Raw genomic sequence first — 72,089 nt, forward strand, 5'->3', positions numbered from 1 at the left:
TTTCTTTGAAAAGTAAATGACCCATGGATTGTGCAAGGTGCAATGTAAACAAGATATTTTTAGGTGTGCCTGCTGGCTCTGTCCATGTATCCTCACTACCTTTCTGTCTTCTTCATGGCAATCTACTCTTCTTCCTCTTTAGACCTCAGCACTAGCCTTATGTATCAGCCTAATAGAAACTCCACATTCCTGAAGGCCACAAAGCATAATGGGCTGTCTGAAGAGACCTTGGTTTACTGAAATTTTGCATCAAACCCACATTTTCAGCTGTATATTTTTGTATGTTAGTTATTTTTATAAAATGTATAGCAGGTGCTTGAAAATACACAACAGTCAACCAAAAACTCTGCATATGTGACTCAGCACATGAAAGTCAACACAAAGCTTGGGCCCAGGGCTAAGCCACTGGCAACTCAGTGGCTACCTTTCCTTACTGCTCCATTCTGACCCCCCCTTGCACTCTCTCTCCACATGCTTCATTACCGCATCACTTCTAAATCTGTTGGAACGGGATTGCTGATGCTGTGTTTCCTCAGACCTCAGACTCTCAAAGCATTTCTAGTGTTCTGTGAAGGTCTGTGTTAAAAGCTTTTTAAAAGTATGGCTAGATTAGATCTACCACTTTATTCCTGTTGGCTCTCTGGCTGTGCAATATAAGCATCCGAGCTTTGAGGTAGATGGAATTATGGCATTAAGAAAAACACAAGTAAAATTAATGACCAGACAATGGTCTACCTAAAGGAATATATTTATTCCTCACAACCTTCATGCTAAACTGTAATATAAGCATTTATTTTTTCATTATAAGATCAGTCGATAGTTCAAACATACCAAAACTAGACCTCACAGAGAGGGATACTCAAGCTCCTTACTTGGCATGACCTGTGAATATGTTCTTTTATGAGTCCTAAGGCTACTGTAGTCCTTCTAACACACTTTTTGTTAAGATTTTTGTTCAAGAACATTTGTGTGTGGAACAGAAAAAGAGGGAGCAAAAGGAAAAGTTAATGATACACAAAGAGAGCGGGAGAGATAATCATCCATATTAATGCAGCTTATGCAATTTCCAGATGCTTGTTAATGAAAAAAACATAGAAGGGATGAAATTAAGAGAAAACTTAGATAAAAATAATTGAAAACCAAGTTCACATTTGTGTATAGTTTGCCACAGCTTGGAAACCCTTTGTGTGAACCTGGACTGATTTATGATTTCACATCAAAACCAAGCCAGCCAGGGGATTTTGCACGGTTAGGTTGTGAGACCAGATGATTCTCACTACTTCCAGGGTTTATTCAATTCCCAGAACACAAAAGAAAAGCCAGAGGGTGCAAGCCTGCATGAACTGACATAAAAGAGAAAACAGCAAATCTCTGAAAGCACTAGGGCCAAGTTTTACATAGCTCCGGTTGTGAACTAGGAATTTCCACATATTCTTTCCACACTAGCGATTCCTTTGAAATTGCACCCTCTTCCTCTTCCAGCCCAGAGAGCCTAAAGTTACATGTGTCTTGACTCTTCTGTAACTGCATAGCTTGGCTCTCAATCCTCATCTGCAAAGCTACATTAAAGTTCCCAGGAATCCTTAGCCAGGCACAGATTTGGGACAGAGGAAGAAATTGAGGGCTTCAGTGCATGCTTCAGGTCATGTAAGGCACTAGTGCTCATACAGCTGCACAGCTCCCTCCACGCTAAGCATGGCTGTCTTGGCTTGTGCTGGGCTATTTTTAAATCACAGTATGCCATTTCCTCATGCTTTTCATTCTTTTATCTTGCTATTGCTTAGAAATGTTATTCTCATTTATTTAAATGGCTGGAATACCAAGCCGGCACGACTTCCTTTCTAATCTATGTGGACTGCAGACTGCTATTTCTTGGTTATGCTTACTCATTTCAACATGCAGAATTTACACTTCCAGTGTTTTACATATATATGTACATACACACACACACATACATATATATATATATATATAGATAGATAGATATATATAGTGCCCTTTGACATTGGTTCATCTGCTTCTTGGTTCATTTAAATAGTGTCCAGGCAATGGCAAAATGTCCTGAGAATCCCACAGATGCTGTTCACAACATTGTTTGGCATACATTTCCCTCATTGTAATTATTCATTACAGCTTCAAATCCACATGGAGAGTACAGCCATTGCCCAATTGTAGGTTTTACATCCGTGTATTTCTCTGGCATGGTTCATCAGTCTGTTTCTCTGCTCTGTGGAATTGATCTAGAGGTTTTACTCCAAACGATAGTCCATTTTGGTATCAAACTGACTGACAGTGAAAATAAGAAACCCATAAGCACCCCTCTGCAACTTAAAGTCACTAAATAACTCTGAAATATGGCCTCCTCTGTGCAGCTACTATTTTTTCTCCTTGGGATCTGTATTTAAATAGATCATCTTGCAGTTGTCTCTGGTGTACAATAGAACTAGCACTGTAACTAAAAGTTTGCAAACTGACAGACACAAGCTACCTCTAAGGGGCATGGCCAGGAAAAAGAAGGATGTGTCCTCTATACACAGCAAGGACCAGAGCCCTGAAACTCTTGCTACTGCTGTCATTGAAGCTGCTGGCTTCCAAACCACTGAGGGTTTGAGAATCTCTCCCCTAGGTGATTCCTCCTACTCAGAAATGGACTTTATTAGCAATTCTCTCCCAGAGAATGCAGCAGTTTCTGACTCAATCAGTTCATACGGGTCTCCATGTTTTCAGCGATAGATTTTTCACATCAGCTTCTGGAAATGTATCCAATTCTTTTCTTGCTTCTAGTAGCTGTTGGGCAGTCTGCATTTCCCAGTTCTCAGCTGCTGCAAGGCAGCATAACTCCTTCACAGTAAATGGGGTTGAATAACATCATGCCATGCAGGGTGCCACACCATGGGACAGCATTTACCCTGTAATGTATCCTGGACGTACACGGGCTTTCAGCTGCAGTTCTTTCAGCTTTTCTCACCATGGCACTCATCTGTCTAAGGCTTGTTTGCATTTTCGTGCATTTATTTACTGGCTGTGATGTAATGGCATGTACCATGCCTTAGTTTTTCTTGTGCTGCTAAATGAGGAATCATCCCCTTGTGATCTGGATTTGTGTCATCTACCAGTATTTTAGATTAACAAATGTGCTGTTATGGAGCATGTTGGTCCGTGTGTTGAAAGCACAAAGTTACCACAGCAGCTCTGACCACTGTCAGGAGATCCCAAGCCAAGTCTGAGATCAGCATTTTTTTCCCCCCTAAGAAAACCCAAACCTTAGAAAAGATCCCAAAGCTGATTGCAGTCTGTGGCTCTGGGTGACAAATTCACCCATTCCCACTCCTTTGAAGACATTCAATTTACACAAGGCCTGTGCCACGGGAAGAGCACATGCTGCAGGGAATCCTGGCATGGTAATCGCCAATCACTTCCCATTCCTAGGTTACTCAGAAATGGTTCTTATTAAGTAGTAGTCCAAGGTTACAAAGGTTTTAATGTATTTCAATAAATCAGAGATCTGTTGGAAAGGCTGAGAAAGTTAAAAAAGCTCTGCACTTCATTTTTGCAATCAAACTGGTGAGTGGTTCCTGGGTTGGAGCTATTAATAAGAATTTCCAAGCTAATTAGATTTAAGATGCCATCTTAATCTCCCATTGCTAGGGGGTTTCTTCTAGACTGCCAAAGGAAGCAAAAAAGTAGCACATGATGGGACAAAACTGCTAAATTCTCACCTCCTTGACAAACGCTATATGTGAAGCAAGTTGGCACTTATCTTAAGTCACACCAGTCTATGGGACTGTTGAAAGAATTTAACAATTTCAATACCTCAGACCACTTTCTGAGACATTCTCTGCTGGCCCCTGGGAAGCTGCCAAATCTGCAGGGTTCCTGGCTTGGATCTGACTAAAGACATCTTTTTCTAACTGGGAAATTACTTCAGATTGTGTAATGTTGTCAGGAGATTTAGAAATTTAAAGCTAAACCTTAAATTAAGCTTATTTTACTACATGCTTTTCCAGCTTTTGCTGTGTCTTCGACACAGGCTTGTTTAATTCAGGCTTACTTAACTTTTTGTGAGGTTTGGGTTGGAAGAAAATGGGAGATAGTTTATGGAAGCTGGCAGGGTAGCAGAACAGGAATCCTACCCATCGTTTCATCTGTTTCTGTGTGTGTGCATGAATTCAATTGCTTTCAGTACAAGTTCACCCTATTCCTCTAGCTGCCTTTTGAGAATGGTGGAGAAGAAAGGACATCTTAGTTAATTCATTTAATTTGATCTTTGAGTTAGAAAGATGTGCTGACTTCTCCCTCCTAGCGTTTCAAAGAGTCTACAGCCCTGAGAGAGGTGTCTAAACAGACACTGTGACATTGGGTTTGAGCCCTCAGTGCTGGGCTGGTCATCCCCTTATGCCATAACTGATGAAGTGCAACACCATGTCCTCTGTGGCAATGGCTTTTAGATCTAAAGAGTCTAAAATAATGTGGAGTTCTTCTTAATTTACCCCACAATTATAGATTAAAAAAACCCAAAATATGTAAAGCCCTATTCATTTAAGAGTGGTTGTTGTTTGCACAGCACTTACACTTATCACTAAAAAACCCCAGAGGAGTAGAAATTACATGGCATATCTTTGTTGAGAAGTTCCTTATTTCTTGCAAAAGGCTGAATGAAGAATAATCGCAGCAGGACACTGTTGTACACTAATGTCTTTTTCCAGGAGAGTAAGATCTGTCACCTCACCAGTTTCTCACCTGGAAGAGTTTCTAGAGTAACTTCTAAGTAATATTACTCCAGCTATTCCATGTAAAATTGCTGTTGATTCTTCCTGAGCTTGTGGAAAACACCACTTTTAAAAGACATCGTGTAAATAATAAAATGCATCTGGCATTTTGAGGTAACTTGATTCCTTTAACAGTAATATTTTCAAGTTAAAAATTGCATGTGAGTTTGCAAAGCCTGGTGCTTTTTTTTCAGTGCTGTTGTAGTTTATTAATGTCTTGCTCATTAAGGGTGATCAGCATCAGCAGTTAAGAAAAAAATAGTAGGAGAAGCACCCAGACAGCTGAATGAGACCTCGGAAATTAAACCATGACACCTCCCTTCACATTTTCTGAGTAAACAAATATGCCCTTGCCCTAGTAACTCCTTGGATGTGGTCACTACTATTACACAGGCTAAGCTCAACTGGTGACTTTAAGCAGTAAACTACCTTTTTTGTCTTCCTTCCTTATGAGAAAGAGCCATTTTTCAGAAGGATCTAATGGTTTTGGGTACTCCAAGTCAGAAACCTCATAGATATTGCCTAGATATGTTAGGAAGCATCAAGCTCCCCGGGAAACAGGCTTGTTGCAGGATTCCCAGCTCGGGCACAAAACCAAATAAAAAATTCAGCAGGGGACTAGCTCCTGGGCCAACATCCTGCTGGGCTGATTATACCTTGCAAAAAGAACACACATGACTTAGGATCACTTTCCTTCGGTATCTTCATTCAAACCTGTGTGTCTTTTGTGAGCTCTCACAATTCACTAGAGTTACTTAGGGGACTCTTTTTTACTCCCATTCATCTGTCTTTTTTGTCTTCTCTGACAAATGCTTCTGCTGTACTTTGCCAGCTTCCTTTGTGTGCAACATCGATTTAGGTGGAAATCCTGCCTCTGAAGATCAGGCTGGTTCACTGACCTATTCTTCATTCTCCTCCACTACCAGCTTGCTCAATCACTGAACTTTCACCTATGTTTTTGCCAAGTTAATGGTTTCCTTACAGACTCAATAGATGGGCATTTCTTCCTTGCCACGTTCTTTTTCCTTCTTGAGTTTCAGAAATGCACATAACTTCAAGCTACTCTCCAATTACAGCTAAATTATTCCCTAAGGCAATTAAGGTGAAACATTACTTTGAAAGACATTACTAGTGTTTCGAATTAACAGCAGCATTTGATACAGTTGTCAGTACTTTTCCATTAACAGTGCTAACCTCCCCATCCTCCCTGCAAACCCATAAAATTGATCTGATTCCCATGGAGCTGATGGGAAAAACCCAGGTGTAGTTTCTCCCAGTGAAGCTGAAATAAAACATTTGCAATTCTCAGAACTCCATGCTTCGTTTATTGATCTCTTTCATTCAGTGCATTACAACTTAAAAAGCTCTTCCTCCCCCTTTTTAAACCCCTTTAATCAGTGGAAGATCATGTTTCGGCAGGGCTTTAATGGATTCTTGAGGACAGTTATGGAGCGTTTTACCCTTATGACTTGGCGGCTGTGTAATCAGTCTACTGGCTTAAAATCCATCTGATTTCCTGGAATTCTTCTGAAGAGATCTGAAAGGACCCCGACAGTGACAGAATTACACCGCAGCAGGGAAATCTGCTCATACTCATGGTATGTGCTACTGGTTACTCATTCCTCTCTGTAAGTGTCTAGCAGTGACAGTCCAGCACACACAGTGAGAGAACAGCGGTGCTCATCCAGGGGATTTCAAAAAGGTTTGATTATCCATGTATGCACACAATGTATTTCCAAGGTTAAAAAGAAGTTACATTACACTTCCTTTGGCATTATTTATAAAGCCATGAGCTCTCATTCCCTATTGATGGAGGATAAGGAGAAAGGTTTGGGCAACCTAACTCTCTAAGATACCATCAATGCCTATACGATATTGTGTTGCTTGAGTAATGCTGGCATCAAGCTAAGCCTTAGCTGAGTGACAATGCCATCTTTGCTCAACTAATGAATATTTTTTGAGGTTACTTCATACCTGTTTCTTGCATGTTTATTGATTACCTATATATTTAAAACAAATTAACATTAACATTTGCTCAATTCTAAATGTTTTTAGATTAACTCTTTAGAGGTAAATGAAGGTATTATGATGTGTAAAACTGCTCTCCATTGATCTGTTCTGAACAAGGAAGTACAGAAGGATACCTTAAAATGTCCAAGCTGGCCGCTCAAGTATGGTGGCAGCTACAGTGCCTGGAATACTGGGCACAAGAAAACAGAAAGGTTGTTGTGGGTTTTTTTTTCTGTCAGAAACAGCTCAGTCTCATGGCATTACCCTGATAACATCCGAAAAAAAGCAACGTTTTCTGGGCTTTGCACTGATAGATAAAACCCTTAGGAGTATTGTAAGCATTCTATATGCAGTGAGGAGGTGTCCTAAATAAATGATTAGGCACAACAGGAGAGCTAGTGCAAGGATGGCTCTGGTCTGTATTCTGACAGGGACATGGTGCTAGCCTGAGCCTCTGGCCAGCACAGCGTAGATATGCTGGTAGTTGCTGCATCTGACACGTCTCACAGACCAGTTCCTGTTCCTGCCATGGTCCATCATTAACAGTAAGTGATGTGGCAGACAAGCAGGACTGTTTGAAACAGAGTTTCATAAAACACGTTGAGAAGTTAAAGTTTTGAGCTAAGGCTACAGTTCTAGGTAATTTTGTGGACAAGTTCGTATAACTGAGTCAACAGCCCTGACCAGCCAAAATCTTTCAGAAAGTCTGACCATTTTTAGGTCTTTTCTTTGTATTATAAGAGATCTCTCTGTGGCTGACAGAATTTTGGCACATACGTGCCAATCATAGTCATGGAGAATTGCTACCACGGCCACAAGGCAGAAAAGACACAGCATGCAGCTCTTCCATGTAAAGCACCTTTTGTTCTCCCCGAAGTTCATGATGTGACCTCATAGCCTCAGTTCGAAAGCTGTAAACAAAGGTCCATAGGAATTTACATGAACAGACCAAGACATAGAGCAAAGAACCTGTAATAAACTGGGAAAATAAAGAGAGCGTATTGTCTTTCTCAAGAAATACAGCAATTGTCATGTGCACTACAGCCAAGGCCACTCTGAGAGAAGCCATTCTCCACAGATGTGCTGGTGATTTATTCTGCAGGAATTAATCTCCGCATTGCAATATTTTTGCTACCAGTAAACATCAAGGAAAATGGAAAAGCTATGGACAGCAAAGTGACTGCTGGGCATGGCTGCAGCAACTGTTACTGCCTCTGCAACTTGCAGACCCTGCATTCCAGGACAAATTAGTCCTTCTGTCTTTCCATGGGCTTCCTAAGTGGAGGTAACAGGCACAAAAAAGGTAGGAGGACCAATGCCAGTTTGCTGTTTAATTTGAAGCCTGCTGTCTCTACTAACAGCTCTCAGCCATGAAACACTGGTGAACTGTACCTGATGCCCAATTTACACCTGGTAAAGAATTTACAATTCTATCGCAAATTGTTCTAAAAGCAACTGATAGAAACAGAAATACAGATAAACCTGTGAGATTGAGGACTAGACTTTCTTTTAAAGGCTATATGAGCTGTGAGAGAAGTCATGTTTAAAACTAAAATTTAGTAGATAATTCCAGTTATCATTGCTTTATTTTTTCCAAATATCAAGATAATAGCTGACCCTGCTTTGAGCAGGAGGTTCCTACACAGACACTTTCTGAAGTCCCCTCCAACTTGAAGCCTCCTGTGACTCTTAAATGTTCAGATCTTTCAGCCTCTTCTGCAGAAGGTCCGCATGCCTTCATGGTGCCAATATGAAATGCCTCTCCTCACCACTTACCCTTTTCATTCCTGTTCCTAGATCTTTGCCAAAGCTTTTACTGTCTCATTCAGAATCATTCTACTACCAACATAAAAAAAAAATACGGGGCTTTGAGCAACCTGATCTGGTTGAAAATGTCCCTGCTCTTTGCGGGGAAGTTGGACTAGATGACTTTTAAAGGTCCTTTCCAACCCAAACCATTCTATGAATACATTTCTCTCTAAGTCCTGAGCTCCAAGAAACTGCAAGAAAAGCGTACATCCTAAAGGATTACTTCCCTTCTGATTACAAAGCAGCAGATTTAATAGGACTCCCTGATGTAATTCAGAGCACCTGAAGGAGCCCATCAAGCTGACCTTCAGCTCTACATTGCTACACTCGTGATCTGGGGCTTGCCTTGCTCCTGCCCTTCTCCCTTGTTCCTGGGCCCCCTGTCAGACTCTCCCAGACAGGGTGCCCAAATCAATGGGGTTGCAGTTCACCAGCTGAGCGTCTGGCCCATGCTGGTTTAACTCTGTCAACTAGTTGGATCTGCTTAATATTAGAGATGGATAAAATTCATCTGTTTTGGAAATAAAGGTGAGCCAACAGCTAAATCTGCCATCAGTAAAATAATAAAAAAAGGTTAGGGGAAGCCTGAGAATGATCAGTGCTGGGCCCAAACTAACTAGAAAACAAATACTCCTCAAAGCTACCACCAAGAAGAAGAGGTTGAGGCCAACATTTTGATGCACGATGATGTAGAAATAACTCTGACTGAGAAACATAATGCTGGAATCAACTTTATCCACTGGCGCAAACAATAAAAACCACGAGCCAAAGCCTAGCCTGGATGTACACATGGGATTCCTGTTGATTTCAGTCCTAGCCACACACATGCATCTCAGAGTGGATTTTGGAACCCCAGGTCTTTAATCCACTACCTTTATTAAGCTGAGGATGATTAAGCATGCACTGAGGATGAGGGTTGAATAGCTGTAACTGAGAACAGAATTTGGCCCATTTATTGTAACTGCTGTATTTGAGGTGGGTTTTCTCCTACTAAAGAAACCTAACCTTTTAGCTTTATGGAAAATCGTAAGTGCCATATCATAAAAAACTTCTAGCCTACAATATAAAATACACCCTGGAAAACTACTTATATGAACAAAATCCATCTTCCAGAGTTAGGAAATGATTCACTGTAGAAAGGGAATGACGAAAGGCTTTCAGTTTCTTTGACTCTGGGCTGGGCTAGTTTTCTCTGCTAGTTTTCTGACTTTAAAGTCCTTTAGTATCCTTCTGTCCAGCTTGTACTGTCTCTGAAAACATCTGACCCTTTGCTCAAATGGATTACAGCATCTGTGTCTCTCCTCTTTGCTTTGGCTAGCAACACTAGGAAGACAGATAAATAACTTCAGAAACATATATCATCAATCACTGGGAAATTGAGGTAATTTGAATAGTCCTGCTGAGTTCTGATACACATTAACTACACACACAGCTTTACAAAAGGCTGCATGCAATTGCAAGTCATTAACCTGAGGTGCATCCCACACTGTGCTCCTCAGAGCCTGACCCAGTGCTGCTGACCTTAGGGGAGTGCTCTCCAGAGTTCATGGCTCATGTACTGAATGCTTAAATCCACCTGGAAAATCAAGCAGATTATGTTTTTCTTAAGAATCCCTGTTCAGAAAACATGAATTATCACAAAAATTGTTAGCAAAACAAACAGAGGATTTCCAGGGGACCACAGAAATGTGGGTGTTTGCACAAGTTCTGTGTTTGCTTAGGGTCGTTGGGAAATTACAGCCTTCATGGGCTGAACTTTCCGAAAGCACAAGGAGCAGCTAGGACATGAACTGCAATTGAAAGCCAATGGAAACGACGTGTCAAACCACCGGTTCTGCTCTCGAGAATTTTCCTGAGGGTTCAGTAATACAACTGCTATTAATTTCAAGGCCACCTAAATCTCTGGCTGTCAGGGCCCTGAGTGCACTCTCCTCAAGGTTCAGCTGCCAGGGTCAGGGTCAGTGGGAGGCTATTCCAACCTGTGATGGTCATGGAGGGCTCTCAGTAGTGATGGGTAAAGGCAACTTTCAGCCAAGCCAGGCACTTTGACTCTGCCAGAGCTACCACCATGCAACTCTGTAGGAGAGTCCCAGAGGGATAGATCACCATAACCTTTAAAAGGTCTAAAGACAAGCCACATGGAGGCTCCTTGAGGCAAAGCACCTCACCTCTGAGAATATCTAGCTAGAACACAGCTGAGCCCCATTTTTGCATCCTACATCTTGGCCATGAGCCTGCTTCTGGACTTCAAAAAAATCCCATCGGGGCTGTGGGAAGCTTGCATTTGTTTCAGCACAGTGACATTTTAAAAAGGGGTCATTTACTGTTCTGAGCAGGTTCTGATTTACATGCAGAAAAGAACAGCTCCAGCACAATAAGATACCATCCACCAAGAAACACAAGATCAGTTGTCACTGGCAGCTTGGGAGAAGGCTTTTCCCAACAAGTAAGTTATCTGTCATGGGCATTTGCTCCACCTTTGTTCTAGATTCAGACACAGAAATTGTACCACAAAAATCAAGAGTACATACATATTTTTATCTAAGATATATATCTGCTTCAAAACATTGTGTTTAACTGATATGTGGTCTGGCTGTTGAAGCTGTAGCCAGTAGCTTTGAGAAGAACTGATAGATATGTTGAAGGAAATTCATGACAAACCCATCAGCATACCCTGCAGTTGCCTGTTACAGTATTTCTCTTTCTACTTTAAAGAGTAAGGGAAAACTGATTTGCAAAGTAGACTGTAACGAGCATCTGTTTAGGAAAGAAGAACACTTACATTGATATGTGACAGTTCAGCTCTTGGGGTGGAAATTGTAAAAGTTGCAAATAGTATGACTTTTGATCAGATAATGAAAAATTGTAAAATTGATTGTAAAAATAAGGATCTGTACATATTGTTCTTTATATCTCAATGTCCTGAACTGGGCGGCAAGTGAAGCATCAGCTTAGCTGACTGCATTAACCTTTTGGAGTTTATATCCTAGGAAGTAAAAAAACCCAAGAAATGTAAAACAACGTTAAGCATGACTGGGTCTTTTACTCATTTCATTCACACGTCCAGGCAGAGGCACCAGATTGACAGTAGACTCACTTGGCACTGATGAAACTTGAAGCAAACTTGACTGAGGAAACAGTCTGGTTTTGAAAACCCAATCTTTCTGTCATTTGGTGCTCTCCCTGCTCCAACCCAAGCCTGCAGAAAACACAGAGAGTGCACCACTTCCTTTGCTGAATTGTGCAAACGTTTCTGACAAATTTATCTCCTGCTACCACGCGTAATGGATGGTTCAAGTGCCTTGGTGAGGCTTCTGAAAGGACTGACTGTCATCAGTTGATACTGAAGGCCAGTGTGCAGACACAGTTGCCACAAAAAGAGGCAAAAAGCTAAAATAAACACCACAATATCTGATGAGGAATGGCCGTCTCTTATCGGAACCATTAAAATTCCAGTCTTGCAGGGAGAGTGGGCTGGATTGTCCCCTGGAATTTGCCGTCGTCATTCAGAGGAGTGTGGTATTCAATAAAACAGTGAATAGTCCAGGAAGTGCCAAATACGTTTTTTATTACAATACTGTATGGCTGCCTGTTCTCTGATTGATGCTGTATGACAACATTTTGCCGATAAGAGTGCTTGTGAGTGCTGACTTAGCTTGGTCAGGTGGGTTTGCTTCTGCTTCCTGGGAGAATGGTTTTGGATGGAAAACCAGACTTGCCTTGTTTGAATTACCTTAGTAAACCCAGCCTTGTAAACAGACTTACTTTTGGGGAAGGTGAATATTGCTCTTGTAAATCATAAAAAGCTGCAGGATATATGTTCTTGGCTCTGATATAAACCAGCAAAACCAAGGAATTTCATAGCTGGAAATTTAAACCTCTGCTGCTGTCATTGTGCTCTGAACAAATTCATTGCACAAATTGGAAATCAGCCTCTCTAATTATATGAGTAGACTGCAACAAGGCAAACAAGAGGGGAAACTGGGCATCAAGCTTTTCATTTCTTTGACACTGGGAAACCTTTCCCCAGAAATACTCAAGATAAACTTGACTGACCAATAAGACTCAGCCATATCACTTAAAGGAAAAACATGGTCCTTACTTTGATTTTTGCTTTGCAGACACTGTCTAACATAATTTTGTTCAGTAAGGACCTTCAACATTATTATTACACATGTGGAAAGGCTTTATTCTTTGGATACTTTAAGAGAGATACCCTATTTTCAGTTTACTCCTGGGAAGATATTAAAAACCTTTCAAATGCAGTCTTAAAATAATCAGGCTTTTAGAAAAGATATTCAAGTGGCTTTGAGTGCTGGCGCGTGTTAAAAAACACACTCCTAAAGCCTTTAAAGATAACTTTTATCCATCCAAATCCATCATCTGTACTATTGTATTAGTATCCACTCTCTCCCTCTTTTCTCCTGCCTACCCTGCTGATGACTGGACTTAGTTTACTCTGAGCTTCTCACCCATTGCCATACATAGATTGTTAAAATCATCTTTCTAGCATGACCAGCCTTCTTATCTTTGCAATGTTGGCACTGAAAACGGTTAACACTATGCCTACAGTTGTTACAGGGAGCACTGAGACAGAAGGAAGGTTTAAGGCTGAACCAATCCAGCCTTAACTCCACAAGAGGTGGTAAACTCACCTGCTGACAGTATCCTGGTGATAGGACTTCTTTGCCTACTTCACATATGAAGATTTAGTAATTGTGGTTCATGTTATCTCAGTACAAAAACTTGGCCCTAACCCTACCCGTTATGTCAAATGCTATTGATACTGAGATTGGTACAAATGAAAATGCAGTCCAAGCTTTCCTTACTGTGCAGGTCTTCCAGAAGACAATTTTTCATTATGGGTAGCATTTCTGAAAAGTTTGATACAATCTACAAATAGATTCTTTCTCTGGAGTGGAAACAGGTATCATCAACTCAGCAACATTGATGAGGCTTTGCCGCATAATAAGAGAACATGTATTTTGGAAAAGATCTTTTCCTGGTGTTGCTGAGTTATTTGGTGCTCAGATTATCAGAACATAGCCAACAAACTAAAAAACAGAATAATAATAATAAAACTCTCCCACCTATATGCTAAGAAAGTCAAACTCGTGTCCAGGTTTGCCAACCTTTCTTGGATATTTCTATTTTTCTACCAATACACAGCATCTTATCAAAACATCAGCTATGCCTGTCACTATTTAAATGAGGGAATCTTTGAAATCTTCTATATACGAGGTACATCCACAGTTTACTTCATTCCACTCCGTCTCAGTAGTCTTCCAATCTTAACATGAGGGCCAGCATAGGTAAATTCAAGAGAGCACCAACACTGAACCTTCATATGGTTTCTGTTTACTGGAGAGCCAGAAGAAACATTAAATAATATGTCACAGATGTTAGAACGAGATGTCCACAGACATTACAGGTACAACAAACACTGTAAATGCGCTGGGTTATACAGAACCTGTGGGTTAAACATGCATCTGTGCATGTGCACAGTTTTTAGAAAGATAATTAAGGTCTCAGACGACACTAACTACAATATGGGTTACCTGCAGTGGAAGAGGAGGGGAAGGCTTTCCTGCATATACATGTTCTACATTTTGTAAGACAACATAGGAAACCAAAAATCAGGTTTGGCCTTTGTTGAGGACAGCGTGCCTCTGCTGTACAGACACTACTTGTACATAGGTGTTGTCATGAATTCTAAATCTGATTTGAACTGTTCTAGATGAATGATGACCATAATCACTACGAGCTAGCAGCTAATTCAAACCAGCGGACTATGCATTTAGAGAGAGGCAAGGCAATTACATAGTACAAAGATTCTCGCAGGGCATAACAGAGTTTATGAGCAGCTGGTAGATAATAGCTTTTAAAAATAAACACTGCCTAAATGCACAATCCAGATTGCACACAGCTCTTTGACTCTCAGTGGCTGCTGTTTTATTTTCCCTGCCGGTTGCAGCCAGAGACTTAGAAAGATGGCAGTGAGCTGACTGCTGGTTGCAATTAGAGAAGCCCAGTAAGGTGGCATCTCCATTAGTAGGTGACCTCTCTAGCTCCTCTGTTTGCTTTAAACAGCTCAGCAGAAAGTGTGACACCTCCCAGAACATCATCAGAACTCAGGGAGGGGGAAGGGAGGGGTCCAGAGGGACCTTTCTATCTGAATTACTTTTCAAGTGTAAGCATGCTTCATCTAAGGGGCTGTGATCCTTGCTCTCAGAATTTTCCATATTACTCCTTTGTCTTCCCTACTTTTTTTTATGTTTGTCTGTCATATTTGAGAAATCATGGCAGTCAGGTGAAGTTCCTGGTGACTGGATAAAGGGAAATATAACCCCCATTTTCAAGAAGGGGAAAATGGATGACCCGGGCAATTACAGACCAGTCAGTCTCACCTCTGTGCCTGGAAAAATCTTGGAGCAGATTCTCCTAGAAGGCATGCTGAGGCACATGAAAATCAACAAGGTGCTTGGTGACATCCAGCATGGCTTCACTAAGGGGAAATCCTGCCTGACCAGTTTGGAGGCCTTCTGTGATGGGGCTACAGAACTGATGGACAGGGACAGAGCAGTTGATATCATCTACCTGTATTTGTGCAAAGCGTTCGACACTGTCCCACACGACATCCTTGCCTCTAAATTGGAGAGACATCAATTTGATGGATGGACCACTCGGTGGATAAAGAACTGGCTGGATGGCCGCACACAAAGAGTTGTGGTCAATGGCTGAATGTCCAGCCAGAGACCAGTAACAAGTGGTGTTCCTCAAGGATCGGTGTTGGGACCAGTCTTGTCCAACATTTTTGTCGCTGACATGGACAGTGGGATTGAGTGCGCCCTCAGCAAATTTGCTGATGACACCAAGCTGTGTGGTTCGGTTGATACGCTGGAGGGAAGGAATGCCATCCAGAGGGACCTTGACACGCTTGTGAGCTGGGCTGATGCCAACCTCATGAAGTTCAACCATGCCAAGTGCAAGGTCCTACACCTGGGTCAGAGCAATCCCAGGCACAGCTACAGGCTGGGCAGAGAAGAGATTCAGAGCAGCCCTGTGGAGAAGGACTTGGGGGTGTTGGTCAATGAGAAAATGAACATGAGCTGGCTTCAGTGTGCTCTTGTAGCCCAGAAAGCCAACTGTATCCTGGGCTGCATCAAAAGGAGTGTGGCCAGCAGATCGAAGGAGGTGATCCTGCCCCTCTACTCTGCTCTTGTGAGACCTCACGTGGAGTATTGTATGCATTTCTGGTGTCCTCAACATAAAAATGACATGGAACTGTTGGAACAAGTCCAGAGGAGGGCCACGAGGATGATCAGGGGACTGGAGCACCTCCCATATGAAGATAGGCTGAGAAAGTTGGGGCTGTTCAGCCTGGAGAAGAGAAGGCTGCGTGGAGACCTCATAGCAGGCTTCCAGTATCTGAAGGGGGCCTATAGGGATGCTGGGGATGGACTCATCATTAGGGACTGTAGTGATAGGACAAGGAGAACAGGTTCAAACTTAAACAGGGGAAGTTTAGATTGGCTATAAGGAGCAAGCTCTTTCCTGTTAGGGTGGTGAGGCACTGGAATGGGCTGCCCACGGAAGCTGTGAACGCTCCATCCCTGCCAGTGTTCAACGCCAGGTTGGACAGAGCCTTGGGTGACATGATTTAGTGTGAGGTGTCCCTGTCCATGGCAGGGGGACTGGAACTAGATGATCTCAAGGTCCTTCCCAACCCTAACTATTCTATGATTCTACTGTAGGCTAGTTCAAAATCACAAGAGACTTCTGGATAACTTTTTGCAGATTTATTTGAGCTGAATTTCTAAATCATTGCAATTTTCTTGATCAAGTGCCATTTCACTGTTGAGGTAGTTGTTCATTTTAAGATAGCATCTGTAGAACTCTCCTTTTCTGGACTGTGTCACCCTTGTACTGGAGATGCCTCTGGACCCCTGGCTGCCCACTGAATGTGGACAGACACTCTTATTTCGGGGTTCAGGACAGTGAGTTCTGTACAGAAAAGCTCCCTAGACACATTATGATGTTATCAACAATTATGGAAGCCTGCTCAGATATGAGGAGAAATAAGGGGAGTTCAACAAATGCAGTCATTCACTAGGAGAACTTTGTCTAGATCAGTACCTGCCAGGAACATACAAATAGTACCTCATGTTCTCACTTACTAAGAATGCTCTGATCAAACCAGTAGGACTTTGGGGATTTTTTCCAACTGGGAAGTATCACTGTTTTCTCATAGTCCCTGTGCATAACCTTCGCTTTGATATCTCCCCACTGGACATTCATCTAAGTTGAAGGAATCCATCAGAAGCACAGATAAATGGCCAGATGGACAAGTAGACTTCTTAAACTTACTTGGATGCATAAATGTTAAGTAGCTGAAACTCAGCCTCTCCTAGAGGTGTCAACATTAGCTCTTGACACAGAAGAGCTGAGCTGCATGGCAGGACCAAGTTCTACCCTCAGACCGGACCTTGGGTTTTCTGCTGCAGAGAAAAGGCTTCCCCAAGGTGATGGGGTATCCACTCTGAGATCTGTTGCCTCTCCTGAGAAGTGGAGACAACAGGAACAACAAGCAAAAACTGTGAGGGAAAAGGAGAAACCAAAAGATTTATTAGGAAACATGCCACATTAAAATAAAGGCAATCCCACACCATTCCATCTGTACAAAATTTGGGCCTTTAAGTTTTTTTCCAAGTGAAGATATTAATAGCAGAGACCAGCATTTTTGATGCAATTCTTTTTATGTAGAACAATATAGAGAGTCTGCTCTCATAAACACAGTAGGAGACAAACAACCAGAGGCAGCTTCTCACAGCAGCAGATCTTTCCCAGCCAGCTCTCTGACCTCTCAAGCTTCTCCCAGGACAGGCATCCACACAGCTCTGTTGAGCTGCAGCAACCCTTTGCTGCCTGTTTCCCACATGCTGTCTCCTTCCTTCCCCACCTGAACAGTCTCTCATCCACCCACAAGTATTCCTTTCCCAAAATAATACCCAGACAAAGCCCAGCTTCCCACAGTATTCAAATTCCTGAGCTGCCTTTGTTTTGGGTGGAAACATGTGCTTAGCGGTCTATTGCAGTGTCTTAAATGAAGGAGAGTTTACTGTAAGACATAATCCAGTTTACAGTACACCAGTGTGCTGAGACACTACATTCAGGCCTTTGCCCTGAGCTCTCTTCTTAAACATCAGCTGTCATATGTTTATGCAATACTAGAACTGCGTGTCCTTATCGCAGTATTAATACCAATGAAGTCTACCAAAGTCTGTTGTCTTGTTTCTATGAATTTGACATCCAACACAGGCAACAGTTGTACTTGCAGAAATACTGTTATGGTCCTGCACCTGTGATAAATAGAGAAAAAAAGCAGAAGCAATGCGTGAGAAAGAGCAAATGGAAAATGCTTGTGAATCAGTGCTGCACGCATCTGCCTCATGGCAAATGACTTCCTCTTCACCACCTCCTCCCAGCTAACAAAAGTATAAAAGTATAAAGCTCCACTGTCCTCTTTTGTAGGGTTTTGTGTCTATTGGCACTAGACCTTGAGGCGGTGGTCCTGTGCACCTCTGAAAGCTGAATGTGAATCACATGAAGTAGCTCCTGCCTACACCTGAACACTGGTAAAAGAGTTAGGTTTTATAGCTTAAGTGCTTGCTGCTTTGTCTCCACAGCTGATGAGATCCATGGTGGCAGTGGAATTGAACCCTCTTGTTGAACACATTTTCCCCCGCCTGTATAGGCCACCCACTTCCCACAGATGTCCTGTAAAGGCAAGCCACATACCTTTAAAAAAAGCAGGAGATGAAAGAGGTAATATTAAAGCAGGCTGCAAAGTGCATGGTAAAGTTCCTTATCATGCAAGTAGGAGTGTGGTGGGTCATTTACTTGGCGCCTGCAAATGCAATGCCCCTGGGGAATCTCGCTTAAATGTTATCATCCTGCAGCAGGGTTTCTCCTCAGAGCCCCATAAAAGAGGCCAGGAAGTTACTTGCATTCCAGGGCCAGCAACTGTGAGAGTACAACAGAGCACTAATGCCCTGGCTAAAGGATATCGGGAACGAGACATTAGCAGAGGTCCAGATCCTACCCTTATGGATCTTGACAGATGGTGACTTTTATCCATCAGAGGATAACAAAAGCAGTATAGGGATACAAGCTAAGCTGAAACACTGAAGCCAAATATATTCTTGTCACTTGTTCAGTGTCAGTGCCAAAACCACCCCCTGTAGATGCATGGATATGAGGCATTCTGGTACCAGACACTTCTTCATGCTGGGTCAGCCAGCGTGGTCCTACTGCGTAGCTCCTTTCCAGAAGTGGTAGCATCCACATGCAACCTGAGAGAGCAGCCTCAGGAGTTTGGGAGGTGTCATGTTTTTTTTCTGTGAGATATTTGAAATACTATATTCCTCTGAAAAGCAGCTGGAAAATACAGCCAAGAAGCAAAAAGAAAGGATGAGGATACTGTTTTTGCCAAGACATCTGTATCTGTCAAATTTGGCTGAATGTGAAGACTTTGAAGAGATAGGACTTACGAAATAACAATGAGAGCCATTATAGACTTTTAACACCAATATTTTAAATGCCTCAGCTCGGGTATAATGCATAAGAGAAATGACAGAACAGCTAGAAGAGTCTGGCTTGGTCTCAGCACACTTCAAAGAGAACATTAAAACAGCTTGGACCTACATATACAACTCTAATTCACTTGAGTACTGGAGTACAGCCCCACTCTGCTAAATATTACCCCAGTGCTCAGGAGCAGGATCTGTATTGCATTTTGGAGTTATAAAATTAGATAGGACTCAGGTTTTGAGAATGTGCCTCCACTTAAGCACATGCAAAGGGGCAGAAGTGGTTTTATCAAGCTAAAGACTGGGGATGTAAATCTGTGGTGAAAGGGAAAATGGAGAAAATAGAAGTTTTGTCTGAAAATGGGTCTCATTCCAGCATAACCAATTCCACCCTGACCCAGTATCAGAAAGTGATTTAATGAACCACAGCTGAAGTGGGAAGCAAAACTGTTCAGGTTTAAGAACATGCTGTATCCGCTCTATGAGGCACAGGGAATTCATGTTGGGGTTCAAAGGGAAGCCCCTTTTCTTGGATCACTGTTCTAGCCTTGTATAATTCATGCTGACGAGATTTAACAGCACTGAGTAGGTAACAAACTTTTGGTTGATGTTGCACATGAAAGGAGTTACAGGGCTCTGCTATGTACAGAATATAGCTGCATATGCATCTTTCCAAAAGTATCTGTACATACACAGATGCATCAGACTTCATTTCATTTAGCCCACTCTTTGGTAATCTCAGGGGAGGGCCAAAGAAATACATCCAGAAAGCTTAATTTCTATTCTGACAAAAACACATTTTTAAGTTAAAGAGGAGATGTTTTGTTCTGGGGAAATCTGTCCTAATTCCACTGTGGCAAAGCAGCAGCCTCAGAGTCCAGGTCTCTTTGCAGTGTGGTACCTCTCAGGCAGGTGGTGTGGATGTGAGAGTCAGAAAGCTCATGTTCACCCTGGATTCCTTTGGCCTTCCAGCCTCTCGCAGCTTGAGCAAAGGAGGAAAACACAACCACTGCTGGAACAAAATGTCCTTGTAAAAACAACAGATCTTCCTAACTTTAAGCATTTGCTAATTAAGGTTATGCCTAGGAAACAAGACCTGTTCTCTCTAATCTCCATAGAAACACTCAGTCGTGCTTCCTTCCTAAGCCATGCACAGACCACTGCAAGCATGTCAGCTCAGACCAGCAGATCAACCCTGCTGGTTGGTTCAGACTTTTTTAGTCAGCACAATGTTTGTCCGAAATATACAGAGAGGATTTTTTGTTTGTTTGGTTGGTTGTTTTTTAAAGTATTCCCTTATTTATAGGCACAATTAGCAAGAAATTCAAGTGATCATTCTACCTTTCCTGTTTATCATGCGTTACAATGGGAAACCTGGGATACTGAGAGCTGGCTGCAAATTCCTGGAAATCCACAGACATTTGAATGCATTCCCATAATATTTGACTAAAACTAGGACTAAAAATTACAGCCATGAGCAGATCAGGTTGGATGGGGCTTTGAACAACCTGGTCTAGTAAAGGGTTTCCCTGCCCAAGCAGAAGGGTTGGAAGTGGATAATCTTTAAGGTCCCTTCCAACCCAAACCCTTCTGTGATCCTATGAAAATGCTTTTTATAGCAGGTGTTGGTCTTCCTTTTTTTGTTAGAAAACAAGGCTATTCAATTATTCTTCGGATTAAGACTTTGCCTCAGAGACTCCAACTTGAAATCTTGCATGACATTTGAGGTCTTGCTTGCAGCTAGATGGCTGGAAATCTGACAACAGCCTGAAACAACTGAAAAGGCCACTTCACCCTCTTCTGGCACAATCTAGGAGCATCAGGAGCAATGCATATGTGTCCTTGCCAGTCTGTTGGCTGCTTGCAGGCAGACTTCTGGCACTTGGTTTGGGTACATGTAGCAGGATAGGGAGCTGCTGGGTTTGCTCGCTCCTGTGACTGACTGTCCTCCGGAGAACATCTTCTTGCAGTGCATGGGCCCCTTAGCTAACCTGTCCTTGGGTAGACCTTCAGGTGTCATGCATGCTTGCTGTTAGGTCTTCTCCTCACAGTCAAAGGTATACCATGGTGTTCAGGATAATAGTGCTGACACTGTGATTTGGAGCTCTCTGGCTTACCTGCTCTGTGAACAGGATCCTTCATCTTTACCTACACCAGCAGTGAGTCCTTACATCTAGAACCATGGTGTGACCACCACCAGTGATAAAGATGCCTGCTGCCAGACAAGGCAGCTCATTTGCGTTAGCCTGTCATGCAGAGAAGCTCTGCCATACACTAGCACTTGTTCTGTGGCCAGTGTGTACTGGAACTTTCTTCCTTCAATGCATGTTCATGGAAAAGACTTTGTATGCTCCATTCTGAGTTCATTTCATTCATTCCTTATCTCTTTTCCCCTTATTTGTGAGGGGAACAGCTTTTTGGTTGGCCTGTCTCACAGTAGCAGTTTACTTAACATCTCAAGAAAATCCTAAAGAAAAAAGAATGAAGATCCATTCCAGGAAGCAAGACTTGTGTAATGAGTATGGGTTCCATATCTGCTCCCTGAGTAATGTTTCAAATTCATCTTAATAACAAAGCAACTGAAGTCTATTTGCATTTTATAAAAACAAAATGTGAAATCCTAGCCTAATGCTTTGAAATTGAATCTAACAGCTCACAAATTCCATGTGTCATGCTAATCTGAAGGCTCTGCCTACCATAAACATTTCTGAATCCACAATTGCATTTAATGCTGCTTCTGCCACACTTCAGTGGAAGAAGAGAGAGAGAGAGGAAAAGCTCTCTCTGCAGCACTGAAAGTAATCAGCCTTAGAATAATCAGCCTTTTATAATCAATCTTAATTGTAAAAACGTTTTTGAAAGAAAAAGGATAGAGTAGGAACTTGTGACATTAACAACAGGATTATATGGACATTGGATTTTTTAATTCTATTGTCTAGTTGAATTAGCCAATTCCCTCCACCATTGCAATGTCAGATTTAGCCAATTAACATGACCAATAAACTTTATGATGTGTAGATTAGGATTTCAAAATCAATTAAACAATGTTTAGAAGGTAAGTGCAATCAGGTGCATCACAATCTTGATGGTATTTGCAATTAACTAGAAGCTTCAACATGAATGACCGAAGGCCAGATGCTCAGCAAAGTACAGCTGGCAGTAAGTTAATTAAATTATATCACACCATGCTAGCTCCTGTTTGGGCTTAATCCAGAACCCTAGCCTGATGCAGGATGAATGACCTTAATTATACACTGCAAAAGGAGAACATGTCCCCCACTGGCTGTAGGTAAATCATGGTATGCCCCTTAGCCCTGAATCAACAAAATTCATACATAGTGTAGAAGAGCAGTGGTGCTGAGTCAGACCAGAAGCCCATGCCATTCTCTGTGGTGCTTCTGAGAGCACTTGGTAGCAGATGATAGGGGACAACCCTGCCAGCTGGTTTCAGTGGGACTTTAAGTACAGGCTTATTTATGCAGGAGCCTCGATACCAAGGAACTGGAAAGCCAGGGTGTACAGGCAGAGATAAATGCAAACACTGAGACTTCTGCTGCTTTGCCCTTTGCCATTTCCCCCAGGGAATTAAGATTAATCTTTATTAATAAGGTTATGATCTTAGTTTGAAAGGCTATGAAGCTGTAGCACTGGGTATTTCCACATTTGGTGGCCCATGGATGTCACTACCACAAGGTCTTTGAATACCTTAAAACCTGTGAGCAAATCTAAGGGGACTAGAAAATTTTATGGACATGGATAAGGCTCCAAACAACATGAAAAGATGCTAGCCTATTTCCAGATACAACAGAGAAGTTGCAGTGAAGTGTCATTTTTTAATGACTACTTAACAAACTAGGTGCTTGGCTGTGAATTACAAAGATTACTGTGTGGTTGCTCCTGAGTATATTTTAGGAGGCAATCAGCATTTTTTTTCCTTTCTTCCACAGAAGCTCTTGAGATCTACATCTTAAGCAACAAAGAAATGAGAAACTTAGAAAAGGGCAGGAAATGACAGAAACATATGTCTAGCAATTTGAAAAAAAAAAAAACAAAAGTATTTTTCACCTGATTGTATTAATATATTTGCTCACAAAGTTTGAAATTCATCTTGTCCAGCTTCATATATATAAGAAGTATCTAAGTTTCCCTTATAAGAAGTAGAGAAAAATAAGCACCCCCAGAGGGCATAATATCCCAGCTATCTTCCATGGCCATGCTTGAATGGGGTGACTCACTCTTCAGAGATGGCTATTTCTTTCTATAGAGAGACTTCAAAGGGTGAACTTAGACTGGGATGACCACATTTCAGTTAGTGGACAAATTCCACCCAAGGAAACCAAAAATGTGAGGTTTTTTCCTAAAGAACTAGTCAGTGATTAAAGTAAGTAGGAAACTGAGAAGGCGAACAGAGCCCTGAGATAAGAATTACAGCTCATTTACATTTATCTTCCCATTTATTTGCTTGTTTGCAGCATTTAACTGCTACTTACTAAGACATAGCCTGGATCCTTACTCTGTTTTGGCTGAGCAAGCTTTTGAGGTGAATGGGAACTTTTCAGAATAAGGATAAAGATAATACTAAGAATGCACATCTGGATTTCTTCCTGTGAGAAAAATAGGAGCGAGGAATCTTACTTATCCTTTGCCACAACAGATGAATGTCATCACCCACTAAAACCTACCTACAACAGGACGAGTAAAAAGAACTTGCAGTCTTTGAGCCAAGCTTGGAAAACTGTTCCTGGAAGTAAAAGTGGCTTCTTTCAAGATTAATGGTGCATTCTGTACCCTTCTGCTTAACATGGGAAATGGAAAAAAGGCTTTTGGAAAACATCAGCCTTGGGCAATACATGTATTTGGAAGGCCCTATAACATGTACCTTTGCTGAGACCTTGCTTTCTTCTTATTCTATTTACTCAGAGCAGCTTGATACCTTATTCTTCTTTTTATCCCAGCTGATTTTCACTTCTGTTTTTCACTGCTACATTCTTGCAGTGTGTTATGTTGGAGGTCAGGTGAGGAGATCATTTTTCCAACCATGAAACTGCTTGATGCCTGTTCACTGCACCTTCCTTTTCCCTCCTTCTCCTGATTTCATGCTCACTATGACTTCAGTCTCCAAAGCTTGTTTGGCACCATGAGATTTCTACCTATACTTAATAACCTTCATTATCTCGTTGGTTTATTTGAAATGCATAATGGTGATGAAAGCTTCTATTCAGCTCTTTTTAGAAATTTCACTTTGGATATCCATTCTTGAAAACTATTTGTTCCATGATAGCCGGAATCCATTTGCAGCCTCTAAAGAAGATGACCCTGCTCATATGAAATAAAACTGATATTTCGTAGCCCTAGTGTAACTTCACTGGTTTCACAGAATCACAGCAGAGTGGAATTTACACCCATTTAGGTTTATACTACTCCAGAGCACAACTTGGTGTAACTTGTTTATTGGTTTCAAACCTCTGATGTAATTTTGAACCTGTACTTTATGTATTTGTCCTGAAAAACTTTGCCCTATCCAACTCTGGCTGTCTAGAAAAACAATTTGTTTAAAAGACAAAATTATTGATCAGTGCCATTTTAATGAGAAAAACACTTTCTAGAGTAATCCAATTTTGTCATCCTGATTTGATTAAAGTATCCAGCCTAAGGCAACCAAATTTGCTTCTGAGCAATCCTCTGTGTTAGTAAGTTGGGTGGATGTAGGTGATGGAAAGGTTGGTCTGTTCTTTCTAAAGGTATTCACTGTCAACTCCTCTACCTTACTTGTGCAGCTGATTTACAAGTGGCTGCCTGCAATAGCAAGGGCTGATAGTGAGCTCAGAAGTAGCTTATAACCTATGCTCTTCCATATTTCTGTTGTGGAATACTCCTTTGTGTGACCACAGAACTACTGTATTACACTAAACTCCCAATTAGAAGTAAATATGCACCTGAGAGACATTTCTTTCTCATGCCTGCTGGTCTGAATTATTATACCTTAAAACTTTAAGACTTACATAAAATTTTTGCTGTTGCCATTTTTAGGCAATGGTTAAAATAAAGTATGTGTCATACAGAATAGCAAATTTCAGGTTGTTATCCATTGCTAAGGATTAAGATGGATGTTTAACCTTAGAGTCGCAGATATGCCCTGCAGACATGAATAGACTAACTGATGAACAGGCAGTGACTAACCCAGGATTTCTCTTTGATATGACAGCACTGTTGAGGGTGGAAGGATCCTACCTGCCCTGCTTTGCTCAGCCTGCTGCTGTGGTAAAGAACTAATGTAACCAGATTGAAGCAAGTCAGCCTTTTCAGCAGATCCAAGGCAGAAAGTTCACGGCTCACATTTTGGACAGAAAGTGTACAAAATGTAGAAATTTAACAGAGTGATGCTTATAGAATTGGATGAGAGGACCACAGGTGAGATATTAAAGAAAAGGGCATTTTGTTGTACTTTCTGAACTGGCATGAACTCAACCCCAGGGTCCTGTCAGTATTGCCTCCTGTGGCTGTGAAAGGGGGTGCTGGGGGCAGAACATCTACACTGGTGGTCCCCATGTCCAGATCATTGTCACCAGCCAAGAACCCAAATCCCAGTGACCTTCATCGAGCAAAACTCTGACGTGCTGCAATGGTCCATGAAAGCTGGCATGGATTCTCATTGTTAAATGCTTTGGGATACCTCAAATATGAATGGAGCTATATAAAATTCAACTCTATTGTAAAGAAAACAGCTGTCATGAATTAGGTTATGTTCAGCTTTTGAGATGTGGACGACTGTCCAGTAGGGAATGAACAGAAAACTCAATCCATTTAACTTCAAAACAGAGATTTGTCTTCTCTTTCCCAGAAAACAAAACCCCAGGGATTTTAAATCTATAAACCACATATAGCGTATCACCCAAACAATTTCTTCTGAGGTTTGAAAAACCCCTTGCTGCTAATTATTGGTTATAGATGTTTGAAAGAAAAATGTAGTTTTAATGCTGGCTTTAATTAAAATGCCTTTAATAGCAGTCATGGATTTTGCAGCACAAGTGCTAAAAGGCCAAATCCTGCTTTTGCAGTGAACTGAGTTCAGAAGAACGAGATGGGCAAGCAGTCCAAGGCAGATTCATGCCAAACTTTGCAAAACAGTTTTGCTTTTAATGTGACTGAAGTTCACTTTCCCAATAAGAACATTTTCTGGAAAGGAACAGATTTACTGTTTGAACTTTACCATTTCCTCTTCTACGAAACAATAGGAGAGAAGAGGAACCTTTCCAATTTTTCACCCTCTTAATTAATAAGACATTCTTTGGCATATGACAGGAAAAATATGTGATGAATGTACTTGATAGGTTATGATTAATAATGGTCTAGGGAGGTTTTAGAGACATGAGACGCCCCATAAACACGGAATTAATACCAAAGTGAACATTTTTATAATGTCCATTTTGGCACTCTCCCTGACCTAAGATTTTAGTAGCTTTATATGTCATTTAATTAGTGCTTTAAAAAAACAAAATGCAAGCAACTCTTTTCAAACCATAACAATTCATTGCATGACTTATGTGGGTTTGAACTGGCACCGTTAGTCAAAACATTCCTAGTGCCACTTTATTTCCATAAACCATCTGTATTGTAAACTTTACCAGAAATTTCTGTGCCAGGTTTGAAGAGTTCAGGCAGAGGGCACTTTGAATATAAGGAGTGGATGTAGCCTGCATATCAAAATGATTTAATAATGTAATTAGTAATAATTAGAGAAAGAGAGGGAAGCTACACCAACAATATCTCTAACTTATGATTATATCTAAGAGTCTGCATCTAGATGTATTTTAGGAAAAATTAGTATCTTTATTCAGGACTGAAAATACTGGACCTGACTTACCTCTCGTACTCATAGAAATTACAAGTAATTAGTGGTGTTAATCCAAAATAATACAAAAATAAAGGGATCTATTTGCCAATTGCCTATCTCTTGCAAGAGATCACCTACATCAGGTGTTTTTTGCTCCTGAGTGGCAGCCTCCGAGCATGAATTATCCCATCCTTCTGATCTTATGTTGTCCCAGCAGGCTTTTCTTCAGTGGTTGACTGCTTCCACCATCAGCTCAGCAAAGTACCAAAACCAGCCTTTAACTGAGGACTTTTCCAGAGAGGACCAAGTGGAGGGCATTACCTACATCAGGTGCTCCAGCCCTCTGAGCATCTTCATGGCCCTCCTCTGGACTTGCCCCAACAGGTCTCACATTCTTCTTATGTAGGGGACACCAGAACTGCACACAGTGCTCCAAGTGAGGTCTCACAAGAGCAGAATAGAGGAGCAGGATCACCTCCTTTGACCTGCTGGTCACGCTCCTTTTGATGCAGCCCAGCACACTGTTGGTTTCTGGGCTGTTAGGGCACTCTAAAACTGACTCATTCCCTCAGGACCTGCAGATGCATTTTATTGGGTCCCATCGATTAGTGTACCTTTTCAGGTCCTTCAACCTTACTACTCATCAACCTATCCCAGCCTTCAAAAGAAACACTGGAAGGGAGGAAAAATTGAATGTTGATACTGAAAGCAATCACTAAAGTCATGGTACTGTTAGAGAAAGGGTGATTTCTAATCTAGTTGCTAAACTAGCAATCATTATGGGAACAACTAAACTGTCCAGGTTGTCCCCCCCCCAAAAAAAAAACCCTAAAATCCAAATGTGTAGATGAGGATCTTAAATCCTGTTTCACCAAAAATGCAAGGTATTTGTCAAGGATGAAAAACAGGCATATTGAATGGTTTGTGATTAAAACATGTATTGTTAGAGAAAAATAAGGCGGAGTACATTATGTACTATGCTGTAAGAGACCATAAGGGAGTAAGTAGTAACATAACATGGACAAAACTACTCGAAGTACAAAAGTGCAGCATATTATGCTATGCAAAAATATAGGATGAAAAATAAATATTAATATTAAGGATAAGGTCCAGGTTTCCTGAGTATGATAGCAGAGAATTTTCTTTATCAACTGAGATAAAATTCATCAAACAAGACGGCAACCTTAATTACACTTTGTTTTTATAAGTGATAAGAAATAAAAACTTGTTTCAAGTAGATCAAGGGTTGATTCAGTTTAAAATCAATTTAAGGATAAACAAAGGCAGTTTTGTAATTAAGGTTTTAGATTTCAAATGGATAAAGACTGAAAAATGAAGGTATCTAATTAGTGAGCTCTCCAAAAGAAACCAAGAACCTGAGTGCAGAGGAAAAATAACATTACTCAAAGTCAAAGGGATGAAGACTATCTGTATGCTGTACCATAAGCAAAGGAAAAATCTTTGTAAACTTTGAGGGAAGCACTCTGGACAGAAAGAGATAAATAACCACCTTAAAGAATATATTAAGGTTTTAGAAAAGCCTTCTCAGGAGGGAAAAATTGAATCAGCAAAATGAGTACATTAGCTGTCAGGTAACATACAGGTAAAGTGAAAACCAATGAAATTCAATCTGAACTGCACCTTGAAAGAAAAATTGAGACAATAAGCAAACATCTGTTTAACCGTATGTATTAGACTGAAGAGTAGACAATCTCCTTCCTGGAACTGTGAAAGAGATGGCATGAGGAACAGTATCAGGAATTCACTTTTGTACTGATCACGTTAAATAGGATGGTGCATTATGGTTGAACATAGCTAATGCAGCATTACTTCTTGTGAAAAGATGGAAATAGGACACTCACAAGTAGGGACTAACGTTACTTTAATAGTGTACAAAATGTAAGAATGAATTTTGAAAGCAAGTATATGTAGAGAGAAATAAAAACCAGTATGAAATTGAGCATGGCTTTAACAAAACTGAATCATGCAAGAATAAGCAGGAGTATTTCTTTGGTGATAAAAACGCTTTGCTAGGCAAAGGAAATGCAACATTTTGCCTGGATTTCAGGTAAACATTCGATATGAAGCAATAGGGGGAAAAAAAGCTACATGATGTGCAGAAGCTCAGAATTAGTATAATAACTATAAGGTCAACAGGGAACTGCCTAAAGGGCAGCTCACAACAGGTTCTGCTGAAAGGGAAATTATCAGGTGGGAGGAAATCTATTGTTTGACAGATTGAGTTTAGGACCTGCTTACTTAATAGTTTCATTACTGACCTTGGCACAGAAAATAGCAGCAAATGAGAGATATTTACTGATGACATAAAACTGGAAAGCATGAAAAGAACTGGAAAGAAAGAAAGAAAGAAATGGATGACCTTGGGGGCTGGTGCACTAAAAGTGAGATCATGTGTAACAGAACAAAGAGCAATGCCCTTGCATGGAGGGAGCAGACACAGTTCTTCCTCCGTCTGTCTGCTACCGGCTAGCTTGAGCCTTTCAAAGATAACTAACCAGTAGTAAGCACATGGATACAGGTTGAATGTAGGCCACCTGCCTCTAAACCATGATTTCTACTGGAAATAAATATTCACATATGAATGGGCCACAGAATGGGTCTGAGCCATCAACAGGATGCATCCATGGGTAAACCCCGGAGCTATTGTGGTGAGTATATAGGGGAAGTACTTCCAACAGCAAAAGGAAAGTAATAGTGCTAAATGAGAATCTGTGGGAAGTCCAGAGGGAGAACACTGTTTTCTTTCGTGCTCATCCATTATCAAGAAAGAAGCACTGAAACTAAAAATAATGCAGCGAGGGACTTCTCAGAAAAGTGGAGAGACTGCTCCCTGAGAAAATACAAGAGCACTTGTTTGGGTCAGCAAGGTGAAGTCTGAGAAGAGGTAGAACTGTTTTCTCTAAGTACATTGGGGGTGGTGAAAGGAGATTGTAATAAAAAAAAGCTATTTAAATTGAAGAACAGCTCTGGCACAAGACCTGCGGACTCTGCTTCCTGATCAGAGCCATGGTTTTTGGAACAGTTTCCTACTAGCAGTATTTAAAGGAAGAAACCTCACTAACTGGTTATTAATCAGTTTATGCAATGGGCTCTGCTTCCACTAGCTGCCTGATGTAGCCAGGCAGAGGGCTCACAGCTGGCAGGATCGCTTCCAGTCATACGCACTGAAACTGCAGCCGCATGCATCTTGCCAGCTGAGGTTCACTTGCACAGTTTTCCTCTGACAATTTCAATATAACTGATTCCACTTATGACCTGTCATCATAAATATCTGGATGCTTTAAAAATGCTGGCTTTGAAAGAGAGGTGGGAGACCTGCAGAGTGGTATCCCCACACTTTTGGCCGTATTAGCCTCATCACAGGGATTTTAAGAGTTAACCGAGCTCAGAAACACTGAAGCTGAAAAAAGGAACAGGGAGGGTGTGGGGCAGGAGGGAGGAATTGTCAAAAGAAGGCAAGTTAGGGTAAGACCTTACTGAGCTCTGTCCTTTCAAATTTCCTATGCTTGACACATCATCAGGATGATGTCAAAGTGACTTAACCAGCTATGACACTTCATTCCAATGATGTGGCCAAGCAGAGGAAATTTGAAAGGATGTGGCTTATGGTACAGAAAACAATCGTTTAGAGAAATGCATGACTGCTGTTTTCCAATTTAAATGAATTTTAAGCCCTTTCTCCCGTCTTCTAAACACATATTGCACCACTTGGAATATTTGCATTGCTGCTGAGCTTGCCAAAGTTTGTTAAAATAGCTTTACTGTGATTAAAAGGCAGCCTCCAGTTTTGATGTGGGGACTTCATCATCATATTGGCTGTTGTGTATTATACTGTCTATGGCACTGAATAGGTAACTACTAAAAAGAAAAAAATTGAATTCTGTTGTTATTGCTATTATTAATTCTAATGCTATTACTTTCCAGTAGTAGCACCAAGCAAGCTCTATGAGCCCAGAAGCCCCCGAGCTTTCAGCACACTTCTCCTTTATGTGCCCACTCACTTTGTGGCCCTCCTCCATAACCCTGACCAAGCAGTTGGTCCTGGGGAGGATGGGCAACCCTCACTTATGTGGCCAAATACTGTGTCAGAGCCTGGGACAGCAAGGGCTGCACCTAGGATGCCCTAGCAGTCTTCTGTGTGTAGACAACTCTAAGGTGATGGCATCCCTCAGTAGCAGATGGCTTGACCACAGCCCGTGCCTGCAAAGCAACCTTGTCTCAGGGCTTTTACCCTGCAGCAATCCCCACTGCTACAAGAAGGATACACTAAACACCACGGCTTTTCTTGGGAATCATATTTTCTTTGTGTTGGAAAGATGCTGCTGTCTCTATCTCTCCCAGATCCTCCTTGACAGCTTTACATTAAAGCTGCTTCTCAACCCTGAGGGGTAATGTGCCTCATGACAATATGGCATAACAATTTCCAGAGCACTGAAATGCTTTGGAAGCACCATTTTCAAAAGAAAGTTCATATTCAAATATGTCTTCGCCCTGAATAGGCTTCAATAACACAAGTTGGAGTTCCAGCAGTGTCTCAGTTCCCAAGGCACATCTGAAAACTCTAGTTGTTCTTTCATGAGTAATAGGAGAGAGCAGATTGTTCAAACGTCTATTTAGAGGATGTGCAGCGTATCTGTGTTTGAGGATGCTTAACCCAAATCTGGGCGCAGTAAAATAATTCCCAGGAACAGCAAAACTGTTACACCCGCAAAAATATGTTAAAGGACACTTCATGTATTACCAAAAAGAACTGGTAAAGTTTGTTTCGGTCCTGAAAAAAGCAAGCCAGATAAATATTGAAGCATTAAGGGATAAATTAAAATAAAACAAAGAAGAAGGTTTATTTTTGAAGGTAGAGAAAAAGAGAGAATGAAATGCTCAGAAAATCGAATAGTTATGTGACTCGGTCATTAAAATACACAGTAACTATAGCTGTTAAAGAAATCTGAGGACAAACATAGCTTCAGTATTTACACTCTTCTTAGTTAAAACCAGATAGCTCTTATTTAAAGAATGTGAATCCTTTCTTTGCTTTTGCTAGTCTGTTAGATGCTGGTTTACAGTTTCAGCTTCCAGTGCTGTTTTAAGCAAGCAAAGCTTTATCTTAAACAGGATACATAATATTTTCTGGCAAGTCTTAAATCCTTGAATTCTTCTTATCTCTATGGTGACAAGCCTACATTTGGAATAAAGTATCAAGGCTTTTCGGAGCAGAGGCATTTTCAGATAAAAGCTGGTGCCTTTGATTTATGGCAGTTCTCAGTTTTTATCATTTGAAAAAGAGAAATGCCTGATTATTGATTAGGAACAGCTTTTTCAGGAATAGCTATTTTGGATTAAAAAAAATCCAAATCTATGATTACACAATTCGCTAATTTACATGAAATGATATGTGACTGCTGACACCAAATGGGCATACCCATGTGTCATCTGTGTCTGAAGTGCCATAAAACTCCTTGTTGAGAGGAAGGAAGCAACACAGACTAGTCTAGGGCTAAGATGAAAAAAATTTTTCCCATGTAGTAACTTACAAGTGGTATTTTTGCTTCCTTACTCATGTACACTCACTACCACATGAATTGTAGCTATGACAGCAGCCAAGAACTGTATGGCCCATCTTTCACCAAAAGGGTGTGATGTTCAGTTCCATTAAATCTGTTAAAAGAACACTGAAAATCCAACTTCTTAATAGAACAGCATTACTTTTTTGAGAACACAACCCTGTTCTGGTTCTGATGGATGAGCTCATCTCTCACCAGCCCTACACCCGCAAGTCTGCAACACATAAGCATCATAAGCAAAGCATCATGATGAAAAATGTTGAAATACATATTTTTGCATTCAGATACAGAGAAGCTGATTGCAGAGGATCTTTGAGTATGTCTGAGGTAAGATCTGGTGCTTTGTATGAACCAAGAAGACAGTGAAAATAAATAGGATCTTGCTAAGTATATGCAGTAGAGAACACAAACTTTCAAGTGGAACATAGAGTCCTCTTTTTCTTAGAGAGTGTAATGGCATTATAGTGCAGTAATATTTTGCCAGGCAATAATTTGCAAACCCCATCAACAATTCTTTCATAAAGATGCTATAGAAGCTTGTGAGCCTGACAAAATGTCTTTTAAAAAGAATCTGTGAGTGCAGCTATTAACAGTTCTCCAAGCTTTCTCACCTTTGAACTCAGCTATGATGCTAGTTCAGTCATAAAATCCCAGTGGAAACCATGTGCAACACATGTTTGGTTTCAACTGTCTGTTGATTTCATCCTATTTACATATATCAGATCTTTGCCAGTGAGTGTAAAAATTTATTTTCTTTACTACCCATTGTAGCCTTACACTAAATCCTCAGAGTTCGTGTCAAATTTTAACTTCTGTTGGCTTTAGCCGTATAAAAAAAAGGAAGAAAAATGTTCCAAAATCAGCTCCCCTGGACCTCCTTGATCTTATCTGACATGTTCATATGAATGCCCCTCTAGGTCTCACGATCTCATTATTCATGAACAAAGATTTATTGCATTTTCTTTTTTTCCCAAAAATATGTCAAAGTGGAAACGAGCATTTCAGGCCTCTTAAAACATTGCAAGAAATATGATGTTGGGAAAGAGGTGTATGAGGAAAGCTAATAACAGCAGTCATATAATCCCCTGGAGAAAACCTGTTTCCTTCAAGAAGCAGTAGCTTTTTGTCTTTGTATGGAGCTTGAGATATTTGAAAGGCATTCCAAACTGGTATCTCAAAGGGATCTGACCAGACAGAAACATGTGATTTTGAAATGCTGCTGAGCTGGAAGGAAAGACAAGACCAGCACATCTGTGGATGCTGTAGAGACCAAGAAGCTTTGGGTGTCTGCCTGCACAGTATCTACTGTGTACTTTTGTTTTGTTACTCATTTCAGTCTGACACAGCCAACATCCCTGGACAGTATGTGTGTAGCCACTGGGTGACAAACGACTAGACTTTCAATATCAAACTGTTGTCTTCACACATACATTTAAAAAAAAACCAGAAAACAATACTTTTCAGTGAAAAAAGTTAAGAAAGAAACATGAAACCAATTATTTTCATGCTTTGAGAAAAGTCAGATGCCTGTAACCACAGTGCGTAACAGCTATAGTCATGTCAGATAACCCCAGACCAAAAAGTGACATCCTGTCAAAATGAAGTTTCCTTTGCTAGATGTCTTCTCTGAACCCCCCACCCCAGTTTCCCTCTTTGCCCTATGTTTATCTCTTCCTTACCTCTAATCTGACCTTATTTCTAACCTAATGCTCTTCAAATGGCGATTTTTAATGCTATTTTGGCACAGCCATTGGTGTGCTAACCAAGGGGATTTTCATGTTTGCACTCAAAGCCACTTCTTGGGCTGCCACAGCATTTCTAAGCCATGACAGTCCTCTAAAAGCACTGTAAAACGATTCTTCATACAAACACTTTATCAAACCAGAATTTCTAACACGGGCTTAGCTTTCCACGGCTGTCAAAGGAGGCATAAGTCACAAAGAAAACAAGTTTGTAGCAAGATTCACTGTGACTCCCTTTTATTTATTTGTTTTTATCAGCTTTGGGGCCTTTGTGCACACCATTATATACAAATCTATTCAATCACCATGTTTATATTTACAAACCATGTACCCCAAAGAAAGCAAAAGAAGTTGCCATTAATAGCTGTCATTTATAGACAGGGAAGGAAGCCACCAAATATATTAAAGGCCCAGTGAAGTCAGTAATGACTTTTCCTTCTGATTCATTCGGCATCAAACAAAAACAGCACCCAAGGAGGAATACTCAAATGGGATTTAGAAAGTCTACAATGTTCTAAAAGAACACCCCTAAAACATGTTAATTCCCCATCTTTTTGTGGACTGTGAGCTTTCCGGAGCTCTTCTGCCACTTCTTTAGCCCAACTAAATCTATTCCATTCCCTTGCAGTCAGTGACACTGCATTCAGCTGCGTCAAGGCTTTTTGAATTATCTTTCATCTTTGCATGTGTAGAGCAAGGTACAGTTTTGCTTAGTGCCTTGCATGACTGGAGATGGAACAAATGATAAATTCTGTGAGCTTTTTTATATGAAGTCCTAATCCACAAAGACATATCTATAATCTTTATACCAACAGACCTCTCCTTTTGATAGTGACTTAATGATGACAAGTATTCCTTTTCTGCAGATCAAATGTACTAGGTAATGCTTCAAATTATCTCTTTACTTAAAAGGAAAATGCTGACAAAGACCATTGTTACAGGTGAATCATAGAAATAGCAAATTCAGACCAGTCCCTGCTGCATATAATTACTACAGCAAGGATTTTAGATGCCATGCAGGGGGACTGTTGTCTTAGTTGGACAGCCTTTGTAATGAAGGTGGGAAATGAAATCAGACTAATCTGGTTTACTTCAAAAAAGCATATTAGTTGATAGAAAGCATCAAGATAATCTCTGTACTGTATGTAATGTCATCCTCGACACAAGCTGCTCAGCAAGGGACACTTCTGCCTTTTAAACTCAGACTGTTCCAATGTGGAGATGTGATAGACATCCTGCTTGTGAGGGAAACCAGGACAAAGCAGGACGGATAAACTTTCTGCCCTTTTCTCCCTTCTTATCTCAGTATAAAAAGACCTTAGAAAGTTGGCCAGTCTAAAATTACTTGAGCTAGATAAGAGATGTAGACCTCAGTAAAGAAAAGACAACAATCTGGTGGGATGCCATGAGATGGGTATCTAGTATTCCATATCGGAGAGGCATGCTCTCAGGATGAAGAGAAGGATTTGGTTGTGTGCATATTTGTTCAGAGAAATTTGTGGTGAAAGAAGCCTTTTAAATCACATAACCCAGAAAAAAAAAGGTTGTGGAAGGGTGTGCTGTATTTCTTCATCTCACTGTCACTCAGGTGAGCGAGTGGCAGAGTGTGCTGCTCGTCAGGGTATGGTGCCGCTAGCACAACTAACAGTGCACAGTGGATTTCCTGTGCAGAGCACTAAGAAGAGTTAGGTACCAAAAGTACATCCCTCCTGCAACCAGAGTGCATGCTTACACCAGCTTAAACCCACCTCACTCTGTCAGCTGCACCTAAGATACCTCAGTGTGAGCTTCACCCTATGCCACGCAAACCCCCTAGGAACCTCTGGGACATCCTTGGGCATACCATCATCTGTACTGCCACTGGCACCTGTGTGAGAAGGATTCACAGGGTTGTGTGTGTACCTGACCTCGCTGTAATTCCAGATGGCTCAGCAATGTGGCTGGAACAAAGCAAGCTGTCACCTTTTGGTTACTGGCAATTCGTTTGATCAATGTAAGTGTGGTTGCTCCTCACAAATTGGTATTTTCTTACTGGGGTAGGTAGACACACATGCACAGAAGAAGTAAACAGCTTTGCACTGAAGAAATGATCATCACTGGTTCCAACAGATGCCCCTATAGTTATACTCCTGTAGTGGGATTTGTACACACTACAGTAATATGGTGCTAGCCTCCCTTGCCTGTAAGCAATGAAGACCTAGCAAGCAAGCCCCACTGTTTGTGTTTGCCCATCTCCTAACTGAATCACAGGGAAGTGCCCATCTTTGCTAGTGATTCATAACCTTGACTCCGCCAGTGGAGCCAGAGTGTAATTCTTTAATTTCACAAACTAAAGTTAGTATTATGTCTTTCAAAAGGTAGGTGAAAGGACTGCTTGCTTTTCAGACATGAGCTCTGCAGATAATTGATCTCTGTTCATCTAGGAAACAGGTACAGTTCCAGCAACTGCCTGAGGACATTTGTGTACATGTTACCTACCTCCCTGGGTAAACGCTCCCATCATGCAGTCATTTTATGGGTAGTTTTGCCAACCCCCCCTCTTGGACCTGTCTTATTAACTCTTTTCACACTGCTTGGACAAAGGAGTGAACCATGGTTTTGTGTAGAGGTGGGGATTCCACTCCCACACAAGGCAGTGCCTGAAAAGACACCAAAACCACATGAGAGAGGAGAAGAGACTTCCCCTACTCTATTAAAACCTGAACTACTCTACACAAAGTATAACTTTTATGTTCCACACTGGTATGTATTCACAATAGGTGTAATGGCTCCAACTCAAAGGCAAATTAGAACCTCTATTCAGAAAATGAGATGTGCAGGGCCAAACATCCCCTGGAAGGGCTTGAATCTGCCAGGCTAAACCCCAGAATCACCAGGCTGTTGATGAAAAAGGAGAGAAATCTCCTGTGAAAAGTGAGTGGATCTTAGCGCAAGGAGAGCGTAACAGTTTCTATTTTGCAACAGCCACAAACTGCACTTTGTAGAGTATTACAATGATTAATTAATTGTTACCTGGCATATTCATGTTAAGATTAAATCCTTTCCTAAAAGATAAACCCCAGGAGCCACTGTGCTAATATATTTTGAAAGTATTATTTCCTCCTTTGCAGAATTTTCTAGACTTACATCTTATGCTACACCAGGCTACTGAGCAGCTGATAACATTGATGCCTTATGGCTTTAAAAGCTATCACCTTCTAAAAGCTTATAGGTAAAATATTAACCACATCATGTACCTTGTATATCAAAAAAGAAATTCAATTTGACAAGTCTACTTAAAAATACATAAAGCTGCTTTTACTTAGTGCCCACATAGACTAGAAACTCCTTCAGATTTTTGTGCAAGCATATATGAATTATTCAAGTAGATAAGGAAAATCTGATGTTCTGTGATGCTTCTCTAAGGAAACTTTAATATGAAAAATTCCCTTGCTTTTTCTGAGTCACTTTTTGTTCTCTCTTTTTTGAGATTTTTGAGAACCACAAATCCTGCAAAGGAAAATCATTGCAAAGTATAGGCAGTCTCCAAAATGAACAAGCAATATAAAATGTCTTTGTAGTTTGAAATGCCACTGTTAGGTAAAGGGAGTCTTGTTCCATATGCCAGTGCAAACAGCAATTAGTTCAAGTAGAAAAGATTAGACCAGGTGCAGGTTTTGAAGTGACTTTTGGTGGGAGGAGGGAAAGGTCTCTCTTTTGTTAATTGTCTGTGGTAATTCATCAGGCATCTGAGGAATTTAGGGATATTCAACCTTTTGTGCTTAGCCAACAAAATGCAACCTCTATCGCATCCGTGAACTGGTGGGAAATACAGGGTTTATTGACACTTGTCAGTCTGCTGAAGTGAAAGATAACATGAGGAAGAAGCACATGTTATACTTGTCTTCCACAACATATCTATTTTGCATGGGCTTTGTTGGACAAGAGGAAAGGCAGAATGGGCCCCTCCAGTGTGGGAACCATGGGCAAGCACAGCTTGAGGGCCAGTGTCAGAAAGCAGGCACATGAGGTGGCTGCAGCGGTTCCCTAAAGCCCTGCAAAGCTGTAGGTGACTTTCATAAAATGACAAAGAAAGGGGGCTAGCACAACAAAGTCTGCCCTTGAGAAGAAAGATACTCTCAGAACATCAAAAACCTCCTTAAAAGATTGGATTAACTTCTTCTAATCCTTTGAATCATGGGTAGATATGAGTTCAAAGGACTAATGTAATTTTATTATTACATTTAATCAAATGTTTAAGTTAAGAAATAGGAACTGAGCTAAGGGCAACCTTCCCTTATCAGGTTCCAGCATCTGAAAGCAGGAATGAATTAATTAAGTAAATGTAACAAGCTTAGGGGTATAACACAGAGCAGCAGCTGAGTCAGCTTGACCATCGGCCAGTTATTGGGGTGAGATGTGCAGCTTGAGTACTACCAGATGATTCAATTCACATATCTTGGCAGTAACAGATAAGCCAAAAGGGATGGCCAGAGGGAAATAGTGTCATGAATTGGCAAGGCAGAGAGTCATTCACCAGCTTAAACAAAATGTTGTCATCAAGGAAGTTATGCATTAATCTATACTGTAGAGTAGGCTGCCCTACCCAGTGAAAGCAGATTTTGTAGGTTAGCTTCTCATTAAAGGAGAAATTAGTTTTGCCAGGCCCAGGCACATGTTATGCAACTGGCTTACATCAGGCCATGCACTCTAACCTCTCATTTTCAGCAGTTTCAGCCCAGATACCAGTGCCAAATAAGAATCCATTGGTCAAGATAAGAGAGTTAAAAGAACAGAGTGTATATTCTTGCCCTTTTCCATAGCTTCTCACACACGAAGACTTCTTCACAAGTGCAACAATAATGTAAAATTTCTTTACAGTTTGCACATTGACTTGTATTGTTAACTAGGAAATTGTAATATATAATCAGCTCCACCATCATGCCGTATGTCCAAATGACATATGACTAAAGAATTTTCTTTCTGTCTTAACTGCAAATTAAATATAGATGAGACGTGACTAAATTACAACAGGTTTCATTTACGCATAGTCAATTAACTCAGCGCTGTTTAACAAAAGAAATTCCATTCTAAGAGTGTGGGATTCAGCACAATCCTTTTGGCTTAGATGACGGGTAGAGATCTTCAGAGGTGGACAGCTAAGTACAGGAAGACAGAAATTATCTAAAAAATCAGAGTATGTTATGGCAGATTTTCAATTCAGTGGGAACCTAAGTGTTGCTGAAAGAAAAGTGCAATATAATTTGAATGACTCATTCCAGCAGCTAGGGATTTCTTCTGTTTGCTAGAAAATTAAAGCCGCAGAACATCTAAGGGGTAAAGAAAAGGAATGGATAAATCTGAGCCCTCTTCTATTGCCACTTTCAACTACCCAAACCTGGGAAAAGCACAGAAATGTCACAAGTAACAACAACCTCAAATCAAACCAACCACCCACTTAATATCCGTGAAGAGAAGGCACTGGCCGGATGCCGAGTGGATGAAATCATGCTACCCAGGTCCAGCACAAGACCAAGAGCTAGAAATTTAGGAAACACATGAGAAGCATGATCCTCTGCTTCAAGCCCACGCCTGAAACACAAACCCAAAATAAAACTTCTGGGTTTCCAGCTTTTGCATTCTTCCCCTGTTCCTTTTTTTTTGCATACATTTGTATGTGTGCATGTCATATGAATGTTAGTGCTCCTTCTGATTTCATCTTTTCGTCTATCTGGTTTCTGCAGAAAAAACAGGCCGTTGACTGCTTGCTCTCAAACACTGCCATGGCAACATTTGTGATGTCAGGGACACAGGATTAGGAGTTCCTGGCATTGCTGATCTAAGGGGAGAAGCCTGGCTGGGAAGGAGAAAACTCCCATCCAAACAGCTTTGACAATAGAAATGGGAATTTCAAGAGCAGCTAGTGAAGAATCCTCAGTAGTAAACTATCCAGAAACAACCAGAAATTCAGCCTCAAAAAACAGTTGACTGAAGATAATACCAAAACCATCACCATAGGAGTAAATAATTAAAATCAGCGGAGCAAAGCCAGTGTTGTATTAGCAGTAACTGTGGCATTAGAATCAAGATCATTTCACCATTTTACCAATGGCAGCACAACACAGTAGAGGAAAAGACAGCATCTTTAATTAAATTATACAAAGTTTTATTTCAGCAAAGTATACAATGGTTATTATACAATCTCTATTTCTTCTCCACTGCTAAAAAGCTGAGTGCAATTTTGCACCTATTATTCCCTTGGACCAAAAGTTCACAGTAGAAAAGACAATGTAGGAACTAAATGTATGCGTGCACTTAAAATAACCAGATACGTCAGCTTATATGTGTGGGAGTACCATGCAAAACTGCAAGTGGTAACAAGGGACTTGACAGCCAAAGGCCTCTCCCACAGCTATCACTTTGGAAAAGGAACAGATTATCAACAACCAAGCCCACAGCCCAGCCTTTTGGGGGCCTGGGATGGGACCCTCCCCAGCAATGCAGAACAGCTTATCACAGCACTGGGGATGAGCACTGCTGCTCCCAGCCAGCTGCCAGACCTCCTTCTTGGGTTGGTCGTGCAGCTGGAAAGGGGAAATTGGAGATAATGAAAACAAAAACGGGGAAACAAATAGAGGGATGGAATGAGTGCAGAGGCCCAGAGCAAAAGTTGAGACTGGGTCATGTTTTACGTGAGGGTGGTTTGCAGCAGAATGAGATGGTTCCTTCTCTAACATTGAAAAGAGGGAGCTGGGAACAAAACGCCTTGTTCTTCCTCTCCTGTCTGTGTGGCCTTGCTTCTTCTGTGGGTTGCTATTGTAATGGCTAACCTACCTATGTGTCTACACATTAGGACACCTTTAAATCAGAATTGCTCCTTCTTCTTCTTAGACAGGAAGCCTGATGAGCCATGTGTTGGACAAGGATGATATGTGATGAGCTAAAGGACCTCAAGCAGTATATTTCAATGGAAAACTAAATAAACTGAAGGATACACACCCTGCCACACACCCATCATGATTTTGAGGATAAATTTAAAAAAACCACCCGGGAGTCAGCACCATTTCAGCACTGTGCTGTGACTTAAGGCATGTCTACACCCAGCAGGGGAGTACTGAGGCGAAGAGCCCTGAGCTACCTATTTCCACAGCTGAATGCTATATAATTACTAACTGGCCTTGCTTCAGAACAGGGTGCAGCCCCACGTAAACCCATCTATATTGCAGCTGGGACATGAGCCAGTACTTGTGTCCCCACATCATGCCTTGGAGACATGACAGAGGTTGCCCAGGGTTGTGTGTCCTGCTTTGTGGGATGCACCTGCCTGATGAAAGAGCTATGAAACAACTGTTAAAAATCAGTGCTTTTGGAATTAAAACTGTTTCGCCTAAATTCCAAGCAGACCAGCCCATACTATTTTTGCTATTGATGCTGTGATGACTTCTGATACATGATTTGAATTGCTAGTAGGATTTTTGTGCCTGTTTTGCAACCCAGAAACCCACGGCTGTAAATCAGAAAGTGTGATTCTAGCAGACAACGTTTTCCTCAGCATTTGTGCTGCTTCTTTCAGTGTCAGTGAACTGTGAAGAAGCCACAGTCCAGATCAGCAGTGATCCCTCTGCATTGTTTTCTGCATTGTCTCTTTTGGTATTTTAAGCGTCTGATGTATATATGACAATTACCCATATCGCCAGCATGCACCTATGTGTTGCTGTTGATTCTTCCCAGTTTACTGATGCTTCTTCATATTTCCCTTAAAGCATGAAGGAATGGCAGTCATAAAAAGTTACTTTAACATTAACCTCCACTTTTCAACAGCCTAGCTCCTTCTCATGTTTTGCTGGCTTTTCATTTCTGCCATTCCCAGCACAGCGCTTTGCAGAAATGCAGTTGATACAAAGAACTGGCTGTACATTTAAATGGAAACAACAGTGTGGGGAGTCAGTGCAAGATGCTCAATCACAATTAACCTATCAGTGGAGTGAGGAGGGGACTCTTTAGAAGGGGCGGCTAGGTTTCTCTTCAAGGATGTTGTTCCCTGAAATAGTAGGATGTCTCAAGCACCTTCTGCCTTAGTAAGTATTGCCACATGGCATCAGTTATGTCAAATTTATTCTTGAAGTTGTGGTTGCAGAAAAGGCTCCTACTCATATTCATGTATTTTTTCAAGTGGTTTTGACTGAGCTACTAATATTTTTACTGGAGTTCCCTGAAAAAACTTAATCTTGCTTTGTAATAAACATATTCTCCCAAGTTACTGTGGAAATGTTTTGCACCTGCAACAGGCCATAAAAAAGTGTACAGGACAATCACATTGTGTCTTTGCAGATGAAACAAGTGAATTGTTGAGGTTCCAGCAGAATAAAATACCTGTAAGGGGAAAAAATTAAATAGCTCTTAAATTCTTACAGCCAGAAGCGAGTGAGGAGGATTTTTAGTGGCATTGAAATACACAGTGGTCAGAGGAAAAGAGTCCATTTTATCAGAAATGATTTTACTATTGACAGCTGTGCCCACAAGCACCTTTCCATTCTGAAAGCAAAACAAGAGATCAAGCAAAAGCAGTTTTTAACTTAAGCTAAAATATCTGCTTGATGTGTTTTGCATAATCTTTTCATTGTACCTAGTTCACTAAGTATAATTATCCTGCTTAAGAAATCATATGAAAAATGACAGGCAAGCTGCAAACACTCTGATATCATGTGCAGACTCATGTTCACATGTTCACACTCGTGCTCTCCCTTTTCCTCCCTTAATTATGTTATTTTTCTAGTAAGTAGCAGATTACCTGACATGTATGTCAATTAGTCATTCTTCTCCCACTGCAAATCTTACCATCTGTTCAAGATTTCTTATGATTCAATGGGAGTTTTCAACCAACTTCTTTACTCACTGGGTCAGACCCTCATATGTTCAAAAATGATATGATTTTACCAAAGTTTAAATCCATGTGGAGCTTTATAGAGGGAATACATTCTGATCCAGCTGGATACAAGAATTAGATCCAACTAAATTGCATGTTTAAAGATGGAGACCTAAATTCTTGTTAATTCTGGATGTTCTGGTTCACTTATGCAGCCATTTTTTGTCTTTCTGCCTTTATAGATACAACAAAAACGTATTTCTTGCAGTGCTTACCAGCTGTAAAGCACCATGTACTACACAAAAGTGAATAATCACCAGGCACTCCTGTATATAGGAAAGCTGATGCCACGTGCAGCTGCTTGTTTTGCTCCTGGTCACACACTGTTCCCAGAAAAGCATTCAGGTGTTTTTAGTGCCAGATTAATTCCTGTAGCGCTCCTAGGATGAAGTGCATGAAACCCCAAGGTTTAATGCAAGTGCGATTAAATTCAAAGAAACTAAAGCAGAGAAATACAAGGTCTGATCCTCAAAAATACTGATGGGTAACTTTGAACTTTATTAATTTCATTGATAGATTAGTGTACTCAGTCCCTTTAGGGATGCCAACTGTTGTGCAACTTGCTCAATTCTGTTAAAAATCCCCAACACTTCATTGTTCACATTTAACAGTCTGATCTCTCTAACATTCTACATCACGGTTTCTGGTGGTCTTCTTGGCCCTGGTAATTTAACATGTAATAAAAGTTTAAAATAAAAGGTCAGCATCACTAAATGTTTTTGATAAAATAAGTAAAATATTTGGCAATTCTTTCTCTTGGGTAAGATTCTGAAAATGCATCACCACCACCAGAAATGATTGATGCTAATAAAGCCTGCCACTGTTCCAGCTGACTAAAAATAGAGGTCTGTGACAGGCTAAGAGTAAAAATATTCAGTCGGAAGTTTATAACTGTTAGTCACAGTTCAATCTCTTAAATCTATCTTCAGTGCAAGAAATGATTATACAAAAGCAAACCCAAGAATAAAGTTTTGGAGAGTTTTGAGAATATATTACAGACAGCTTCACTAAGTATGTATTTCTGGTCTAGTAAAATCATTATACTAAATACCTCACAGAGTAATTGCATTTTTGCAAGCATATAAAGAACATCGTTCATTATATTTAGTCTACTTTTGAACTACACATGCTCTTCCAGAGGACTGACTTCCTGCATTTCAACTGTCAGCCATCACAAGGCCAAACTAGCTCATCTGCAGTGAAGACCCATCAGGTCCTTGGCACCAAGCACTGCTGCTCCTGGGCCACACTACCTCCTGATACAGACATAGTCAACTTTTCCTCATCCTATCCCCAGTATAGCTGGACTTCTTGGCATGGTGTTTAAGAAGTCCCTGTTGATCCTATGCTATGTAAGAAAGCCAGGGCAAATTTTTAAGTTCAATATCCCACCACAATCCCTCTGATCCTGCAGGAAGAATCATCTCATTCTCCTGACTACCTAGAGAGGAGAGAGGGGAAGGCAGCCCCAGGGTGAATGGTGAGGGGAAGGATGTACAGCTGCTACTGCAGGGATGCAGGATGCTACTAAAGGACTTGGAGCACAGAGGGTGCAGTGGGAGCTGCAAGGGGAAGGGAGATACTGTCTTTTTGGGCAGCCCCACAAATCCCGTATCTCTGGGGAAGCTGCCAAGGGACATGTAGCAGCTGCAGCTGGCAGCAGCACAGATTGTTTAGGACTGCTTGTCCCCTGCCAGGGCAGCTGGGGTCAGAGGAGAACTGTCCTTGCACATGTGACATACCTCATATGGAAAACAGGGTCTCCGTTCCTGTTCTCTTCTCTTCTGCTACCAACTATGCAATCAGCAGCATCTTTGTTTGCCAAAGCTTTGCTTTTCCCCATTCAGGATCAGGTCCCTCTGGGTTTTGTTCCCTACTTCTTTTGCCAATTGCAACAGCTTATTTTCTAGGGGATATTTTTTTACCCCACCATACTTCACAGATCTCACAACTTGATGAGGTTCAAACTCCCTAGGACACAATTTAAAGTTAACTGCCTCCTCCTTAGCTTTACCCCTTCCTACATTTTTTGTAGGGAGAAAATGCTCGTTTTTTTCCCCTAAATGAATGAGATCTCTTTAAAAACCTGTGGTTAGAAATTCCAGCATGAAATCTTGTGCAACAGTGAAGGAAGGGTGGAGATATAAATATCATAAAGTATAAATTCATCACCAAATCTGGAGCACATCCACAAATTTAAAAGCCGGTGGGACACTCAGAGTAGAGATAAACACAGATGGACAGCAACATTGCCAGAGAGAAGGATTAGACAGGACCCGCGAGTGACGTTAGGGAATGATCAGATCAAGGCAGTGCATTTTACTCCCACAAATGTCCTTGCTTCCCACCTCTTCCAGTAAGACGAGGCAAGAAATTTCTTACCCCCCACTAAGAATTCTTGCAGCAGAGACCTTTTAAGGGTGCAGCCAGTGTGTTCTGCCTGGGTCTGTGCTTCTGGCATGTCCGTCTTTAGAAGGTTGACCACTGCATGACCTTCCTGTCCTCTTCTCACTTGCTGTGTTGTCACTCAGCTATAGGAGATGCCAGAACTTCCCCTCTGAACTGTGTCCTAATTCTCCTGCTCTATGTCCTCTTCTAAAAAAACCTGGGTCCTTGGACCACATGTGCATGTGCTTGCTCTTCGGTATAAGTTGCTCCACTCCGTGCAAGCAGACAGCATGCAAAAATTCAGTTCTTCCTCTAACGAGAAGGTTGCAGGTGGTGACTCTACCTGGATAGAGTCCTTCAGGAATAAGAGAAAAAGGGAGGGTGATATTGCTCCATCTTCTTCCTTGCTTCTCCCTGGTGACTTTGAACTCCCCGGGGGCATCAAAATGTAAAAAGAAAGCTTTAATTTCTGAGACAACCCATTCCCTCCACGTTTCTCTTGCTTGCTGTCAGTATCTGTATGGTCAGACAACTACTGTCAACATGCCTACCACAAGTGTTCACTACCCTATTAGTAGGGAATGATGCCTCCCACAGTCGACACCTAACACACCAGCAGTATGCTAGCTGATGTTCTGCACAGCTTAAAACTCTGCATTGGTCTAAGCAGTTCTCACTCCCATTTCTCTATGTCGCAGGCACTTGCAATGAACATAGTAACCTAAACAGCACCATGGATGAGTCATAGAAAAAAATTCAGCAGAAGGGTTTTGACATTGCAGCACACTTCCCTATATTTAGGCACAAGGAAGGATGCCTCAAAACCAACAAGAACTCGTGCAACTTTGAAAATGAAACCTCTAGAGTAATTGTCAAAATTCTGCCTGACCTACCTGAGAAAAGCAGACAGTGATCATCTTTGAGTAAGATCAGTCATAAGCAAGTGGTGAGGTGGTGAGCTTAACACAACATATGCCCATATACTTTGGATGTACACACCTAAGAGAGATTTGTTACTCTGAGACAAAGGGTAATGGATTCAAACTTAAAAAGGGGAAGTTCAAGTCATATATAAGGAAGAAGTTCTTTACTGTGAGGGTAGTGAGGCACTGGAAGCTGCTGCCCAATGAAGTGGTAAATGCTCCATCCGTGGCAGGGCTCAAGATGCCCAGTGAGGTTGTGAATGCTCCATCCCTAGCAGTGTTCAAGGCCAGGTTGGATGAGGCCTTGAGTGATATGGTTTAGAGCGAGGTGTCCCTGCCCATGGCAGGGGGGTTGGAACTTGATGATCTTAAGGTCCTTTCCAACCCTAACCATTCTATGATTCCATGAGGCTGGAAGGAGCCTTGGGTGACATGGTCTAGTAGGAGGTGTCCCTGCCCATGGCAGGGGGGTTAGAACTAGATGATCTTAAGGTCCTTTCCATCTCTGACTATTCTGATTCTAAATCAGACTTGTTGCTGGAGTCCCCAACATTAGCTAGTAGTTTTTCACTTTTGGGTTGTTTTTTCTAATGTACTATAGTTGCAGATGCAATGTAATGTTGCAGCTGCTGGTTCCCATTCATTTCTGGGCATGGTTGATCCATGCTGTCCTGTGTGCCGAGACTGCTCTGGTGGCTGCATCCCTAAGACCTGATTCCTGTTTAAACTGGGGCCTGATTCCTTTTTGCACTCCTATAAAGCAGCATTGGAAAAAGGCCTTAGCAGAAAGAACTGTGTCCTAAATAAACTGAGAACACCTATTTGTCAGGTAGCTAATCCAAGATGTTATAGCCCTTTATAAAAACTTGTTATTTTCCTACAGTCATCCAGGAATGTTGTTAATAGCTCTTCATCATGGTGCCAAAAGACACGTTTTGAAGGGATTCAGTGCCCAGTTCATTGCAAATCTGGTCTTTGTTTTTGCCTGTTCCCCAGCCAGCAGCTATGAACAAAACAGACTTTGAAGCCTGCAGCATTATTAATCTGAGACTTATTACAGTAAGAGAGAGAGAAGGAAATAAATCCCTTCTTCTAGCACTACTAACTCAGTGTAATGGCCCAAGAATGACAAGCTAAACATTACTCTAAAATTATCAGGCTTCATTTCTCATGACTGATGGCAAGCAGCAGATTGCACTTTGTCTTTTTAAGCTGACCTGACTGCAAACAAGGAATGCACAGAATGCCCAGGCCCTCTGCTCCCTCTGTGTAGCAAAAACTCTGTATCATGATGCAATATTTAGCACTTTGTTCTTCTAGTGCTTGGGAGAAATTTACATTCAGAGCAAGCTGGTTCCCTGGGAAAAGAAATTAAATACAATCTGAAGCCATTTCCCTTTGCAGACCTGTGCAGCATACGCCTGTGTTGATTCTGGAGGAGAATGCAGGGCTTGGTTAGGAGGAAGCACTTCAAAAACATATATCATCAACATATCTCTTGACCTGAGCTTTGATCAGCTTCTTTTACTGTCCAGCAGAACAGTTGGTAACCACTAAAACATTTGGAATGATGTCATGGGTACAGACAGGATTGGCCCCAGTGTAAGACAGTCAAATGCCTTTACAATGAAGACACTCCTCTGTCTGTCAAAGGCATATCGGGTTAATGACAAGCCAACACCTTATAGGTGCCTAAAGACTTTGCAAGCGGTCAAAATCACCAGGAATAACAGCGTATTTTAATTTCTCTTGAACAACTTCCATTTATCATCATGCTCACAATTTCATTATAAGTTTTCATATTTTCACTGGTGTTTTTTCCCATTTATTTTGCTCCTGATAGAAAAACTGCTTAAATAAAACTTCCCTTCTGTATTTTCTCATTATCTATACTTCAGCTCCTATAGAAGAAAAAGAAGCAGCAAATTGATTTAAACACGGAAACATCATAGCTAGTCCAGTTTTGAAAACTAAAGATTGGAATAGTGTTCAATCAGAATTAAAATTAATCAAGTTGATGAAAGGTTTGGAAAGTGAGGTTTATCTTTTTAAAGAACGTTCATGCCAGTTGCTAGTCTCTGTAGAAGCTGTAGTGTATTGATCAGACAAAGTTCAGAACCAGTCCAGATATTCAAAAGGCATAGAAATATATATCTGAGAGAAGTAAATAAAAATACTTTATTATGTTAGATGCTGATAACTGACTACTTTAGAACAAAAACCCCACATCTTAATTTAGCTCTCCTTTATTTGTGCATCCTTCATTTAATAAGTCTTTCCCCACCTACATCATAAACTTGGGCTGGATATATTGGAAAGCATCAAATGCAAATGAGACTGCAGCAAAACAGGGAGCACAGGAGAGCCTGTCCTAAGAGAGCAGTGTCTTTATTCTGAAGCTGCAGCAGTCCCAGGTTGGTCCCATCAGTCTCAATGCATAAGGGGCAATTGCTGGAGTCATAACTCTCTAGACTGAGGATTTAGGAACACTGAGGAGGGGTACTACACTTTTCTTCAAACCCACAAGCCTAGGTTACACAATCAGTACAACTTGTGCCAACTGCCTCACTTTTCTTTTTTAGGCAAAGACCAAAGCTTTGCTCTCCTCATTCAGGGTCATTTCCCTTGACTTGTGGCATGCATCATGCCAGCCAGGTTTCTCTTAGGAAGCTGGGAGAATTCCAGCCTCCTGCTGCATCTATGGAAAGGTGCAAACTGCTTTTTGTAGGCCATTGATTTGGAAGATGTAGTGACTGTCTTACCTAACCAGCAAAACAGACTTGTCCCTGGTTGCATTGTTTCTAAAGAGGATACATGAGTTCACGTAGCACCCGAATACTGTAGTCCTGCATTACTGGTATGTCTCAGCAGGACCCAGGGTAAAGCTCCTATCACTTGCCAAGGCTGTCATCATGTCCACCAAAATAAGCAAACATTCACATGGCTGTTTTTCTCCTGCCATGCCCTCAAATATTTTCTCCCATTTCAAAGGGAGAGTACAGGGACAGGGTTGCAACATCCAAGCTCTGGGTGGGAAAATTTGCCCATCATCCCACATTTCCAAATTTCTTTGATGCTTCTTAAGGGTTAAGTTCCTTTTCTATAAGCAAATTTCTTAATTCATGCATTTAATCCAAGCATTATGCAGAATTTACTCACCTGTTTCATATAACACTGTATCTCTTTGTGCTGCAGAAAGATCTTAATGAGAAAGAGCAGAAATATGGGGTAGAAAAATGGCACTCCAGTCTCTGCTCTGTTTGTCAGTAATGTTTTTTCACTACAGGAATGCTTGGGGTTATATTTTTTCTGTGCTGAACTGATAGATTGTGTTTTAATCTTTTGTAAGACCGGTTGTTTAGATCCCATTTGGAAGGCTTTGGAGAAAATGTTCTTTTCATAAAAACAATCCAGTTCTTCTGTAAATATCTGCTGTCATATTTATCCTTTTGGAATTAAATTCCTTTTTTTTTTTTTTTTAATTAAACTTGCTACCAGAGGAAGGAAGAGCTGCAAAAATTGTTTAAATAGGTACCATTTGTGAATTTAAATAGTTTCAGATCTTTTTGTTTGGAGGCTTAAGTAGTTTCATAATTTCTGGTGGTGTTTTGTGAGGCTTTTTATACAGAAATAGACAAAAGCATGCTGAAACTACACATAAGCAGTGGAGAAGGGGGAGGAGGACAGTTGTTTTAACAAGGGCTGGAGATTAGAATGGGAGGCTAAATCTGTGAAGATAAACGAATTACACATATGTGAGTTGCAAAAGGAGGAGGGAGTCACTCTGCACGTTTGGAAATGATAAGAAAATTCAGGCTGTCCTGTGATCTCACAGTCCGGAGCTGTAAATCCGGGGAGAAAAAAATCAGTAAACCACATCTTGGATTAGGATATGAGCCTTCAATGAACATGACAAGGTAGACATCTTTACTACAGGCTAGGGGTGGCTCGTCAGGCACTGCGTCATAGACACCTTCAGATTTTTACTGCTACTTAATATCTACTCGTAGGAGCACTTAAAGATAAAACACTTAAAGATTAATCACTCACAAAGGAAAAAAAAAGGCAAAGAAAGAAGCAGCAACATAAAGAAAACAGCAAAATGAGAGAAATTACATTTGCTAAGTAATGGATTACACTCTACCCTAATGCACTCCACTCCTTATCACTGCATTCAGTGTGATCCCCTGAGCTGCATCCCTTCAACCCCAACACTGCTTCTCTCTTTCCTATCTGCCCCTGTCTCCATGGGGCTTTGTATCAGTGACATGAACCAAAGAAGAGAGAGGTAAAATAACCTCCCTTTCCAAATCCATATGGACACTGTGGCCAAAGGTGGCAGCTGTGGGCACAACCTGATCTCTGGTCTCCTCTCTTCCCAAAGCACTCTTGCCATCACAGTGGAGGTCGTCACCTGGACACTAAGCAGTGGGGTGCCAGGCCTTCTGCAATGCACCAAGGATGACGTGCTCTTAAAGATAAAGCTTTTGGAGCTCACAGACCTCAGTGTTAAAATACTTTAATTATCCCTTCAAACTACATGAAAGGGATAGAAAGGTGACCACCCTGAGGTTCCAGTAAGTTTGTGAAGTTTTCCTCCAGCACCATTCTGGGGTATCTCTGCTGTCAGCAAGTGTCCTGGTAACCCTGTGCAAACACATGCAGATAAACATCCCTGCTTTGCATGGCTTGCCTGAGCCAGGTTGGCATGAGGCACTGTAGTTACTGCTTAGAAAATCTGGCTGCAGTGGTATAACCGTGTCACAAGACTGGTCCCCAGGGATTTCCCAGCATTAGCTCCTCTGTCTGAGAGACATTTCTTTGTCTCAGCTTAGTTGTCCTGCCCAGCATCATCTCCCCCTCCACCAACTCCTTAAAAGCAGACTGCTGTTTGAAGAATGACTTCAGCCTCACGAGATCAGAAGCTATGGGTAGTCACACACAGTGATGCAAAGCCTCTGAGGTAAATGATGACACAATGAGCAGGGAAATGGGAAATCAGACCCATGTGGCTTTCCTCAGGGTGTTTTTTGTATTTGCTGCTTTGTTAAGAAGTCCGTCCCAAAAGTCACCAAGGGAAGTAAAAATGGGATCATGCTACTCCTCGTTCATAAGCTGTGTTTTCACATAGTTTTGATTCACTCCACATTTCATTTTTTTGTGGCACACAGGATAGCAACTGCCAATAAAACTCATGAGTTTATTGTTTCATTACAAGGAACAGTGCTTGAGTTGGCCATTTACTGCTTAATTCTGTTGTTCCCAAGCTGTAGCTGATAACAACTTACAGGCAGAAGCTCTGGGTGTTCATTTGTCTCCAGCTTCCAACACTTGCATATTTTATTATAATTTGGTTATCTGAACAGGGTTGTTTTATCTCTCCCTGTTGTACAGCCACAAATCTGCTTCCTCCAAGCTTCTAAGTTACAGCAAACTCCTGATTCAGTCTACAGTTCCTTTGAGCTCTGAGTACCAAATGCTGCAGTTTAAAAAGATTAAAACCAGAGATGAAACCTGATTGTTGTTCCATGCATATGCTTTAAATTGGTTGTTCTGTTTATTTTAGAGACCTCAACTTGTGCAATGAAAGAGCAAGCCTATATTCTGCAGAATTAATCTTGCTGCACTGGGCTTTACGCTCTGCTTTTATTTACCTTTCTTTTTTAGAGCATCACTGAGATCTTGCCTTCATGGAAAAATCAACATGACTAACAATTAGCACATGCTATTAAATTAAGTGCTATACATTAAATCCTGTAAGTTATGACCAGTTGTGTTTCAGCTGTGGCTGATAGGTTCAGGGTCCCACTTGTTTAAGGACCACTCATCAGCTTACAATATTCCCTTGTCAGAGGGTGCTTGTAGGCAAGCACCATTACCATGCTGATAGTCCTTTCATGTCTTCCCATTGTGTGCCCAGCACTAATAGATGCACTCTCCCATGCTCTATGCGGCAAGAATGGCATGATTCAGTTCTTCCAGAATTTAGACAGAGAGAGTGAGCCCCAGAGGTGTCAGAGGCCATGTAATGAAAGGGAGGGGACACCTCACTGTGTGGCCTAAGGTGACACTCAAGATGGATGAGATGGAAAAGAAAAACTCATGCTGCAACACAGTTAACACTGACAAGGACCCAGGGACAGATTTGCCACTTATGTCAGCCTTATTTCCTTGTTCATATACCCCTTCCATGAATCAGGGAAATGAGGTAAGTCCTGCCTTAATAAAGCCTTAGTGTCATTTAATTTCACTTGAACGATCTGTAAGTCTTGACCAGCTTTCTTCAGGAAGATGTATCCCCATCACTTGTTTTTGGGGGGAGCCAAAATACTAGCTTAACACCACAACTATTTGTGCTGTGATCCATGAATGTCATGAATGTCTCAAAACTGCTTCTAAAGTGTCTTTAGAAGATAGGTAAGGAAAACAAGGCTCACATTTTTGATGTAAAGACAGCAACTTCAATGGCAGGGATGAACAGGTACTCACGACTCAAAAGAGCAGGGGCTTTACCCCATGAGACCTGAGTAGCCAACGTATGGCCTGAAAACTTCCTTTCCTGCAGAGCACTGAGCTGCCTCTTACCACCAGTCCACTACAGAGGTCAATACTTTACATTCAGGTACCATGCCTGCATGACTTTTTAAGGAGCTGTATAATGCCATTCCCTTTAGGAGCACAAGGACATTTGAATGGGTTTGACTGCAGAAACAGTCCCTATCTCAGTAAGATTTGCTTAGCTAAATCACAGGGAAGGTGATTTGCACTTGCCTAAAGAAAAAGGCAGTGTAAATTGATGTATTTTAAAGGCTTAGGACAGAAGTATCTTCTATTTGTATAAGTGGTGTGAGAAATTTCATAAAGCAAAACACTACCTTTTAATTTTTAAAGTGAGTGGACAATGCAAGCTTGTGGCAAACTGCAGTAGTCCTCCTGAGTCTGGGTAATGTATTGGGATTCGACATCCAGTTACATCTCAGGGCATTCTGGGAACAGAGATAATGTTTCTGGTGCCAGGCCAGGTTAAATGCATCTGACAAGATAGACCCTGCAGATGCTCAGCTGGACAGATGAACAAACTTGATGTTATCCTATTTTTGGATGTCAGAGAGAGCTTATTCTGTTCTTACAAAGCAAGGACATAACAGAGATGAAGAGGAAGTGGTTTACCGCAACAATGATATTCATGGCTTGTAACGCCCTTCCAATCACAAGAAGCAGACAATTGTTCATCATAAATGTTAGAGAGAGAAAGCTGAAAGAAGAGAAAAAACAGCTTGCCATGATCAGGAATAAAAAGGCTGAATGTGAAATTGCACACTCACATAGGTTCATGCACATCTGGCATGTCTCTGCTGTAATCAGCAGAGTTATCCTGTACTTGCACCCATCTACACAACAGCTGAATCCAACCTCCAAAGTCTCCCCCTGTAATTGTGGCAAATACCACTTCACAAAACCCTCTCTTTTGTTCTCCCAAGAACACTGGGCTCTCCCCCTTTCCAAACAAATCTCTGCTTAAAAGTCATAACAATGAAAGTTTATACCCTTTCCTCTCTTGTCTGCCACACAGTTTATTTGCCTAGGGACTTCCTAGGAGGAAAAAAATATCAAAGAAGCAGATTCCAGCTATATCGAGGAGCCTTCGACTTGTATTTGCATCTTGCCGAAGGCCGTGTTTGTTCTGGGATTGAGTGATGGCTCACCCTGATTTTGTCCTGCTATTACTTTCAGAGGAATTGCATTAGTGTAAAACTGAAATGGCACAATTGTGAGTGAGGCTCTTCAGCCTGGGCTTTCTAGAAGGCAGGGGCCTGAGGGACCTGAAGGTGGATTAAGTATAAAGAAGGACCAAAACCAAAGTGTTTTCAGGCTTCTTCAACCAAATGGTATGTACAACTGGGCGAATAAAACCACAAAACCCTGAGGTTTTAGTAAGCCTTTGTGGGTCTTTTTGTGAAAGTGGCTTTCTAGACATGTCCAAGCGGCAACCAGTAAGACTTGCTTTATATGGTTGTTCAGTCAGCCTTAGCAGATAAAACTGATACTCCTCATTTCTCATTTGGGTGTTTCTGGCTGAGACATGCAGAGTATGTTATGGTAGGGAGTGAGCCACCTTCAAAACACAGAACAGAAAAACCTCAGAGAGCTTCCATCTGCCCCAGAGTCATATGTGACCATAGCTGCGTTATGAAATAGCAGTAATAATATCTTCCTACTGCATCTTACCACAAAGCTTTGCGACGGCTGAAAAACACATGTGGGGACTGATGGAGGTGCACCCAAAAGAGAGCAGAGACAAAGGGCGGTGAGCTGTTACCCAGAAACTGCAGCTTTTTAGCACCCATAATAGAAAGACTTCTCCATTCCAAGGAGAAAAAAAACCCTACCATATTAATCACCACCAATGATTAGATGAACAAGAGTGATTTCATTTGCTTAACATTTTTATTTTACATGAAGCTACACCAACAAAACCACTTCTTTTCATCATGCTCTTAGGTTTTTCTGATAAGGAAACTCTAAAGGCACATGGGATGCTTATCTTTCCCATAGTGCAGCACCTGAGACAACACCAAAGCAAAGGAACCTTTGTATTTTCCCTGCTCATGAGAGGGGGCTTGGAACTAGACGATTTTAAGGTCCTTTCCAACCCTACCTATTCTATGATTCTATGGTTTACCCATCATCCCCAATCCTCCCCGCAGCACCATCTGGAAAAAGGTGGATTTGTGAGCACTCGATCTCAACCAGGTACCTATTGGTACAAGACAGCAGCTGTAATGCTACACTAATCTGTGCAGGGTCTCAGAAAAATAAATCCCACTATTTAAACTCACCACAGTCAGAGGCACTGTGAGATGCAGTACAATAATGTATCAGTAAGGCAATGGCTGCACTATGTTCCTGATATATGAGTGGCCTTTCTCTGATTTGTGTGAAAATATGGTCAAACCTTTGTAAAAAAATCATTTTTTCTTAGCTGGTTGATAAGAAAGATGGTATTTTCAGTCCAAGACAAAGCCATGAATCAGAAGCCATAAATCAAATGACTAACCACAAGAGATAAATTGGGTATGATCTTCACTAGCTCAGCCATGCCAAAGAACTTAGCTTAATAACACTGGTTGACACTGGCACCATCCCAGTGGTTCCCAGCACTTCCTTATTAATGTGAATGTTTTTGATTCAGCACTTCCACAGTTTCATAAACATCGAGGCTGACATCATTTAAGCTGCAAAAAGCATTTAAAAGCATTAAAGCTCAATGGCAAAGCTAACCTGAGGCTTGAGCTAAGCCTTGATTTATGCACTGAAGGTTTCTACAAACCAGGCTACAGGACGCCTTCAGCACAAAACTTAATTACTCATTTACTTCTTCCTCTGTAACAGAACAAGTTAAAGCCCTGGAACAAAATCTTCAAGCTCCAGGTTCGAGTTGTTCAGTTTTGGTTGATTTCCAGTCATTCTGCAATGGAGGTAGCATAATTCAGTCACTATACTGAAGGTGTATGGAGACATTTAGAGTAATGGCAGCTTTCACAAAGCAACTCTTCCAGGCTGCTAAAATAGCTATGTCTCAAGGCAATCTCTGCTACCAGTCCTGAATGCTCTGGGATATGAGACAAGACGGATTTCACAGTAACATCACCTCTGCTACAAAAAGACACCATCTCCTATGCCCAGAGCATTAAACCAGCATTCGTTTGAAAGCAGTGCCAGATTTGCCCTTTCCCCTGCAATAACTGCAAAGGGAAAACAGTGCCTCAAGATTAACTGTCTAGGTCATCTGTGGCGACCTCCCTGCTCCAGGTCCCCGTGCTACAGTGAGCTCAGTTCAGTGGCTGGAATCTAGTGCAAACTGAAAACTCCACCTAGTTCTTCCAATGAGTGAGAATGGCCCTGCAGTTAAGAAATCTGATCTTACGGCTTTTTCTTATGAATGCAACTTCTTCACTGAAGACTCAAAAAAGTCCATTTAACTCAACTTGCCAAGTTTGACTCAGCAGTTTTATTACTACATCCCTTATCAGCCGAAGAAAGAAAAAATGTTTTGTGAGAAAAATAACATCTTGACATAGATTTAAAAAGAAGTATTCAAAAGATATGTGTGGTACTGACAAATCAGTATAAAAAGACTGGTACCAGTAAATTCAGTAGAACAGGGATAAGCAAGAAGAATGCATTTGGGAATAGTACCGAGAGTCTGGCAAAGGACTAAAGGGAGCCAGGGTGGGAGGGGAAGACAAGATCAAAATGAAAGAGCTGATGCAACCCCTATTGCAGATATTTGCTGGTAAACACCTCTGTATGATGTCAAATTTTCCAGCACAACACTTTTATTCTTTGCTACAGGCAAGGTAGAGCAGTGGTCTTAACACTTTGAATACCTTTGAACATCTTTGGTGTTATTCTTCAATATATAGAGTGAAAAGAATAGTTTTGTAGCCTATTCCTTTTGCAGCCTGTTCCTATTGCAGCCATAATGGTTGCAATGTGAAACCTAAAAGTGTGACCTATGTGAAAAGTCTCAGAAGTCTCAAAGTTTACATCACTGCATGGGATGGTTTGAGTTGCCTTGAGACACCCACAAAAGATGCCATTTCAAATTTCTGGCAATAGGCTTTCTTTCTCCACTGTGCTAATCCAGCTTTAATGAATTGAGAGCTGCCACCCTGATATAAAAAATACTGTAATGTTGGTGCTCGCTCACCAGCACAGTCAGTTCTATGAGGCTGGTGCCTCAACTTTGGGCTGACCTGGCGTAAATCAATGGATCAAAGTTGGGAGTATGCACCACAGGTCTGACCTGGCACATACGTTCTGAACATCCGACCATCAATGGAAAGGCTATGGCACCCTCAAGCTGTTTCTCCTCTACATTTTGTATCACCTCCTGCAGGGCTGTCTCCCACAGTGAATCTACAGAGAGGTTCCTAAAACTAGCACCTTGAAATAGTGCAGGTTTCTCCATGTCTGAACCAAGTGGTACACAAACAGAGATACAGGACCAGATTTGCTTTGTGTTACGTAAAAGAAACCTGCCCAGCATATTCTGATCTGTCCTTCAGTAAGTGAACTGGTACAAGGCAGAGTAGATGGAGGTGGGGAAAGTGGACTGGGATGAGCTAATAGGAGCCCTGCTTTCACAGCATGCCTGAAGGGGATGAATGAAAGAATATACCTCAACCTAAGAATGAGCAGCTAGTCCAAAAAGTCTTCATCTATTAAGGAGAGGAGCCTGCTGACGAATGAGAAAGGAATGCATAATCAGGTTTTGTCAGGTTCGACTTCATCAATCTTTCTGCTACAAGTTCTGTCTCTCAGATGCAATACGTAGGGCTGGCCATGAAACAAGAATTTTGTTTCACAATGCAGAAGGAAGAAAAAGAGAGGTTTTGAAGTTTCTCAAATCTGTTTTCATTATACATCAGAATAAAATCATTGTATTTCCAAAACCTTCACATATAAGGCCCAGAGAGGAAAGAGGAGAGGAGGCCAAGCAGCAGATAAGCTAGTACCTTGGTGATTCCCCCCCGGAGGGGAAAGCCTGGCTCCCAGCTCCCATGCACTCTCAGACAGGAGAGGAACAGCAACTTGGACTCCCACACCAGAAGGCCAGGGACAGCCAGGTTTTCTCACCCCCACACTCCTTTACTTAATTCTCTCACCATCTGCCCCCATCTCCTTGGAACCTCTCCACTCCGTGTAAATAATTACATATGAACTGAGCTAGAGAGAATGAGAGTATGCAGTCCAGTGGTTACAAAGTTCCCTGGAGATAAAAGGGAGCTGCAGATTCAAGTTCTTTCTCCGTCTGATTTGAAGCTGACTTCAATTAAGTATTCATTGGAAGAAAGCAAAACGGCCGGTATAGCTTGACGGTCAGGGAACCACTCCAAATCAGAGCAACAGCTTGAACCTTGGGACCCACTTCCCAGGGAAGCCTCCTAACCACTGGCAGATCCATCAGCTCTCACACTTGAAGCAGGAGTGAGGAGAAGGCTGAAACGCTCAGACAGTTCTTGGGGGAGCTGCCTCTTCTGGGGGTTTCACTCCAAAAGGAAACTCGTATGAGGGCACACATCCAGCCAGTGTGCTAGAATCATCATATGAACTGATGTGCAAGCATGCCCCATCATGCAGGCCCCCACACAGACTGTCTCCCACGAGGATGTGAGGAAGCTGAGAAGTTGACATCAGGCATCTCCAGCATAGGACTCATTTTCTCCTTTCCCACAATTCCCCTAGTGACCAAGAAAGGTTTTCTGCTGATATTAGTTGAAACAGATACATTCTCTCAACAAGTTCCAGAGAAGCATCATTTCCAGGTGGAAAAGTTGGTCTTGGATTGTATGGGATGGATCCAATGCTAGTAACGAATAGTAAAATTATCAATCATAATGGAAATGTAGAAGTACTTGACAAATGTTTCTCTTTCAGATTCAGAAGGAAGCAGAATGATATATTCAGAGCCTAACTTGATACTTACTATTCCACTGGCAATTAGAGATGATGTTGAACATCAGTCATTAGTAACAACATTTCTAAACCTGCAGGACTTGATTACAGTCCTGGTGAGGATTGCCAGCTTGGCTGACAGAAGTAGCTGCAAAAAGGAAAAATATTTAGGTGTTTTAAGGTGTTTAACTCTCTCCCACATAACAATCCATTACTGTTAAATGGCTTAAAAGCTGTCTCATGAATGTATTTCTAAAAGTAATTTTAGCAGAATCACTGTCATTCAAGGAGGCGTTCCATCTGGAGTTTATGGGGGCTCTGTTCTTGATGTCAGCTACTCCTGTCAATGACATCCATACCAACACTATAGACAAAACTAAAACCATTGTGGTAGAAGTCTGAGAAAACACAAAATGCATATAGGATGATAAAAGTGATATGGGGAACACGTTTGCTAAAATCATTAATTTCTTGTCATTTGCATTACTTGCATTTTCAGAACCAAAAATGAATGATGTGTCTTGCAACAAAGGCTTTATGTCACCCTTTAAGCTATGAACCAGAAGTTCAGATATAATTAACTTTGAAAAAACTTCATGGTCACATTAGATAATCAGCTGAACATGACCCTCCAGAGCAATTCTGATCCTTAGATAAATAAGCAGAGGATTTTGAAAGAGTCAGTGTATAGCTCTGGTGAGAATATTGCTGAAATACCACATGCAGTTCTGGCATCCAAACTTTACAAAGTGTGTTCAGAACTTGGAGACAGTTCAGAAAAGAGCTACAAGAATGACCTGTGGTCTGGAAATCAGACTGAGACTAAAGATGTTTAATCTGATTTATCTCAGGGAAGTTTAAGAGGTAATATAATCACAGTTCACAGATACTCGGATGGTAGACCAACTATTACAACTATCAGAAAGAGATTTTTAGCCTTAGGTGCCATGTCCAGTGTGAAAGGCACCAGAAAAAAAAATAAAATCCACCAGACAGAAGTTAAAGCTGTGCAGACTTCAAGTTTGGGACAAGCATCTTCTTTAGAGGATAGCAACCGAGTATGATAAACCGAATTCTCTATCCCATGCAGTCTTCAAGGAAAGGCCAAAAAGCTGTCCATTATTCTAGACAGAAAAAATCATGAGGTGCTGCAACTGAGTTTGCAGATGTGTCATCCAGGGGGTCAGACCAGAGGATGACAGTAACCTATCCTGGGTTCAAAAACCTCTGAATGTGTGGCTATAATTATTTCTTTCTTTTTTTTTCTTTCTTTCTAATGGAAAACGGTGACTGACTTTACTGCATTGCTTCCTAATGTCAGCATGTCAGCATCTGTCAGTATTGGACAGTTTGGGGATGAAATTATTTCCGGAGAACCATGTTGAATAGCCATGACTAAAAATAACTTTAAGGGAACTTTAAGTCTATTACTGTACTCTAAATAAGAATAACTGCTGCATGCTGCAGCAAGACAATGCTTATCTTCTTGTAATGACATGGAGGCTCTGGGGCTCCAGAATAGTCACTTGAGTGAACGATACCGGTTTTGACTTTCTCCTCCAATTAATAAGTTTTATGGTTTTTCTTTAAACAAAAGGAGGCTACAAGAACCACCATAGGAAAAAGCTGCATTTTATAAAGATTAATATTACTCCTGAACATTTTATGAGGCCAAAAATCCCACCAATGTGTCAGATAAGATTGAAGGAAACTCAAAAATACTGTTATCCACTGTTCATAAATACTGCAGGTACCATGAAGTGTTACCCTTTTGTGACTGCTATCACTGCACAGTAGGAGAAGGTCCCATTTGCTGCAGAAGATGGCTACTTACATAAAGGTTGAGCAGCAAGCACTTATTTAAAATGGATGTTGGTGCAAAATAAGTTCCATAAAAAAAGAAACAAGAGAAAACCTACCTAGGTCTGGGTTTCCCTACGAAATCTGTTCTGGATCAGGAGTGCTCAGTTCACAAACTCTTAGCAAAACTCAGATGATAAATGGCTTTACTTGGCTTCCAATATAGAGAGCATGAAAACCTTTCCATGTGGTCAAGTCTTCGAGTTTTGGGTTTCATTGAAACCAAAACACCCTAAAGGTATCTAATGAAGTAGGGGTCCACTGACATGGTCCGTCGATATTATATGCAATAGGTTGCTCCACAGCTCCCCTCCCTATGTGCTAACAGCCAAAGCAGAAGCAAAGGTGTCAGTGGTCTAATCCATGTCTTACAGTAACATAGCACCCTGATCTCATTGGTCAAAACCCTGATCTCACAAGAAATGCCATGCTGGCACATCAGTCCTTAAGTCTAGACTGGCAGTTGTATAGGGCACTCTAACAGCTTGTATTTAGTGCTGTGGTGTCAACCACCTGAGTCAAGCATCTGCATGTGATCCTTGTGCTCTAGTAGCCAAGAGTACCATTTATTCCTCTCTTAAAATCTCCTAGCCCCCACATCTAGATTAAGGAAAAACATAGTATCTCATATCATGCTGTAGGATAGCCACTAATAAATACTACTAATAGTTTCACTTCTATCTAGATTTCTGCCTTTCTTGTATATGTTATAGTTAGCATATCCTTCTTCACATGACATTGAAATGCAAGGGTAAGTCTTCAGTTTGCCTTTCAACTCAATTCCAAATTCAAGCATACAGATTTCCACTTGATTTCATACATACAAACACCTTCCAGTATATTTGGATGAGTTTAAGAACACTACTTCCATATTTTGTTCAGAATTTGTGCCTGGTACTTGTGTATTTCAACTAAGCCAGGGCTGTATTTGTCCATGAACTCTGCATAAGGATGGAGGTGGACCTCAGGCTGTAAGGCATTTTAGTCTTTTAGGCATTGCTCCTAAACTGACAGAAATCTGGAATTGCTACTGTGTCTTTTTGATTGCTATTTATTGTATTGCACCGCTGTAGTCCCACACTGGGATTAGCACTTCAGCACATTTGGCATTGTACAGTCACCACATACTTGCCTTATAATTAAACTATGCAATCCTTCTCTGATCCCTCCACCTCTCAGTAATGACCCAATTTAGTATGTGTGAAGGGCAAATTTCAGACTGTTGTATGAAACTTTGAAATACAAAACCATTCTCATGAGACATGACAATGTGAAAGTTGAAGATTATGAAAAATTCAATATAATATAGCTCTGTTACCTGGCCACTATTTTTGTTGCCCTCCCTGCTCCCGCATGCCATCAAGTCATGCTCCCCAAGATGCTCAAAAGAACCCAACAAAAAAGAGGGAAAAATGGCTGTATCTTCTTTGCAGAGCTAAGCAGGATGAAAGATTGTCTGGGCATGACCAACTTGGATGTTGCAGAGCCAAAGTAATAAACTAGCACATGCTTAGACAGAAATACATGTACAGATGTACAGTGCCTATGTTGACTTGCAGAGCACCCAGGCCACCTGGATGCAGCTGTGTGATCCCATCCTCTCCAGTGATGGGGACCAGCATCTGGGGAGATACTCCCTCCTCTTGGGAAATATGCCTTCCAGCAAAGCCTGTCTGGAGACACAGTGCCACATGCAGCACATCACTGTGGCTTCCCTCCAGCGCAGGGCCGTCACGCAGCTGGTGTAGCCTGCAGCAGGAGGGGGGCCTGCACCACAGACGGAAGTGGGAGACGGGGTCTGGGAGCATCCGTCTTGCCCTGACAGCTTTCGACTAGACAGGTCTGGTTACAACAGCTGAAGATCTGATCTGCAACACACAAATCCAGCATGAACAATATAAAAATGGAAAGCATCCTGTGCGAGGGGAACATCTGTTTAGGCGGTGAAAATCCCTTTGAGTGCATCATTCTGGGTGAATCAGCACAGCTGAGACGGCTGTTAGGCTGCCCGAGTGGCTGATTTAATTTTTCCCCGGCTTAGCCATGTGCCATCACTAAGATTTATTAGCCGCAGCACTGCACAATTCCAGGAGGTGGGGGTATCAGGAAGTACTTCGCTCCCCAGCTCTGTTACTGGGCTTTGCACTGCATAAATTACAAGGTGTGCACTGACTAGCAGATAAGCAGACCCTCCGTTATGCCTTGTGGTTCTACATTGTCATTCCTCACTGTATTTTCATGTTGATACTGACAGCACTGAACAAGACCAAGACCCTTTACTGGTGTAAATTGGTATCAACCTGTCAAAGTCAGTGATGCAGTCTGGATTTGTATTGCTAAGCATCTAGCTCTGTTTCAAAACTGGAAGAAAACTGTTGGGTGTCAGGAACCTGCAGGCCTGATAGTCTCTCTAATGAAGCTAGCAGCATTAATTGGGTTTGTCTAGCTCTTGCTATGCTTCTGCAGTCTCTGTAGATGGGAATTCCTCCTTTGATGAAGCAGAATCATGGCCTCTTGACACAAGATGAGTATTAAAAGTTTTATCAAGCTTATGAAAAAAAGTCCAGTAGAAAGAGAAGACCCTTGAGATGAGTTCTGGATGGCTCTATTGCATAGCTCTCCTGAGGCTATGCTGTCCCAGGGCTGTACAGAGAGAGTCAAAAGTCATAGTTCTATTTTCCTTTTTATCTGGGCAAGGCACTGGTTTCCAAATTGATTTCTCTTCTGATACTAGGTCAATATTTTACCAGGCCCACGTACAGGTCAGCTGGCCAATATTTCTTTTCTTTATGAGTACCAAAAATATATCAGCAAATCAAAACAGAAACGTGCTCATAGCAAAAACTTCAGAAAAATGATTCTGTTTTGTGATATAACTCGGAGCACCTGAAGGCTTCAGGGTAACCTCTTTGACTAAAAATGAGGTTTCAGTTTATTTCTGTGCAAAAGAAATATTAAAACACTTCCACATAGAGTAGACACTTCAGAAGTATGGAAATATTGCAGAAACTCCAATTCTCTGTCAAAGTTGAAAGTTATGAAGCAAAAAGTTGACAGGCTCCACCTGGATAAACCTTGAAAAAGAAATCTTCGGTACCACTGCTTTCTTACACATACCTAAGCAGTAGCCATTTTATGAGCATGGATATAGAGCTCGGATGCCCGCCAGGATTCAAGGAAGGCATGAATCTAGTTTAGCTCTAAACTTTGCCGTAAATTCCAACACCTTGAAAGAGACAAATGTGTACCAAATACTGAAAAAAACATTTTTCTCCTTCTGGCCTAACCTTGCTAGAATGACAGCTATAACATGAGTTATAGTCACAGCTTTGCTTAGAGCAAACTACAAGAAAAGATGCTCCTTATCCTCTTCTATTTCCAATTCTCTAATTAATTAATTCTAATTAGCAACAATTTCTTGCTAATCTGAGATACAGAAGACATGGAATCTGCTGCTCTTGAAGAGACGGGTTTTTGATTTAATGACACCAGAAACGGACTGTTCTACAGCACCTTGTCTACCAGTATGTGAGTATTTGCACCAGTATAAAGAATCAGCCAGTGCTCAAGTAAAATCTGGAAATTCAGGCAACTACAGCTTGAATAATTTCTTTTAAATCAGAGCCATAATTTTGCTGAAGGTATTTTGCAAATGTCTCTTTGCTCCATGGAACCAGATTCTGGTTCCTCTTTCCTGTGGTTACAGCACTCAGCTGAGAGTCCTCTCCTCTTATCTCCTACTTGTTCCTAACCACCCAGCTGAGCATCAAGTATTCTGTTACAAACACCCATGCATCCAGGGTAAGAAGTTTGGCTGGAAAATACTGTTATTTGAAAACACATATTGGTTTTATAGCCTTGCTTCTGAGATAGACCAAAACCCCGAGATCTAAACATCTCCAAATTCTCCAGGAGAGACAGATGAGAGAACAATGCATTTTTTTAACAGCCAGAGATACTGAGGAACCAGTGAATGAAAGAAGAGTTTTTCTCTCTGCACCCCACAGAAGTGGTATTTGACACAAAGCAACATGATTTAACTGCTGGTGTATGAAAGCAGATCATGGGCAGACCCACCAGGCATAGGAAGACACAGTCCTTTCTGCTTCTGCCGCTTCTCTCCTACACTCAGATGGAGCTGTAACTTGAGTGACATCCTTTGGTGAAAATATGTATCATTCATCTGATCCTAATCCTGATGTCCTCTTTCAAGCAAAACTCAGTTCTTGGCGGTTTTATCTGAATTAGTGTTAAACAAATGCTAAGTAGAAACGGAATAAAAATATCAGACTGTCAGGTCATAACAATAACTTGCTGAGCCTTGGCATATGATAAAATTCAAATTAATGGGAAATGATAAAAAGCCCACAGGACAGTCATCTATCAAACTGACACAAAGTATAGTTTACCTAATCTATACTGCCTAACATGGCTTGAGTAATGTGACTTCTTAGCCTAAGGGACAGATCTCCAGGCCCTCATCTCACCTCCCTCCCAGCACTTTGCTCTGCTGTTCCTGAAAGCAGCATGTTGAAGATGAATACTTGCTTGCATCACTACGTTAAGGTCAGCAACCTATGCCCAGAAATGGAATAAAGATTACCAAAGTGTTTATTTTCATCTCACTGTAAGGGTCTTATCTTCCCAAAGTTTTGCATTATATTGCTCAGCATGGAAGGGCAGGATCTAACAAGTAACTCTTAACAACAGTGTAAATGTGTTTCTGTTGTGCCATTGAAGTGTCATGTTATTATGCCACATTTCCAAAATAAAAGCTGATTGGTACAAATCACAAAACCAATAAAAGATACTTGCTATTAAATCACCGTGGGGAGAAAGGAATCACTCTCAGAACTGTGTATTTTCAAAGAGTTCCTGCAAAGAAATAACTTTTAACCTAAACTTTATTAAATTTAGTGTTTGAATACTTTTCCCCTTGGTAAAGACCTTTCATCCATTAATGCTGGAAAACAGCCTTCTGTGGGATTCATTCCAAATCAAATTTAGGAGAGAAGCAGGGATAGTGTGTTCACAGACACATATGTGCAATTAAACAAGTACATGCTCTCATAACAAAGAGCCAACTCAATTACCTCCCAAGTATAAAGCTTACAGAGAGGCAGATGTGATCTCTATTCCAGAAGGTTTACTGAGCAAACATGAGAGAAAGAATGTGGAAGAAATTTATGTGAAAGCAAATACTTCATACCTTATAAAATCCCCATTGGCTGATTACAAAGATCTCTTGGAAATGCCAATTAGTCAGGTGTCTCTTTGTCCTTTTTAATTCTCCTACCCTTATTAAATCAATATCTCAGACAACTTAATGGCTCCCCAAAGTCTAGGTCAAACAGAGAGGCAAGAGGAGGTGGAATGAAAGGCTGTGCTTAATTTTGTGCCGTGATCTAACTGTGGGTGAGGAGAGAAGGAATAATTTAGCTTCATTAAATAACTAAATATACAGTGCCTTGAAAGGAAAACTAGCCTTCACTCACAGAACTACCAAGACAATCCCTGACCAAAACCCATTACTGCTGCTGGTTGCAAACTTGTGACAAATTCTTTTCAGAGGCATTTCGTTTGTTCTGTCCTGCACATAGGAACTTTTGTCTCCTCTCCAATGGCACCCTGTGAAGAACCTCAGGACTGAGTCACAGCCCTGACTGCATGCAAAGCACCCTCCACCTTCATGGGCAAAACAAGCTGCTGCTGTCCACAAGCTGCTGCTCACCTCAGCCTTTTCTAGCAGGTGCATGAAACCTGTCACATGGAGGAGAGCATGACTGTAGACTTTTGTCAGATTCAGAGATACTTCAGGAATTTGACCAGTGTGGAATACCATATTATAGGGAAAATTACATCTATGGAGCAAAAGTGTTATGGTTGAGGAAAGTAAAAATTAGGACTTCCAATCTTATCCACAAGAGAGTTTGGGAGGATAAAGCCTGAGTTGAAATGAGCTGATACAGTTCCAAGGACCTTGAGGGAGATGCTACATCACATCAGCTGGAGACCTAGCTGAAGATGTCTATTACAAGCTACTTGTCCCTTTTAAATTAGGGTGTTGGGTCCAGCTAGGAACTGAACTATCTGTTGAATGTGCTGTGCCCATCCCACTTCATTAGATAGGACTGGAGAGCAACAAATCTCTTTAATTAAACACTTCAGTCTGGTACCTAAAGAGGGGATGACATGAATTCAACCTAATCATATTAATCCTCACTTCCCATCCCCTCTATAATGCTTACATTCTTGCTAAAATAAGCCCATGCATTTCTGGGAACCTGGATTAGATTTAACTGCTTCTCAGTAATGTCCATATGATATGAAAATGTTTGGAGGTCCCAAGGAGAACAAGAAGTGGGATTATACTAATTAATGAACTTTTATCTTAACACTATTATCTAAAAGCAGAAAGGGAGAGCAGAGACCATATGGTGGTAAAAGGCAGAAAATAGGGCAGAGAGAGGCAAAAACCACACAAAACCTTTCCCTTGATTTTGGAGATCAGCCAGTAGCTGAACCAGAGCACAAACAAGGGCAAGGTATATGGGAAGCAACCAAGGTAGTACTGGAGGAGGAATTATGACTTCATATTCCTTTGCCTGGGTAGCATGAGAAATGATACCACTAGACACAGGAGTTAAATCAGGGCTGCAAAGTGGGCAACCTTTCCTATACTGAGCATGGTTTTCTCATAATATTCCCGTAGTGAAATTGAATAATCTTCAGTCTGAAAATGAGTATAAAAAGAGCCAAAGTGAGCCAGGCAGGGTTTTGAAAGACTAAACGGTATAGACTGTAATCTACACCAAACAAAATCAGGTTTTCAAGGAAGCCTATATGTAAAGAATTTTCTGTGTTAGTCTGCTTGCTTAATGGAAAGAAAAATTGTAAGTAATATTTATCAAGAATAATTTAATTTCCAATTGGTCTAAAACAGGTCTTCCTTCTCTAGATGCTTGACTTTCAGCAGGAAATTGTTGAGGAGAGGAATGACTTCATTAGGCTGACTTTAATGGCTTGTTCAGCAATGGTTCAAATGCTAATTTCTTAAATTGTTGAAGTGAGAATTTAGCACTGAAAATTAAATAGAAAAATCCAAATAATTCACTTAGAGATTGGTAACATGAAAGCAACTGTTTGATGACTAGAAATTGGCTTCACATATCTATACATTTACCAAGACAGAGTACTGTGCAATGCAAACCCTGTTTTTTCAGTAAGACCATTTTAAACATGGGAAATTTCTACCATATTTGAGCAAGTAATTATTTTGTACAAAAAGGAGTGCCAATATATATCTCTCACTGCCATTTCAATCTCCGTGCCTTTAGTCTGACTTGCATGCTCTCTGCAAAGCAGTGTAGCAAGTTAACTTGATCAACAGTTTTCATGGACATTGATGGATGTGGCTGGTTCACGTTTATTGCAATTCTACGACCTCTAGCACTCGATTTGGTCTGTACATCTCCTAATATTTCACATGCTGATGACATGGACCAAGCAAGGTAACACAGAGCTCTCCTCTCACTGAGAAACCATTAAAAGGGTTTGTATTCCTCATTTTGCCAGTCCAATTAATATTTAAAATCGCATGAGAAAACAACTGTTACTTCTTTTCTAACATTTTTGGCTATCAGGACTTCACTTTAATGCATGTGGCATAATGAAAATGATAGTAATGTCTATGCTGGGGGAGTTCCAGCTGCCAAAATAAAACCCTGCACCTGCACAATCCTAAAAAAGAGAGGCTGCACACCTTGGGGGGAATCCATCTCTATGGCAAAGTTTCCTGGATCAGGGCCACTGCTTATTTTATACCCATGGACTGAAAATTCCTAAATTCTTCTGCTTTGCCTTCTACGAGTTACAGCAGTGGTTGAGTCATTTTGCTTCATACCTAACATGTTATTTCCCATCATCTATTGAGTACACAACCACAAGAAGATGAAGCAAAAACACAGCTATTTCTTATCTCACAACTGTGTTTATTTTGAGCTAATCAGTCATACTGACATCTGTTTGGCCCTAATCCTGATTTTGGTAATAAGCCATTTGTGTAAATCTGTTCTGTGCAAGACCATGCCTTACTGCACCCCTGATGACTGATGAATGTGTTTTGGAAGCCAGTAATGCTTTAGGATAAGCCCACCTTGGAACTCCAGTAATTTTCCAATAAATGTTGTCCATGAATGAGCTCATGAACCTCCAGTATGAAGACTGACTTTATCTCTGGGGTCAGATTCATCCACTGGGCAAGTTTCCAAATAGGAAAACAAAGAAACCTTCTTCCTTCCCAAGATCTTTCCCCCCATCTCTGGTGCCACAGAAGAAATGGTCCAGTCTTTGATGTGAGCCCTAGGAAATACTGTGGTTATTTAATTATTCTGTTTCTTGTCTCCTGGTAATTCTCCTAGACCCTTGCTACAACATCGATTCATATTTCTGAACACCAGAGCAGACCAGACTAAGCATCTGGTCTGGCCTCTTTCATAACACACACCACAGTGTTTCACCCTCTGATCTCTGAATCAAGCCCTGTACCTTGTGGGAGATCCAGGGTATCTTGATTTTGTCTCTTAAGTGCTGGAGAATTCACCACATCCTTGGTTAGCCATTCCAGACGTATGTTGTCCTCATGGTTAAGACATTTGAGTTTGATTTCCAATTTGGATTTTTCGCATTTTTCACCTTCCACGCCTGATGTCCCGCTGTGCTCAAGGCACAAAGAGCGCCCTTTGGTATCCTGCCCTTCACCCCGGGCAAAGACTTCAGGCTGAGACCCAGGAGACCTCTCTGTCTCCTTCTCACATTTCAAGCGATCAGGACTTAACACCAAACTGCTCTGGTAATTCCTCTCTGATGTCCCTGCAGGTTCACAGCATTTGGTCTGAGGGCAGAGATCAGCATGGGAAGCAGCAGAACTGGGGAGAGTGGGAATTGTCTGCTCCCAAGCACCACTTTCTCCTGGACGCACCCTAGCCCTGCCTCCCTGTCCTAGCCCCACTGGCACCTCGCGCCACTGCTACTCGGTCACCTGCCTAAGGGCATTTTGTCACCACTTCCCAGGGCACACTACTTCCTCACCCAGCCTGCAGAGTTTATCCTTTGTCTGCCCGATCTCTCATTCCTTCTCCTAAAAAGACTGGTTTCTGCAACACGGGTTTTCCTGAACAGCACTGATATGTTACTCTGGGTATGCCTTTGGCTATCTATTTCCTCAGGAAATGCCACATCACCTGGAAAATTTGTATTTTCCCTATTACAAAATAAAGCTTACAGTAATGAATTTCTTATTTCTGTTAACTTCCTTAATGTCCTTGAGGGGCTCCAGCTGCAAAATGGAGTCCAAACACAAAGCCTATTTTATCTGGCTCCACAGGCTCCCATAGCCATTGGGATGTGATTATCACAGGCACGTTTTACATTGGGAGGCACAGGAATGGCTGTGCGAAAACTGTAGCACTTAAAGAGTTCAGTAGTGACTGGATTCACATATAGACATTTACTTTCATCCTTCCGTGTGGCATAACCTGAATTTGCAGCAGGCTACTGTGAATGCACAAATAAGCATGTCTGTGAAAAGTGGAAGCATTGAAGGATGGTTTTCTACCATCCCGCTTGCTTGTGGACCCACGGTAATTGCACAAAACATCACATGGATGCAGCTCATCCTGCAGCCTCTCCTCCTGCCAAGACACTGGTGGAGCCTCTTGCTTCAGAGCCAGATGCCTACTTTCCAGAAACTCCCAGGACCTTAGCAATGCTGAGGTCTTTATCCCTTGGGTAGTTTGGCTGAAATCAGCCAACCACTTCAAAAGTTTCTTGGGGTGGAAGAATGACTTGCGGGCAGACAGACACTTGTGCACATGGACAGTCCCAGGCTAAAAATGCGGGGCAGATAAATCATTTGTGTCGTGTAAGTTTGCTTTTAATCACCTTACTGATCTTTACAATTGCTGCTGGGCAGTGGCTGGCTGCTCACCCTTGATGCACACTGAGATAAATCACACCAGCTTTTGTAGCCTTCTGGCAGTCATTCACCTAGGAAGACTTCTCTCCTACCCCTGCTCCTGGTAAATCTATATTATAGTAGCCACTGAGAAAAGCTGTGGAAAGTGACTATTGAGCTCATCCAGGCTCTATCTGTTGCTCTCAGCAAGTTCCAGGAAAGTACTGACAGGCTTAATTTCCTCTGAAAGACCACTAAAATCTGTGAGATTTATCTGAAGCAACCCATGTCCTGCAAATCTGCAAACCCCAGAAGCATCCCAAGAGCCTTTTTTAGGACCATGCCTCACTAAGCACAGCCCCAGAGTCACTGCAGCATGCTGAAGCTGAAATCAATGCAGGAAGCCTCAGGATGACACTGAGAAGACCCCACTCAGTGGGAAGGGAAGAGTTATGTCAGCTCAGGCCGAACTTCACCTCAGCTTGCCTGCTTCCAGATGGCTGCCTGGCCAATGTGGTTTGTCAGGCTCTGGGTCTGGCCAAGTGTCTGATTGTCACATCATTTTAGGCTGGGATGATGCCATCTCTCTTTCTTCCCAAGGTGGAGGCATTCTGGCAACACCAGGGTAGCAAGGACAGAGCCTGCGGGGGGGGGGGGGGGCAGAGAAAGAACCCCCATTAGATGCGCATCATAGGGATCGTTAGTGCAGTTAAAACACCATGAGCACATACAAGACTGCACACCCAGGGCATCATACAAGGCCTCCTCTATCAGCCCAGTGTGAATTTGCTGCTCTCATGGGAAAAATCAAAAGGCCCAGTGCAGCAGACGGTCTGTTAGCAAGCTACAGAAATAGTGAGCGACTGATGTCTAGACTCAGGAAAGGAAATTCCTCTCCGTGCCTAGAAGAGCCACACACATACAAATACAAATAAAAAACAGGAAGGCGTGCACTGCTATGGTCTTTGATAGTGTCCCAAGGGAAACAGCGTAATTTGGTAGAAGAAGCAAACAAGTCATCCACGTAGACATAACCTGTCAGGCCTGCTAACGATGGTGCTTTGACAGACAAGTCTTGGAGAAACTGGATCTGGCACAGCAGCACAGAACTGCCTCCACAACAAAAGTATGGGACAAGGCCCCGGGAGGGACCCCAGACATGGCAAACAGCTCAAGATCTCCTAATGGGGGTTTCAGAAGTTGCAAGTTGTCATATTGGCTGACAGATGCATGTTTGGAGGTGTTAAACCTCCTGGTGGGC

At 41.4% G+C, this 72,089-nt stretch overlaps 2 long non-coding RNA genes across 2 annotated transcripts; both read right to left on the reverse strand.

The window, feature by feature from the left end:
- Positions 1-6,179: 6,179 nt before the first annotated feature.
- Positions 6,180-45,815, reverse strand: LOC133222232 (uncharacterized). Its single transcript, XR_009728235.1, has 3 exons — positions 45,623-45,815; positions 10,058-10,164; positions 6,180-6,306 (listed from the first exon to the last, which is right to left on the reverse strand). It is a non-coding gene; the product is annotated as an uncharacterized LOC133222232 (long non-coding RNA).
- On the reverse strand, positions 26,414-40,350 carry LOC133222231 (uncharacterized). Its single transcript, XR_009728234.1, has 3 exons — positions 39,984-40,350; positions 36,814-36,974; positions 26,414-26,871 (listed from the first exon to the last, which is right to left on the reverse strand). It is a non-coding gene; the product is annotated as an uncharacterized LOC133222231 (long non-coding RNA).
- Positions 45,816-72,089: the final 26,274 nt, after the last annotated feature.

The sequence above is a fragment of the Neopsephotus bourkii genome, unplaced genomic scaffold (assembly GCF_033783945.1).
Source record: "Neopsephotus bourkii isolate Nb327-2 ecotype Australia unplaced genomic scaffold, CSIRO-AGI_Nbou_v1 NB_1589, whole genome shotgun sequence".
Lineage (NCBI taxonomy): Eukaryota > Metazoa > Chordata > Aves > Psittaciformes > Psittacidae > Neopsephotus > Neopsephotus bourkii.